General features: G+C 43.1%; 1 protein-coding gene and 1 long non-coding RNA gene across 8 annotated transcripts; one reads left to right on the forward strand and one right to left on the reverse strand.

The window, feature by feature from the left end:
• Positions 1-312: 312 nt before the first annotated feature.
• Positions 313-26,174, forward strand: REEP2 (receptor accessory protein 2). 7 transcript variants are annotated; one of them, XR_014165614.1, is made up of 8 exons: positions 313-736; positions 1,344-1,416; positions 6,403-6,479; positions 12,875-12,988; positions 13,452-13,599; positions 14,540-14,700; positions 16,833-22,266; positions 25,812-26,174. XR_014165614.1 is itself a non-coding variant. In XM_081900379.1 (8 exons), the coding sequence occupies exons 1-8, from the start codon at positions 705-707 to the stop codon at positions 16,905-16,907; spliced, it is 801 nt and encodes a 266-aa protein (XP_081756505.1). In that variant the 5' UTR covers positions 580-704; the 3' UTR covers positions 16,908-22,398. The 7 variants fall into 7 exon arrangements, 2 of the variants coding, with proteins under 2 accessions (XP_081756504.1, XP_081756505.1); XR_014165615.1 differs by having other exon boundaries at positions 16,833-17,023; XR_014165616.1 differs by having other exon boundaries at positions 16,833-16,985.
• Positions 26,175-32,636: 6,462 nt separating this feature from the next.
• On the reverse strand, positions 32,637-38,291 carry LOC309363919. Its single transcript, XR_014165654.1, has 3 exons — positions 38,101-38,291; positions 34,826-34,866; positions 32,637-34,657 (listed from the first exon to the last, which is right to left on the reverse strand). It is a non-coding gene; the product is annotated as an uncharacterized lncRNA (long non-coding RNA).
• Between the last annotated feature and the right edge of the window lie 23,112 nt (positions 38,292-61,403).

Here is a 61,403-nt window from a genome sequence, read left to right on the forward strand (position 1 = left end):
TGGATAACTCCGTCAAATCGAACAGCACCTGCAAAAGAGCCCCCCGCCCACACCAATATCCATTGCCTACTTCTATGGCGGGGGGAGCCTTTCGGTTATTTCCCGGCCTTGCCCTTTAACGGTTTATTATAACAAACCTGGAGGCTCTTCTTGCACACGAATATTTGAAATACGCAACTGGCTGGCTGGGGCCTGAGGCTGCCTATTCCAGTTGCGGCGTTGCAAACCAAGCAGGCGGGCTGCCACCTGAACCCCGTTTCCCCGAGAGTAAGCCGCACTGAACTCAACAGGACTTACTTCTGAGGAGGCGTGGCAAGGACTGCGCTGCAAGCCCTCTAAAGCGCTGGTCCAGAGACGAGCGCTATTGCGGGGCTGGCTCAGCCTTCTAGGGCGGGGAGCGTGTCGCTTGACGCGGGGCCTGGCGGAGGCGCCGGACCTGCTGCTCTGCCACGGAGAGATGACGCGAAGGCCCAGCAGCAGCAGCAGCAACCGCCGCACTGACGACGAGCCCACCGCCATGCGCCCGCTGCTCTTTTTCCCTCCGACAGGCGCCGCTGGCTCCTCCCCTTTAAGGAGCCGGGGCGGGGCCGCGCTTGCTGCAGGAACCTGCCCTTTAACAGCGCTCTCTCCTTTCCTCGCTGGTGCCGCTGCCGAAAGCCAGCTCGCCAGTCCCCGCCGGCCCCCGGAGGAGCCTCGGCCTCGCCATGGTGTCCTGGATCATCTCCCGGCTGGTGGTGTAAGCGCGCGGCGGCGGCAGGAGGAGGGGGACGACGACGACGACGGGGAGGCCCTCCTCGCCCGTTGCTAGGCAACGGGAAGAAGATGGGGACGGGGGTCGTCTGGACGGGCGGCTCTCCGGAATCCCACCCCGCCCGGTGGTGCCCGCTGCGCCCAGCCCTTTTCTCGGCTCCTCCACTCCTCTGGCTCTCGGGGGCTCCTGAGGTGGACGCCCCCCCCCGCCCCCTGCTGCCACCCCGCCCAGTTCAGCCCTGACCCTGACAGGTGACAAGAGCGAGCCCAGGGGCGTCGCCTGGACACCGCGGGGCTCCCCCCCCCCCGCTTATTAAGCTGCTGTCCGTTTAACGGCCTCTGGGCGCCACCACCTGAGGGCTGCAGGTAGGGCGCCCAGCGCCTCTGACGCTCTGCCAGCCTTGCAGCGGCTGCGCTAGGCCTTCTCTGCGCTGGCAGCGGAAGGGGGGAAGAGGGTGGATGGGCGGGCTAGCAGGGACCGGGGCTTCTCCGGCCTGGAGCCGACTCTAAGCTGAATGAATAATCTCATGAGGTTTTTCTTCTTCCTTTCTCTTTTCTGTTTAAATAATAATAACAACAACCTCTTGTTCCAGGCTGGTTTTCGGCACCTTGTACCCAGCATACTCCTCTTACAAAGCTGTGAAGACGAAAAATGTGAAGGAATATGTAAGTGTGAGGCAATTAACCATACGCTTGGTTTAACATCAACCCTTACTGTTCCCGGTGGTGTGAAGATACTAGCGACATAGCTTGTTCAAGCAGGAAATTGGAATTGTACTGCAAAACGATGCTACAGTCCATGTCACCCTGTTACACAACACTGAATAGTTCATCTCTGAGCATTTTCTTCCTTATTTGAGTAAATAATGGTGGAATAGAGCTGAAATACCCATTGTGCTCAGTTTCGGTTTTAAAATTACATTATAGACCCATTTAAGCACCAAGTGACAGAAACTTCAAATGTGAAAATTCCTGAGGTGTCTTCACAATTGACTTAAATACTTTTTTTAGCACCTACATATCCGTGATGTCACTTCACCACAGCTCCAACTAATTTGCATTACCTCTTTGCTTTATTCTGCAGTAAAGGTTATAGCTAGTACAGCCCACTTGCCTAGTCTGTGGCATGTGCTTCATAAATGGCAAAATCCACTTTCTGCATGGCTTTTAGTCAATTTAAACCAGATGGTTGCACATTTTTGCACATTACAAACTATGCTTCTATCACTTGCGTGTTTGCACAAAGTGTGAAAAGTGTCATTTTAGTGTCATTTGTGAAAATGCAAGTGTTTCTTATTCCCACTTTCTATTTGCTGCAGTTTCCCTGACATTGCTATCTAGAATACTGTGGCATTTTCAAGAGTAATACTAAGGATTCTTCTTAGTATGGGATGTGCTTCTTCGGAAAGTTGTTATAAAACTGAAAGCAGCAAAGAGGCATTTTAAATCTAGAATGGATTATTTGTTTTTAAAACGTAGGCCCTTCCTTTTAAAATCTTTACCCATTACTTGTGAAAATCCTACCATAATGAATTTAGGATACAGTGCAGCTCAAGCAAAATGATGTACGTATGTATAGTTGTTAAATGGGCAAGATATATATAGTTGAAAATAATTCAAGAGGGAGTGAATTTAGTCCAAGGGGCAATGCTGCTTCATTTACTTATTTACCACATTTTGTTGCTCTGTGATTCAATTATGAAATGAAGAAAATTTCTTTTTTAACTTCTATGACTTTGTTACTAAAGTTCAGTTGTGGGGAAATTAACATACTGATTGCATTTGAAAATGCATACTAGGAATGCTTCTGAAGCAGTTTAAGAAAGAAAACCCCTCTTTGGTTTGTGTTCTAGTTTTGCAGAATATTTGAGTTAGATGGCTTTTTTAAGCATTAGACAAATTCCTGAAGGAAAATAAATCGGTGGCTATTAGCAAATGCACTGTGGTGGGGGCCGAGCGGTCTTCAGCCCCCCCAGTTTTTCAAGAAGGGGGCTGGGCTCCCCCCAAATCCAGTGGCCTGCTGTGCCACCTCCACCCCACCTATGTCGTGAAACCCTGCTGATGTCATGTGGGGATGAGGAGGATGAGCGGGGAGCCTGGCGGCCCCACTCTACCTCCTCCTCCCTGACCAATGTTGTGCAGGGAAGAGGAGGCCAACCACGTTCCCCATTCCCCACCCGGCACACAAGCGACGGCATCACAGTGGGCGGGACACGTCACATGCCATGTAACATGATGCCTCACACGATGCACCTCCGCAATGTGGGGGGCAAGTGAGTGCCCTTGGCTGCTAGCCATGATAACTAAATGGAACATTCATGTGTCTGAATATCAGTTGCTTGGAATCAAATGACATAGAAGGACTATTGCCTTCATGCGCTGTTTGTGGGCCTTCAAGTAGCACCTGGCAGAACATTGTTAGAAATGGGGTACTAGACTAGAATGGAGACTGTCAGATCCAGCAACTTATGTTTGCTCCACTACTTTGGCAAAAAAGGGAGGTTTAACATAAGCCTTCTGTTTCAGAGATCCATGGTGAGATTCTTCAGCAGAGATCTCACTATTGATTGTTTTAATGTAGCAGATATTACAGAATCCCATAGTGAGCATAGCATATAGGCTTTGTAACCTTTCTCTACTTCTTACAGCCCCTTGCCTGCCTGCCTCCAGGGAGTGTGCCAAGTAAGCGCCGGCCAAACAGTCATTCAGCAAGAGGGCCTGGGACACGGCAGCAAGGCCAGCTTGGGCTCTGGGGCCCAGAAACCCCAGCGGGGCTTTTATTAGTTAGGGAGGGCAAAAGTTGAACATACATGTGGTAGGCCTCACTCCTCCAAGATTTCTTCCCACATTCATGGATTGCAGATGTATCCAAAATAACTGGAGGTGTGAAAGGTACAACTGGCTCTGCCCTAACTATGATACCCAATTTGGAATGGATGTGAGTAGTTTTTTTTCTGTGAAGTGTTCAGTGAACGGATCACAGTGAAATAGTTGAGTGGTCCTCTTCCACGTTTAAGGCCAAACATTGATCACTACAAGAGTTTCATTGGACAACTGAGTAGATTCAATGGTGGCAGAAAAGTCTGACTTATTTGCTGCCATCACCACCAGGGTGATGAAAGTGAGCTCTAGCCTGTGTGATCACATTTATCATGAGTCTCCCGCTATTGTCATTCCAGTTGTTGCCCATGTTGTTTCATTGCCTTAAGTTTCCCAGACCCATTAGGGAGAAAATTTGGCTCTCTGCTGCGTTCCATGATTCATGCACAGTGATGACCTGCAAATACAAGTTCAGGGATTCGAACAGCCTTGGTCCCAAATAAATAATTTTTGTTGTAACTATTATTATAAGTTGGCAGCCCTTCCTCAACCGCTACTAAATCCCAGTCTCCCTTGCTCATCCCTGTTCAAGGTTGCATGGTCAGTTATTGAGGGGCTACACGGAGAGCAAATAATCTTGACCATTGTCCTGCATGAGTTGTATGTACAGTACCCTAAAATACCCCATCACTTCTGTGTAGCTGTGCACTGAAAAGCAAGCTGTTTTTTTACTTTTTTACTTGTTAACAGCAAGCAAGCTGTTTTTTTACTTTGTCTGCCATTACTGATCATTTTGTTGAGGAACCCCTGATAATATGAGGAATGCTGAGGAACACAATTCGAAGGAAAGTACTTTAAAATAGCAGCTATACTTGGATTTGGTGTCTCTGGCATTAGTTGGTATTAGCTGAAAATACATGTTAGTGTCAGTGGGAAGAGGCTGTTTGGATATCCTCAAGCTTTAGTAAGAATAAAATAAGAGCATCAAAAAATATTTTTCAAAAGATTAGTAATAGGGATGCCAAATGTCTGGGCTTTCCTGGACACATCTGGGAATTGCTCAGAAAAATGGCATCCAGGCATATTTTTGATAAATTGGCAAAATGTTGGGGAAAACCTGGATGTATGGTAAAGTTGGGCTGTTTTTATTTTTTAAAATGTTCCTATAAAAGGCTCAACAACTCCATCTGGATTTTCACTTTGGGGAATATGGCATGGGCAACCCTAATTAATAAAGGGTAGACGGTATGAAATCTAAAAAACAAATATTGTTCATAACCATAATACAGAGTGAAGTGGCTAAAAATGGACACTTTCAGATTTCATCGTAGTATAGAAGTGTGAGTCACCCAGGTATTTGGAAGGAATTGCAAGTTCAAAGCTACTGTTTAAGAACAAGCTGCTTTTCAGGAGCTTCTTCTAGCCATATGTTGAAAGCCAACACCAATTTCAGTGGCAATATTTTTTTACATAATGCCTTGTAGTTAAGGAACAGCAGGGGGAGCCAGCTTCTCTTTCTAGTGTGGAACAGGCTCGTTAAATTGTTCAGACAGATGAGGGCATAACCTTGGCTGCCAAAATATTCGTAATAGTATTAAACTTTACTGTAGCAAAATTGACATGCTGTTCTAAAGGTCAACTCCTCCTTTTTGGTGTGGGGATACATAACTATTATCCTTGTAATCTGCTTTGATATTGGTAGTCCATCTTATAATTAGGTTGTTCTGGTCACCCCCAACTTTTTTTTGCTGAGAATTGTTGATTTGTGGGTAGCAACATTATTTACTCATAAAATGTATCTCTCAGTTTCCTGTGTTGTCTCTCATCCTGGAAATGGTTAAGACTTCCTAGTGAAGATCAGACTTGTGCACAGCACAACCAAAGCAGGAGAACAAGGGATAGGAAAATCAGACATGAAAGACTGGCCAGGTCACACATTGTGGTAAACTATAGTTAATAATTTACCATGAACATGCCAAGCAGGGCTGTTTTGCTCCTCCTGGTACATTATACAAACCATTATATTTAGATGAGTGTTTAATCATGGTTTGTTCTATTCTATTAAACCATGATCAGTAAGCCATGAACAAACCTTAGTTACAAACTGTGGCTTGTTGGAGTTAAACAAAGCACAATGTATGGTTCAGACACAATGGAAAGCTGGGAGTTGTTGTTTGTTTGTTTGTTTGTTGCTTGCATGAGTCAGGAAGAGTGAAGTAGGAGTAATACAATTCTGCATGATAAGTCATCACCATAATGTGCAAACAAGGTCTCTATTCTCAAGCACCAGTTGTAAATAGGATGCGCAAGGTTTTAATTCCTTTGTGAGGTTAGCGCAATCTGGTAAAGAGGGATGGTTGTTCAGAATCTGTTACAACTGCCCAGGTTCCTTGATGGCGTCAGTGCAGATGTTATATGAGAAATGTGCATTACACTGTGAACAGGACCGTTGAACTATGTATATCTTAGATCTGCACAAATTGTTCACGAAAGTGCAAAAATTCCAGGTCATTTGAATTAACGAGAAGGCTGTACACATGGCCAAGTAATGATAAGACTTAAGTGTGGTGAAAAGCTATAGGTGTCTGAAAATTATTGGCGGGCAAACCTTAAAGCAGAATTTCTGTTTTTGGAACTTACCTTGATGTCTCTGCTACTAGACACTGTTGAAAAGAGAGACCAACTGTTTGAAACCCAGAATTGCTGACATTTGGACATGGGTATAATTATAATGAACTGCTTCAAAATGACAAGATTTGGCATCAGTCAGGAATTTGTTTTAAGTAGGTTGCAGCTTTCAAATGATATGTAATGGTGCTGGCTGTCTTGCAGGTCAAATGGATGATGTATTGGATTGTGTTTGCTTTCTTCACCACAGCAGAGACACTCACAGACATCATTCTCTCTTGGTAAGTACCCTGCCACACTTAGGAAGTAAGCGGGGGGGACTACTGCATACTTCAATTCTTTTTCAGTTATCCATCTAGAATTGGTTGCTGTGAGGCAATTTGGTAAGATATTCAGCTTCCCTGTAGTTATCCTGTTCTTGAGAAAAACAAACATAGTGTTGTTCAGGTTTATTATTTGAATGTTCTGTAGTAAACCATATACACAATGACTGAAAGTTGTGTTGTTGGCAAAAATGTGTAGTTGTTTTGCTTGCCCTCCCAACCTAGAAAAAAAAGATATAGGGTCTTCTAGAGCAGGGGTCAGCAACCTAAGGCCCATGGGCTGGTAGCAGCCCACGAGGCTTGTCTAACCAGCCCATGGCGACCCCTGCCGCCCTCCGCCTTACCAGCGTGGTGCGGCGCAGGGACCGACTTCTGGGTTGATGGCGCATGCGCATGGGTGCTCCTCCGACCTGGATGTGCACCGGAAATAGCGTGTGCGCACTCGTGTGGGATGGAGAAGTGCCTGTGTGCATGCACACACACTATTTCTGGCGCACTTCCGGGTCGGGAGAGCACCGGAAATAGCGTGTGTGCACAGGCACTCCTCTGACCCGGAAGAGCGTGCGTGCACACATGCTCCGGCCCATCCTCTGATTAAGGTTGCCAACCTCTGTTCTAGAGAGCAAAAAATGAATGAAGAATGGGATTCTAGTTTTACAAATCTGATTTGTGGAGTGTGAGGGAGAGAAGCTGAAACCTAATGGAAACTATAGGGACAGTTGTAGAGTAATCTTTGAATATTGTGATTCTAGTTCTGATTAAATGTTAGGTTCTGACACTATTGCATGTCTTGTGCTTTGCTAACAAATTTCCAAAGATTTGTTCTCAACAATGTAAATCCCTGTTAGGCAAACATTGAGCTGTATTGTGCTGACTTACTTGTCCTGACTAGAACTGAGGACAGAGATGATGTCCTAATCCTGCAGTACTGTATCTGTGTTCAAAACTCCTAGCTGCCACTTTGTCCAGAAGTCTAAAATGAAGGGGGTAATTCCTGGGTTGAAAACACCAGTCATTCCCAGGCAGAGGGCCAGTCCTGATGGAACATCCCAATGTTACTCTCTTCCCAATGACTCTCTTCACAAGTACTTGAGTAGTGCAACTGCTGGGACATAACTCTGTTTGCAGGGTTGAGGATAACTTTGGATATGGACTTATTAAGGCTATGGCGAAAACTTAAAAAGAAACTTCAAGAAGATTCATCCCGTAAAGGGTATGTGTGGCTTGTTCAAAAGCTGGCCTTGTCATGTTGATTCTGTTCCATCTGTAGCTTCTCTCTTCTTCCTTCTGCTTATCTCATCTTTGCTGCTCTCTGGACTGTCAGTCTTTGTTCATCTCTAACCTGAGCTTGATTCTAGCTTTTCCATTTCTCTCAGGTTTCCCTTTTATTTCGAGCTGAAAATCGCATTTGTGATCTGGCTGCTCTCTCCTTACACCAAGGGCTCCAGCGTGCTCTACAGGAAGTTTGTTCACCCAACGCTCTCCAATAAGGAGAAGGTACTTCCTTCAGATTGCCCTACATATAAATCCTGGAAGTTTAGTGACATGAGATCATGATAGATTGCAGAAAAGATACTGGTATTAGCTCTGTCTGTGCTTGATATTAATCATGCTTATGCCTGCTCATAATAGATGTGTGGCAACTGCTGCTTTTACAGAGCAATAGTGAATTCCTAGTTTGTAACCTGATGAGAATTTGTTAGCTCTAACCTGAATAACGTAGCTTTAGAATAGAGTTCATGGCTCCTAACTGTGAGCCAAAGGGCCATGCATGGAGAGGTTGAGGGACTCTTTGGAACAACATTTGTTGCAGGGCAGGGGGCTATAACCAGAAGAGAAGCTACAAACATTTTCTGTGTGTGCAGAACTGCAGTCCATTCATGCACGAGGCAGTTTGGATTCTGGCCAATGTTTTCAGCATTTGCTGCTGTATTAATTGATCCTTTATTAATTTTTGGGACCTTTACTCTTTGTAGTCTACACTGTGATTAGTGGTAGATGCATAATTACTCTCCTTAATCTCATGTAGTTCTAACACAGGGCAAAGTATAGACATTGTCATTCATTTAGTTTGAGCCTGCAGATAAGGGGTGACAGTCTCCATCCACTTGTAAGTGCCTTATGCATTTTTACCTTAGGGCAGAATTTTTTTGAGTAATATTTCAGCCTTCTAGGAGTAGCATTCACTGGAATATTGAATGTTCTTCCTTTCAACCACTATATGTTAGTGCTGGGCAACACTTTGGGAAACTCAGAGCACTTGCTATATGATCCATTCTGCTGTGCTTTCTAATATATAATGTTTTCCTGGATTTCTGGATTTTATAGTTGGCTTCATGATGTTGGTGCAAGGAGTTAGGATTTCAGGCAGTAGTGTCTTGAGATTCTGAAAAATTATGGATACATGGTCATAATGATAAAAAAGAAGAATGTACTGCACAAGGAAACAAGTTCCGTATACAGCTTTAAATCACATGAACTATATTTAATCCTTTCTCTGCTAATCCCTCAGTGTTACAAAAGAGAGCTAGGCAGTCCCTAGGAATTAACAGGCCAAAGGCTGGCTGGCTCTGTCTGAGGACTGCTTCTTACCATACTTTTATAACAATATTAGTATATCTGCCTTGTGTCATTTATGATAGCACATGTATGTTTAAATGATGACTGTTATTCACAAAACAAAAAAAATTCCTTCCAGTAGCACCTTAAAGACCAACTAAGTTAGTTCTTGGTATGAGCTTTCGTGTGCATGCACACTTCTTCAGATACACAGAAGATACACTGTGTATCTGAAGAAGTGTGCATGCACACGAAAGCTCATACCAAGAACTAACTTAGTTGGTCTTTAAGGTGCTACTGGAAGGAATTTTTTTTGTTTTGACTATGGCAGACCAACACGGCTACCTATCTGTAACTGTTATTCACAAAATAAACAAGTCTGATAACTGTGAAATGATTAAGCTAATTCTCCCAGTATTTGATAGGGATCCCATGGATCCATGTAAGGCAAAGGTATACTAACATTCTCCCAGGTATAACAAACATTCTCCCAGTCTGTATTTCTTGAAAAGCACTGTACACCTCTACGTTTTTGGGGAGGGGGCACAAAGCATTGTATTCAATCACAATGTCTTTATGCATACATTTAGTTAACCTTCCTCTAGCATTGACTGACTTCTCAGACTGGTGCTGCTTTTTCATGCTGCTTCACATTCCTTTTGAAATTCAGACTTCTATATTTCTAAAGAGATCCAGAGCATGAGCATAGCAGGATTTCAAAGTTTTATATGTTTAACTAAATGTTAAATCTGTTCCAAGCATAGGACTGACTAGGACAGTCAGTATCAGACATTGGAAAATGTGGATATGGTGAATTTCCCACTAAATAACACTAGTTTGCACCCATAAGGACATTAGAAGAGCCTGCTGGATCAGGCCAATGGGCCATCTAGTCTAGCATCCTGTTCTCATAGTGACCAACAAGATGTCTGTGGGAAACTGAAGCAGGGGCTGAAGAAAAGAACACTCGCCTCTTGGAGTTTCCAGCAACTTGATGTTAGAAGCATTACTGCCTCCTAACTGTGGAGGCATATCATAGCCATCATGGCTGGTAGACATTAACTTTATCCTCCATAAATTTAAAAGCCACTCAACTTGGTGGCCATCACTGCCTGCAGTGGGAGCGAGTTACATGGTTTCACTAGGCACTGTGTGAATTAGTACTTTCTTTTATCTGTCCTGAATCTTCCAACATTCAGCTTCACTGGATATGAGTTCTAGTGTTATGAAAGAGGGGGGAAACTTTTCTCTAGCCACTTTCTCTATGGCATGCATAACTTTAAATTTCTATTGTGTCACTTCTTTCTTGCCTTTTCTCGAAACTAAAAAGTTCCAAAAAACTGCAACCTTTGTTTCTCTTTCCCCTTGATCATCCACCTGCTGGAGTCAACAATGACTTTTGCACTTGGCTTGCTAGGTCATCATAGTTGTGATACAGAATGCAAAATCAAGAAAGGATTCAATTGCTGAGTGTGGAATACCACAAGTGGATATTTTTGTCATGTGTGCCTGAAGTGTGGGAGGTCTTCTAGTAGAAGAGATTTAAGAAAATTGACCCCAGGAAGTAGCTTTCTTTCTGTGGCAAAGTTTTGGTATATGTGTAATTTGTTTTCTCCTTGATGCTGCTAATGTTGAGAAACTGAAATTGGCACAACGCTGAATTTGGCACAATGAAACACAATACAACAATTACATGAGCCTTGATGTTCATTTCTCATTTAAGAACCAAGGGTACATGGTTCCCATTTTTCTCCTGGGGATCAGATTTCACAATAGCAAGACACAGGGTTTGTTGTGGGTTTTTTTGCTGTGAAGAACCTGTGTCTCTTCTCTTGAGTGGCTAATCATTCAAGTTCTCACTGGATATTAGTATGCTCTTGTGCTCTAAAAAAAAAAGTATGAGCCGAAAGGTCATGGTATACTGCATTGGCCTGAACATAAGCCACGCTTTCCCCCCAAATTCCAACAATGAAAAGTTAAAGTGCGGCTTATTTTCGTGACCTCAGGCTGCCAGCAAAGCGGTGCAGCTCCCCCCAGGAAGCGGCCCAGGTATTCTCTCCCCCCCCCCATTTTAAAGGTGTGGCTTATTTGCGGGTGCGGCTTATATTCAGGCCAATACAGTATCTGTATTCTGATAAATAGGAGAGGTCACACTCTCAATACTTCTAACAAACTGATTAGGGTCTTGATTCTACCCAGTCTTGGAAGGGATCCCCCCACTGTTGTTAAAACTAAGAATAATGGTCCTGAAATTTCTCTTATAGTTAATTGGTTAATCTTTCATAAAATTTGGCTATTTTAGGATCATACTAGACATGACAAGTGCAGCTATTTTTGCTTATTGACCTGCTAGCTATGTTTATGCCTACAGGTGAACAGTGAGTTCCAAAGTCCATACAATTCAATTGTTTCTGTAGATAGAGTGATTTGATAGCAGCCACCTTTAACAATAACTAGTCCATGCATTTAGAGTCTATCAGGGCTACATTCTCTCCAGGTTGGATAGACAAAACATTCTCTCCATTTCAATAGACTAAAATGCAAATCAATCAGTGACAAAAATTTTCACCAGACTCATAATCCAGATGACTTTAGCCCAGCCTCTGATGTGTGTAGGTCATTGAACCAGTGGTGTAAGAATTTTTTCCTGTGTGTTTTTGGGAATGACAGTGGAGGAAAAAATTCCATTTCATAAGGTAATTAATATCAGTGAATAGTATTAGACAGACTTAGAAGTTTCCAAGTTTTTAGCTTTGTTTACTAAATGCATATAAAATAAACATGGTAAATTAAATAAATTTTCTGTATGTCCTAGAAAATTTCCAGTGCAAACAAAGTTTTTTATTGCTAATTACCCAAAATTGCATAGGAAATTTTCCAAAAAGCTTTCCAGAAAAAATCCAGAAATATCCTATTTAACATTTACTGGAAGTCAACATATTGACATTGATGTTGACATTGAAGCCAACATTTACTGTTATGTCATGATACTTTAAAACTGACCTTTAGAATTATGCTTCATTGCTGCCAGAACTAGCTTGTGAAATTCCTCTCTTCTGTTCCATAAAGACAAGTTACTGCTTGATCTTAGTCTTACTTCCATGTGAATAATTGTTTAAGCATGTTTTTCTTCCCCTCTTACTTGGGTTGCCTGTGTTAAGATGTGATGGGTACTTCTAAGTGCATTATTCTCAAAATGAGAGGTGTTGGTTTTTCTGTTACCTTGTCCTGCTGAACTATTTTTGTACTCTGTAATCTAGAGAATTGCTAATTAGTGCAGCTGCATTTGTTCTGTTGTGTGTATAGGCATTGATGATCCATAGGTGATTCTTTTTCTCATTCCACCATGCAAGCTATCAATGGATAGTTTATAATCTCTGGAAAGATTTACTTAGTCATTAGAGAAAGTTTGAAAGGATTTATAATTAACAAAAGTAAAACATTGTGATGACTTTGAGAACTTCTGTTCTGTTTTGTTGTTCAAACCCTATGGACTTGGACCTTCTTGCGTTATACCTAGTTGGACTATAAGTCCATCTAGCCAAGTATTGTGTACACTGACTAGCAGCCCTCGCTAGGGTTTCAGACAGGCAACATTCCCAGCCCTTCCTGGAGGTACTGAGAATTAAACCCTAAGCAATTCAGTATTCAAAGCAGATACTCTACTACTGAGCTTCAGCCCTTCCCCAAAAAACTTCCTCTTAAAAGCTTTTGTGTGAGTATGTATCATTCTTGAGGGCTATAGCTATGCAAATAATTTTTTAATGTGGCCTTCCCCACCAATTAAATCCTAGGAAATCGATGAGTATATCAGCCAGGCCCGTGACAAGAGTTATGAAACTATGATGCGAGTTGGCAAGCGAGGATTAAATTTGGCAGCCAATGCAGCAGTTACTGCAGCTGCAAAGGTAACTCCTTATATACCTATGTGCCATATCAACCCTGTTCCCTTCTGTTGGACTTTTGGTGTCATAACTCTATCCCACTTCCCCACCTCCATGCTGTCTGCTAAGTTGTTCTTTCAAGTTAGACATGAGACAAACTCATCTGCAGTTTGCCATCTGATTGGATTTTATTCTGATCCTGATCTGATTTTAGGATGTGTTTTAAATGATTGCCTGATTTTATGTTAATGTGTTATATATTTGATGTTAGCTGCTCTGAGCCCGGTTTTGGCTGGGAAGGGGGGGTATAAATTATTATTATTATTATTATTATTATTATTATTATTGCCTGACCAAAGCTGTGTCCCTCTCATCTAACTGCTGTCGAGTGTTCTTTTCCATTGGAAGCTGTTCTAGCATGTCCTCTGATGTGTTCTGAATGGTTCAACTCATGTGAATAGTTACAACTAGAAATTATATCTTAAAGGGCCAAGGAGTTTTATCTGAAAAACTACGGAGTTTCAGCATGCAGGACTTGACTTTGATTCGGGATGATGACACTGTGCATTTACGGAGCCCTGAGCCACGCATGCGTACTTCTGCTACTGGTCATCTTGAAACTGTTGATGATTCAGGTTAACAGCAATCCATTCATATTATTTAATGAGGGCAGATGTCTAAGAGTTGTGGGCTTGGGGCAAATATTGAAGCGTCTAACTTCAGTGGTAGTTAGCTGTGTTTATGTTTTGAACTTGGAGTGCATGCACACCTATATTTCATGCAGTACTCACAATTGCAATGGACATGCTGCTTAAAGAAAGAATTCACATTTTCCCAGCAGCAAGATATTATAGTTTGGGCCACGCTACTCATGACAGCAGCAGGCCAGTATTTTTAAATGTGGGTATTTTCCAGTAATATATAAAGCAAGGCGTGGAAGCATAAAAGGAGGTTTCTGTGTTCACATACACAAAACAACTTCTTTTATCTTTATCTTCTATACCTCTCTGTAATTTTCATTCAACCAGTGATCCTAGCTAGAAGATAGAGTGGGGGAGGGGAGAAGATGTGTGCAAAGGAAGGGTTTGATCTCCTCTGCACCTGGGCACCCCTTCTTCACTTTACACTGCACACCACCAATCCACACTGGTCTGGATTGGGGGAGGAACCAAACTCCTGTTACTTTTGTTAAAAGGGGGGGTGAAGCCCAATAAAGTGATTCAAAGAGTCATTTAAAGACGCCGAGTCTTTTGTCACCTTGACAGTTTGATTCTCCACAACTTTCCATAGACATCTGAAGGCTCCCCTTTTTGGGAAGTTTTTAATGTCTGATGTTTCACTGTTTTCTGTTATATTCTGTTGGAAGACCCCCACAGTGGCTGGGTCAACCCAGTCAGATGGGTGGGGCACAAGTGTGTGTGTGTGTGTGTAATAAATTATTAGTCACCTTAGTATTAGTATTATTTATTTTCTCCTTTCCTTCAAGAACCTTGGCATCAGAGATGGCATTTTCATTTCTGCTCCTCCTCCATATTAAAAAATAAGGGGCACCTCTGTTTTTGGTTTTCTCCTCAGGTGCATCCTGTTATTCCTCATCGGAAGAGATGACTCTGTCTCAAAGACATAATGGGGCCCAGTCTGATGCCAGAACAGACCCATCAGATGACGATACAGGAGACAAAGTTCCCAAACGGACCCAGAGCCTTAAAGCTCCTAAAAAAGTGACAAAGACTGAGGTGAGCTGGATGTAATTGTTTGGAAAGCTTGCAGCTGGATCGTGCCTCATGTACAACTTGTGTGCTTCAGCCTGGCACATAATCCTTTTTAATAGCTGCCCCTCCCTTGCATGTGTGCTTTGCTTGCCTGCCAGATATCTTTCTCTACATTTTGAAGTATTGGACAGGATTCAACTAATGGGTCCCATCAGCAGAAGCCTGCACAAGAACTTCAGCCTGTACAAAAGGGCTTTCTCCTCTGCATCCCCCCAAAATTGGCTTGGAGGGGATCAGGAGAACACCCAGAACTGCTCACGGGAAGGAAAGAGGGATCATTCTGTTTGGCAGGCTGAAATGTTTGCAGTAACAGAACAATCAGAAGAGTGTGATGTTGAATTCCTCCTGTTGTTTCACATTCCTATTCTGTGAATAATTTAAATGCCGCTATAGTAAGAATTTAAGGCATTACTAAGGGCTGAAAGTAGATGTGATGGCAGTAGCAACTTGTTTGTTCATTTGCACCTTTGCTATGCCAAGCAGAGAGTGGATAGTGTCTCATTTTTAACATTTTAAAATGAGAATGTGCATGACCAGCTGAATACTTCTTCATTCATTTGCTTACCTTCCCATGCTCTATTGTCCCCACTCCCCTCTTGCAGTACTGGAAGTTGGCTGAGCTTTGAGAAAGGGCTTGGGGTGTTGGAACATGGGAAGGAAAGGCAGAGGAGGGGAGATTCAACTTCCTTCTCTTATGTACTCCCTTTTGATGTTAAAGTTGGACTCCCCTGCTTCATTTGTGAATGCATAGGCACATGAATGAATAAACATGAATGTGCTACTGCCACATCTTATTTGGCACTCAGGATGCATCCAGTTTTATGAGTTTTTGCATGATCTGCTGCTGACATTAGGGGCACAGCCTGCAGACATTCCATCAGCTGTTTTTGTTTGGGCTCCACTTCTTGATTTTTCCAGTGCCAAAATATATTATTTAGTATGGTTTTACGTTGCAAACAAGTGGCTCAAATAAGATTCTCTGTGTGTGCAGTTTCTGCACATGTCCACACATCCAGTTTTTAATCTTAGATTTTTCGTAGGAATTCCACTGTATCAGGTCCACACCACACCTTGAAGAAATGTTTCCATGCTGTGGTTTTCTGGCCTCTCCCTTCAATAATTGCTCCCTTGTCCTTCAGTAACCTTTTCTGCTCTGGGTATATGCACAGCTATATGGGGATATAAATTTTCATTTTGTTTGTAAAAATAAAAATAAAATTAAATTAAATTTTTATTTTTAGGGGGGAAGGCCCAACCAAAAATGCACTAATGAGCTTCCATGTATATTTCACACTAAGAGGGAATTTGGATTAAATGTCAAAAAGCATAGGCTGGCATTTTGATGACGACAGTCTCCTGTGGACTGTGTAAAAATACTTGTGTGCATGGACAGCACCAGTTTCACAATAAACCTTTTTCTGGAAGCACCCCTTCTTAAAGAGCGAAAAAGTTTCACATATTTGACATTAACTGAAATTTGGTGGTGGCCGCATGCAGCACATCAGGTCATTTAGTGTAGAGTGCTTTAGCTGTCCTGGTCCCCAGCTAGATTACAGCTGATGATATATCATTGGGTGACAGGAATTGGCTGTGGCTGGCTTCCTTCGTGAAGTTTTGGGTTTTATCTGAACCAAAGGTTTCCTACACATCTGGACATGCCTTCAAGAGTAGCTGAAATGATACTGGTTATTCAGTTTGATTGTTCAGGTTCTGTTTCTGGAAATAGTTTTGAAGGAGCTGGTAAAGAGCCAGGAAATGGCTGTGTAGGAGAATAACCTATTTTATTTGAGTGCCCTCTGCTGACTGCTTTATAGGTTTGTTGTTGGGTGTGTTTTTTTTTTGTTTTTTTTTTGGTCATCTTCTGTTAGTGCTCATGTACCGGAAGTTTTTCTTATTCTGAGGTTACTAATTGAATTGATTCATTAATAGAATTACAGAAGTAAGAGGGCTTAAAATTGGATAGCAATCAGTTCCTTTTGTTCTGGAAGCAGGAGCTCTGAGGTCTCAGCAAAAATGTCATCAAAGCTCTTCCTTTTTTTTAAACTCCTTGTCCTGCAACTAGTTTCATGTTATTTCTCTCCTCTCTTGCTTTCCAGCCCCCACAAAAGACTGTCAAAGCCCGTCCCAAGAAGAAAGTTACAGGTTCCAGTGCTGCTGGCGAGTCAGCCTAAGGACATCCCAGCCTGTCTGTCCTAGGGCTCTTCAGACACTTTGATGAGCACTCTCCAAGGAAAGGGAGCTGAGATCATGTACATAACAGCTACTGCTTTGTAGAGCTCATTCCAAGGCAAGAGGGTGACTGAAATTTGGCACACAGATTAGAGGATGGCCATCCTCAGGAATTATTTACACTTCATCTCTGTGATGGAGAGAATGCTAATCTGTCTGTACATAGCCTGTTGTTTTGGGATTCCCTCTCTGTGCATAACCCTAATAGGGAAACTCTTTGCTGGAACAACACTTCAATTAGGGTTAGAGCCATTTTTGACAGAGAGGCTGGAAGAAAAAAAAATCAAGACGGGTGCCACTGAAATTCTAATTGGAGGTGGGGAGCTCCCCAATAATATTTCAGCATTTCACTGGTTGTCATGCTGTAGCTGCTGTGGGGAATTGTTAGGAAGTGCCTGGAGCAAAGTGACTGGTACTGATGGAAAGTGTTATCTAAACTCATTTGGGCAGAAGCAAGAAACAAAAGTGTAGGTTTGCTTGGTGCTTTGCTACATGGGCAACTGCTTGCCTGTGGGATTGGGTAAAGTGGTATTTTTTGCAGGGAGTCTGCAGATGTTTGGGAGAGGGGTGGAAGGTGAGAATGCAAGCGGCTGGATTCTTTACCACTATCTGGTGCCTATTTCTAAGCAGCCTCTTTTGCTTGGTTGGAAGAGTTTTAACTCTGCTCATGGTAGATGTTGCGATGGTAGAACTATTTGCATGGTTTTTTTCAAGTAGAATAAGGCTGGGAGGAAGGTGACGAAGCTAAGAGGACCACGGTTGGAGCAGGGGGTTTGAGGATGCCTCGGCACAAATCAGTCTCTCCAAAGAGTTGAAATCCTGAATAGCCACTGTCTAAGAACCAAACACTTTGGCCCCCTGCTTCAGAGTTGCCTTTATATTTTACAGGTCAGTCTGTTTTCTGTAAGAATTGTTTGGAAAAGGCATGTGTATGGAAGAAGCTGGAGGAAATATGGATGGTACCCTAAGTTTCTGCTGTGTTTTTAATTATGCTTTATTTGCACTGGCAATATAAGGTTGGAGCTCAAGCAGTGTAGCCTGATAAGTAGGCAAAAAGTAGCAACCCTTATTGGAGCTTTTCTGGCATTATGTAATGAGGTAAGTAAGTGGTGGGACATTCCTAAATGATTCCATGGGTGGATAAGGGATAACGTTACTTGGCTCTCAGGAACTACTCATTTCTGCTACCACTGACGTCCATCGTTCCCTCTTAACTCTGATTACATTTTGGAGCCAATATTATTTAGTGTTTGAGACGATCATAGAATTGTAGCATTGGAAGGGACCCTGAGGATCATCTAGCCCAACACCTTGCAGTGCAGGAATATGCAGCCGTCCCGTACAGAGATCAAACCTGCAACCTTGGCATTATTAGCACCACGCTCTAACCATCTAGCATTCTGTGAAAAACCAAATTCAGTTTTGTATCATGCTCCAATCAAATGGATAGATAAATAATGATAAACATTTCTGTTCCAGACAGTTTAACAAATACAGATGACTGTCCTGATCTAGGACTATAGTGCAGGGATACTGAGACACATAGTATATAGATAAACCCTGCTGTTCCCTAACCTAGCCCTTTAATAAATTATCCAACTTCTGAATATGTGCCAAAGCCACTAGTCTTTTAAACAGTGGAGCAAATATATGAGATCTAACAGTGCTGGAAACAAATTTCAGTTACCCTTATCTATATAGGTTAATGGCAAATCAGGCTGATGTTGGGTATGCAACATGGTCACGCAGCTGCTTCACTATGCAGTTTAAATCCTGATTTTTCACTACAGGCTGACATGTACTGCTTCCTAAATAAGTTTTTTAAGAAGCTAACCTCCATTGAGTTCTGTGAAGCTGCTTCCTAATCAGTGTACTTTAGGATTGCACTTTTAGGCACACTTTTTACTTTGTATAGTTTCAGAGCAGAGAAGGCTTATCATTAAGATTCCATAGTTGAAGAGACTCCCTTTATCGTCTTCCAAATCAGTTACAAACCTGCACTCGTGTGCTGTACTTCTCTTCTGGACACTTGATAGTTCAGCCTCTGCAAGTACAAAGAAAATGAATCACAACATTTTTGCCATTCTTTTTGGCAGCGGCTGTTTAATGCCAAAAAATTGGCAAGCTATAATTACAAATTACATTTTGTAATTTGTCAAGGATGCAGACCCTAAATCTCAGATTAGGTTTTTACTATTTGGAAGGTACTTTGGTTTGCTGGGTGTGAGAATGTAGAAACATACTGCACTTTTTACCCAGCAGATCCCTCTCTCCTAGTACCATGCAATTAATCTTCAGTAGTTTTGTTTGAATCAAGTATGGGTTTACATGTGCAATGGCTGCACTTCCTTATGCTTGGAATATGTATGACTGGGGAAAGTGCATTTGAATGCTGGGCTGGCTGTTAAGTGAGACATTTGTATTGCTGTAGTATATGAAGGGGAAAGCCTTTCTGTTTCACAGAGAAAGCAGCACTACTTTTATCAACTTGCTTGCTTTTATCAATTTGTGTTTCAGCAGCACACTGTGGTTGTTGCTTGTAGATACCGCCTTGTGTTTTTTACAGCACATACATCAAACTCTTCCCAGCATCCTTTGTATGAGGCAGTACTTTTGCATAGAAGTTGATAAACTGGGATCAGGGTTAGCACTTCGCCTAGAAGTGTGCACAGTTTTTCAGCAGTGCTTCCAGTGAAGTATAATGATGGGATGATGCTGAATAACTTGAGCCCATTCCCAGAGATGCTTAAGTCCTGAGGCAATTTCTACCTTTTCATATTAGCCTGGTCTGCTTCTCAGTTCCCATCTTCTCACCACATCCTGTTGGGTCAGTTTTAATTGTAGTCCAATTGGGTGTTTTACTTTTATTATACTTATAAAAGTATTTCTAAACCACTGGCTCATAAGAAAATATCAGGATGGTGTGCAATGTGTAAGTATTCAAACAATCTAAAATACAGAACAATTGACCTACACTGAATCAGATTAATCCTCTGAAAACAATTGTCATAAAAGAAACGTTTTCAGCAGGCAACAAAATATCTAAATTGTTAGGCGTCTGGTTTTTGTTGCTTTGCTTTTGTGTAACACCATGTGGTCTTTTCATATTTGTGTCCCTTAATTATTTTAAATTTCCTATCAGTTTTATGTTTAAGAACATCATTATCCTGCAGCTGGGCTTCATATTCAGCTTGATGATCAAATATATATGGGAACCTGCCAGAGGCCCAATAAACTTATTTTTGATGCATACTTCAGGCTGCAAAAATTGAGTCAGAGGTTAGATAGCTGGCAGGCCCTCGTATATGGCTGGTGGGCTGCATTTGGTCTGGTGGCCTATGCTGCACACACCTGTCATGGGACATAATATTCCACATGTTACCCTTCTCGGTTGTTCTTCATAGGATAGTTTCTAAGATCTTGATCCATTTCTTTACTGTTCTGTCAAATATGGGAGGAAACAGAGTGACTCAAGATACTTCACATGACTGCTTTTTCCCTACTCCCTTTTTCTATACCGTGTATTATTTTATACACCTCCGTAATATCTCCCCACTTTTTCTCCCTTTTTTTTGAAACAAAAGCTCCAAATGCTGTAATATTTTCTCATATGGCAGTTTCTCTAGCCCCTTGATCATTTTAGTTGCCCTTTCCTGCACCTTTTTCAACTCCTATGCTACAGTCCTAACAAAAATACCCCCCACTCAGCTGCTGTTTGGCATGGGAGGAAAGCTTCTTTTGGCAGCAGTGAGAACTCCCCTCATATGCCAAATAGCTGTCCCCCCCCCCAGTGAGGGCAGGTATCGGAACTGCAGTGTAGAAGGAAAGGGTTAAACCTCCTCCCCATGCACCTGATCCTGACCAGTGGTTGCTATTTACAATCTTTGGAGCAGGAGATATGCAGGATGTTAAACCATGTGATTAACATCGTGTGTAGCTGGCCCTTGGGTAGCCTGTTTAACAATTCATGGGGGGAGGGGATGATAGAGCTCCTTGAATGGAGATTTTCCTCTCTATTGGCTGCTATTATTCTTAAGAGACTTTATCACAATAAGGCCATGATCCTATGTACACTTGCTTGGGACCACTAAACATCATAAGACTTATCTCTATGTAAACATTGTAGGGTTGTGCCATTAATGGCTCTGTGATGAAAGAGTCTGATATTGAGACTATCATAGGACAGATCACCATATAAATAACATGGTAATCTGAATTCTTTTCTTTAACCTCTCTTTACCTCTTATGTGCTAGGAAGTCCACGATGGAAGAATTCAGAACTTGTTTTTGGTCAGGTGCAAAATGGAATTGCCACTTAGTCAGTTTTGCGGTTTTTTTCTACAATCAAGCATTGTATAAATTTTAGGAAATAAATAAATAAACTTCATTTGTAGTACAGAAAACCTTGGATTTAGGGTGTGGTAAGAATGTGCTCCTATTTCTGCATCCTTCCCACAGTCTGGCTTTGCTGTTGTGTTTTGGTTTGTAAGATTAGAAGAGTAACAGCAAGAGAACCCATGTAGCTAGCAGAAGGCTCTAATAATGCTGCTCTTCAGAAGCAGAATATAGCTGGAAAAGACTTTTATCATGAAATCTGGGCTCTTCCCCATTCCAGGCAAGAGTGTCTTTCAACATTGTGTAGCGCTGAAATATTTCTTGTTTCTCCAGGAACTTGGGGGGGGGGCTTTTGTTTTCCTTTTCTTGTGTTGTCATGTTGGACATTGTATTTAGAACCTCTTTGGGATATTATCCTTGCACCAGAACAACAGCTGGTGTTATCCGATGGCCTTCTCTTCAACCAACATCTGTTGAAGTGCCAACTCCTATTGGTTGAACCCTTCTCTCTCAAATGTAAGCAAATACAAGCCTTGAAGTTTCACAGAGCCTTTCCATTGCGAGCAGCTTGCTTACTGACAAGTCACTCCTCTGCCACTGTTGTTACGTAGATCCAGTTCTTCAGCAGCAGCAGCAGCAGCAGTCGTCTGTGTTTGCCTCCTTTTATCAGGATTCTTTTAATCTGAGCTAGCCTTAGTACTTGCATTCTCTGATTTCTGCTGTGTAAAGGGGACAGTGCTGCTGTCATTCTTTTGCAGACATTCACAGTGACTGATTTGAATTTGCATGGCAGGTCTGGAGGAGAGCCAAGAAACGGAGACTCATTATGTTGAATGCCAGCCATTTCCCTTGTTTGTTGAACAGGCAGCAGTAGATGTGACAAGGATAGGACGCTATATCAGTGTATTCCCTTCTGCCTGCTAGAGGAACAGCAGTCAGTCAGTAAGAAGTGGACAACAAGATTGGGTAAAGCAAACTTATTTAAAGGTCTTAATCCTGCTGCCCAGTCAGTCAGATCCTTGCCATTATAGTTCAGTTACAGCTATCATTGGCAGCTCCAGTACCTCTTCGGCCACTGTGTCAAGTCTTCAGTGAGTACAGTGGTGCCCCGCAAGCTAAACGAAAAACCCGCAAGACGAAAGGGTTTTCCGATTTTTAGCGGCTTCGCAAGACGATTTTCCCTATGGCCTTGCTTCACAAGACGAAAGCCCATAGGGAAATCTCCGGGGATAGTGGGGAAGCGCAGCGCGCCTTCTCCTCTGTTCCCGGACCTGTCCTGAAAGGCTTGCGGTGGGAGGTCCGGGAACAGAGGAGAAGGCGCGCAGCGCTTCTCCTCTGTTCCCGGGGTTTGCGGTGGGAGGAGGGTTTTTCCTCCCCACCGCCAACATTCAGAACAGCATTCTGAATGTTGGCGGTGGGGAGGAAAGCCCTCCTCCCACCGCAAGCCTTCAGGACAGGTCTGGGAACAGAGGGGAAGGCGCGCAGCGCTTCTCCTCTGTTCCCGGACCTGTCTTGAAGACTTGCGGTGGGAGGAAGGTTTTCCTCCCCACCGCCAACATTCAGAAGGCTGTTCTGAAGGCTGGCGGTGGGAAGAAAAGCCCTTCTCCCCCGCCAGCCTTCAGAAGAGTTCCACGCAGGGCTCTCCAAGCTGCGGATAGCAGCCTGCTGCCCCTATCCGCAGCTTGGAGAGCCCTGCGGGGAAGTCCTGCAGGGCTCCCCAAGCTGCGAATGTCTGCCCCGCGCGAGGGGCGCTCTGAAGAAGAGCGCCCCTCACGCAGGGCAGCAGGCTGCTATCCGCAGCTTGGAGAGCCCTGCGGGGAAGTCCTGCAGGGCTCCCCAAGCTGCAGATGTCTGCCCCGCGCGAGGGGCGCTCTGCTTCAGAGCGCCCCGCGCGCCGGGCAGCAGGCTGCTATCCGCAGCCTAGGCAGCCCTGCGGGGACTCTTCTGAAGGCTGGCGGCGGGAGAAGGGCTTTTCTTCCCACCGCCAGCCTTCAGAAGGCTGTTCTGAAGGCTGGTGGTGGGGAGAAAAGTCCTTCTCCCCCCCGTCAGCCTTCAGAGGAGGTCCGGGGACAGACTGGTCCCGGGGACAGACCCGGACCTGGTCTGAAGGCGGTCTCCCTAGGAACGCATTAATTGATTTTCAATGCATTCCTATGGGAAACCGTGCTTCGCAAGACGAAAAACTTGCAAGAAGAAAAAACTTGCGGAACGAATTAATTTCGTCTTGCGAGGCACCACTGTATACTGGCAGAGGGTAAGCAATAGCTTTTCAGAGAAGAGGAGGCAACATTTTGGAGTGACCATTGCCTATATGACATACCCTCTTCTTCTGATCTCTGGTCAAACTAGTTTTGCAGACTTTGTAGCATTTCAGGCGGTCTAGGGGAAGTTGAAGCAACCTCTTAGCAGAAGAAACACTAAATATGCCCATTTTAATGTGACCTCTGTAGAAACAACGTTCATTATAAGGAAATGACACTCTTCCAGAGCCTCTTCTACCATTAGGCTAAGTGGGGATACTTCATCAGAAAGCAGATTTTGGGTGTCCTGAATTTGCAACTAATTTTTACTTCTAATTTATTATTGTATTTTGACTGCCAAGTAGAGGTGATTGTAGGATTTTGTGTCTCTGGTGAAAAAATAACTTGGTCAGCCTTGGGTACTGCACACTTTGTTTGGGTTGGAGGGTATCTGCTGTTCCACCTCAGGCAGCAAAATAGCTTGTGCTGAGAGAAAAAAATATTTTGTTCTTCTAAAAAATAAATGTCCCCTTAGGAGTGAAATGGGCTAGAGCAGAAGATCGGGTCTAGTCAGCTTTACTCCTGTTTGGGCTTGTAGGGGACTATAGGAAGCTGCCTCTGTCAGGAGTTAGACTCCAAATTGAATAAACAACTTTTCCCTTCTCAGCAGGGCTACCTTCCTCCCCACATGTTGTTTTGTGCTGTTGTCAAGCTGCCAGTGTTAGTAGCATTTAAAAAAGGGGGGGAGACTGCTTGCATTGCTTCAGAGAAAGAATAATCCGTACACAGCAGCTATCTGTGCACTGGTGGAAGGATGAAGAGTATCTTGACTTATGAACAAGGCAGGACAGGACAGGGTGCTGTTAAGCAAATGACTAGAGGAGGTCCTCCCACAGGATTTATGTGACTAAACTGAGAAAAGGAAAGGGGATTTCCAAGGAGATGGGATAATAGCCAGTTATTCTCAGGATCTGGTGAGACTCCAAGGATGAGTCAGCTACATGAACTAATAGAAACATATCGGTAGGCAGTCTGAGTGAAGCCATTTCCTTGTCTTATTGAGAGAGATGAGCCCAGCTGCTCACCCTCAACCTTATCATGTTTTGCAGTTTAATGGGAAATGAAAAGCTCCTCCACCATATTCTGTCTACCAAGGTATTACTTATGTATACTGACTATGCTAAGACTGCCTGTTGAGATCAGATAGATGTTCAGGAAACAATTCATCCTGGATGCTGCACCATTCTTTGTACCCACCTTACTGGGAGCTGCTGTTTTCAGACTTGGATTGTCACCTGCATCTTTCATCTTGTAGTGAGCTCTTCACGGTACCGCTCTGTCCAGCACAAATTATTTTACTAGCCCTGGAAAGATTGCCCCATGATCTCTTGCTTCCCTAGGAGTCCATGTTCTGTGACACTGGAATTTATTCAGAAACATGCATCTCCCCACCACCACCTCGTGAATAGAGGATGTTCACAGTCAGGGGCACCTCTTAAGAAGGAAGCTATGTACCTCAGCACCCCCCCCCCAAAAAAAAACCTATTTCCTGCTGCCTTGCAGAAAAATCATTGATCTCCTATGGAGAGAACACACAGTTCTCTTTTTTCGCTGGATATGAAGATGCTGTATTACAGAAAAAAACTTAGCCCTGCTCTGTTCCACCCTCTTATCCCTGTTCTCTTTTAAGTGGCAATCTTGTTACCTGGTTGAGCCATACCATATTGTAGCCATTGTGCAAATGCTCTGGAATCTGTGCTTACACTTCAGGCACCTGTATCAGACTCTGGGAGTCTGGGTGTCTTGTTACGTATCAGTGTAAGTATCCCAGAGCCTCTGTGTACATGCATTCATCAGTATTACTTTGTGAATCCTAAGTAGTATTTTATCTGGTTTTTTCAGGCTCTTGGTGACTGGCAAAGGCTCCTGCTAGATGACCTTGTATAATTTTACTCTACCAGAACAAATTGTTGTTATTCCTACTTGAGCCCTTTTTAAAGTTGTGATCTAGTAAGAAGAGGTATCTAACATATATTTGGGAACAGATTGCATGGTTATTTGAGTGTTTTTACACTTTATGTACTAACTGAAATCATATCACATGAAAGGTTGAGGAGAGCAACACCAGTTGCATTAAAGGTTTGTTTGAAGGCCACGGAATGTACTTCAATCAATCAATCAATTGGCCTCCAGCACAGCTTCTGCACCATTTCTCACTAGGTAGATCATGACTATATTCTGTGTCTCTTCCTGTTTTTTCACCCCAAGCAGGCCTTGAATTCTCTTCATTAGAATATTTGTCACTTCAGGACAATGGTGGTTGAATTTCCTCCTTCCTCAAAAGAGTATCGTAGCTGCAGAGAGGTTGCAGCCTGGGACCCAAGTATTGGGACCAGTGGGACCAAATGCAGTAGGATTCCAGAGGAGAAAAAGTTTACAGCAGCCACCTGAGACTGTGAAATTGACCTTTCCTGGAAATTCTCTGGCCTGAAAGAATGAACTTTGATGTTAGACCTTTGAGAATTACAGATATTTGAACAAGTGTTTGTAGCAAAGTCCAGTATCAAAGCTGCTACTGTTTTATTTGCAATGACAAACTGGAATCAGAAATAATATGGAATGTAGACAAATATATATTGGCCTCTTGTCTCTTTAATTTTTTAAGTACAGTAAACACAAATCTTTCCCCGTTCTTGGAAGGGCTGTTCGTAACTTGCTTCCTTCCACCAATTATTGTATTGTGTTGTGTTGTGATTTCAGAATTTGGGCTCTTTCTTTCAGGAAGCTACTTCCACACTGGAAATATGCCAAAGACAAGTTGTTCAAAATGAGTAATCAACATTGATTTATGAATGTTTTTGCTCTTTTACACTGAAAATAGGGATATGTGAGGAGACCATCTTTCCCTGCCACTATTTTCTATTTTCTATGAACAAAATTGTTCATGGGGCTTTCATAAAGATTCCAAGCAAGAGCTCTCTTTTCATGACACTTTTCAAATTCTATAAATCATGTACTAATAAAAAAAATCCAAAGCTTTACATATAGTATGAATTTTATAACTTGTGAGCATTGCCATTGACTATTTTTATATGTCTGTTGATTCAGCAGAAAGGCAAGAGGCAATATGTCCCAAGTTTGTTCTTCCCATAGTCCAATGTTGGCTAACCTTTCTTTGGCTGAGGGCCACATTGAGGATTGACCAAGCTTTAAAAAGCTCCATGCCAGTGGTGGGTGTGGCCAAAGTACTTTAACTTTCTTATGGACATGCACTTGCACACATATAGTGCACATAGAAAGCACTCATGCACACAGTATATTCCAAAAGGTGTTTCATATGTTTCATATTGCTTTTTACAAATATACACCCACTATTTACAAGTCTTCAGCATCCCCTCTCAGTCTGGCATCTGAATGTTGCTGTTTCTGCAGCTGCTACAGGCAAAAGATCTGCAGCACCCTAGTGTATGACTGCCATCATTTTCTCTTGTATAGCAACCCTGAGTTGGGGCCCAGTCAAAGTGCTTTTCCATGCTAGGCTAGTGCCTGGAACGAAAACAGTCAAGAAGTATCCTGACAAGATGTTCTAGCTGTTCAAAGACTTTGACTATTGAACTTGATTGTTATTCTATTGTACGTCACTTCTAAGCCATTGCCTTAGCATGCAAAAATGCTCATAAGGTCTATCAATAAAAATGCTAGTGAAAACTCATTAGGTCAGGAAAATTGTTAACATGGTACCACATGAACTTCAATATTGTTAAAGTCTAGGTGGAATGTACTAATGGAACAAAACTTCAAATGTTCAGAACATAAACCAGCCACAATTCTTCACTGGAGATACCTGAATATGACTCTGAAGAGGTTCTACTCACAACAGTTCCCAAACATTTTCCCAGAATGCCTAAAGTGGAATTTTGGTTTAAAAAACAAATCCCATAGTGATCCTGAATTCAGCCATTCCACCAATTTATTAAGTGTTTATAGCTCACTCTATAACAAAATTTTGAGGGCTGTCCATAAGAAGAAATAATTTAAAATTCAGTAACAATAGAAACTTAATAAAGTACGAAAACAGAAAGCACAGAGGGGAAATGGAGCTTAAATCTAAGACAGTGTTAAAATCCTGGGGAAATTAAAAGGTTATTGCTTGATACCAAAGTAAGCACCTTTGGTGCCCCTTAGATGAGGGAATTCCACAACCACCACTGACAAGGCCATATCTCCTGGACCCACCACACCATACTCCGGAGGGCCCTCCAAGGGTCTGCATTGGGGTGGGGAAAGGTGGTCCTTCGGATACTCTAGTCCCAAGCTGTGAAGGGCCTTAAAGGCCAAAACCAACCCCTTGAATTGAATCTGTGACTGGCTCATTCTTAGTGCTATAAGCACTCCTAAAACCTCTTCAGGGGGCATGCAAACTCCTGAACCACTATTTGATAACTACCATGGGAATTTTTGGAGAGAGGAGGAAGAAAAGTGAGCATATCAACTCAAGGGATTTGGGTATTATGTTGCAAAACAGTGTTTTGCATTCAGTGATCTGGTGATTAACTCATCTGAAAAAGGGCCTTGTAAAAACAAGAGCCTGGATGAGAGGAAATATAAAAGCATTGTGAAGGCAAAACATAATGTGTGCCAAATGGAATGTATCTTCTTCTTCTTTGGCAATCGCTCGTAGCCGAGTAAGATTGTCTTCCATAAACACGGTTTTAACAGTCTGTAAGTGACTGTGGAGGCCAATTCTGCATCCACACATCCTTCCACAGCGGGGACATAGGTTTCCAGGCGGGGGTTGATCACGGTGTGGATTTGCCAAGCATGCCTTCCTCTTAGCATGTTTCTCCCTTGCGTCCTGAGTTTGAGTGTCTTCAAAGCCCATGACACCTTTGGTAAAGGCTGTTCTCCAACTGGAGTGCTTGCAGGCCAGTGTTTCCCAGCTGTCAGTGTTTATACTACATTTTAAAAGATTTGCCTTGAAACAGTCTTTAAACCTGTATTGTTGACCACCAGCATTACGCTTTCCATTTTTAAGTTTGGAATAGAGTAGTTGCTTTGGAAGACGATAATCAGGCATCCGCACAACATGACCGGTCCAACAAAGTTGATGTTGAAGAATCATTGCTTCGACACTGGTGATCTTTGCTGCTTTCAGTACACTGGCATTAGTTCGCCTCTCTTCCCAAGTGAAGTGTGAAATTTTTCAGAGACACCGTTGATGGAATCTTTTGAGGAATTGGAAATGGCGTTTATAAGTGGTCCATGTTTCACAAGTGTACAGCAAGGTTGGTAGTACAATGGCTTTGTAAACAAGCATTTTGGTTACCCTGTGAATGTCCTGGTCCTCAAACACTCTGAACTTCAATCGGGAGAAAGCTGCACTTGCAGCTTAGAGTGAATAACACTGCCTTAATACCAAATACAGGAATACGGGATTAGAAAATGATCATTACAAGTCAGTCCATCTCTGATGCTTAAGGTAAAACCTCTGCCTATCCCAGGAATCTTTGTGCTTTGCTTAAGGTTTGGGACTGATCAGGGTTACAAGCCTGAGAGTTACTCACAAATGGGGAAAGCAGCCATTTTCTTATTTATTCCAGAATTCTAGGTGTGTAACCTGGAACCTGTCTGCAATCCCTGTCTTGGAACTGAGTCTACAAACTAACCCCAGAGCTACAACATCAGTCTAATTTTGGTACTCCTGTTCCCCTGCACTGCCCCCTGCATTGTGCAACACCTTGCCTGTTGAAGAGAGCTGGAGAACTTGAAAACTTGCTACACCTTTATGACACTTGGTCCCAACTTGCCCGACTAAGATAAAATTTGTCATCTGTGAGATAAGCAATTGTTTCCTGGCAACAGATTGCAGAGCTTTTATTAGCATAGAAGAAAATAACAGCTTGTAGAACTAGCTTTAAAGGTTTGGAGAACCAGTTCTATAACATGAGAGCTAGTGTTTTGAAGGAGTCCTTTGTTTACCCTTAGGTTTAACTCTGTCACCAATGAAATATAATAACGGTACTTAAGATAGTATGAGTTTTAGTCAATTGCTGTATTAAATCTGAAGAAATGTACATGAGAAAATAGTTGTAAAGAACATGTACTGGTTTTTAGATTATGCATAAAAGTGCTGCAGCAGACATCGTCGCAGAAGACTGTTAAGTTGTTATATAATATAAGGCAAGGTTACTTACTTTGCAGGACCAGAACAAGAGGCTATCTATTGATCAACTGCATAGAAAAATGTGCTCTTTTTAAGCTTGCAACCAAAAAGAGCATAAAAAGTAATGACATGAAATATTAAAAAATACATAATATCCATAATTTGGTTGTAAGTCGCTTTGGGTTACCTTGGACAGGATAAAATGATGAACAAATTTAATAAACATTTATTGTTGTTGTTGTTGTTGTTAATAGTAAGGCAGCAATACCTAAAACCTTCAGAAGTACAGCCCACTCAAATACATGTATATTTTGTGGTAAGGTCAAATGAGCTTGATAGGACTTATTCCTGAGTAAGTGTGTATTTATGGATTGCACCCTCCATTGCTCAAAACAGAATAATTAAATATCAAACCCCCATTTTAAAAGCTTTCTTTGTAGCCCTTGGAGAAGTTGAGAGGTAAAGAAGATTAAGTGGGACTCCTGGGGAGGCCAATTCCAGAGCTTATTCACTAGAAAAGGTCTCTACCCCCCCCCCCACTTCCTCCACTTCAGTATTGGATAGAAATGAGAACAGCCCTCTTTCCCAGAGAACTCAACAGGCCAGAGCCATTTCTACAAGTACTTTAATTTAAATAATTATTTTAAACAGCTGACTGATTTAAGCAGGGACATATTGTAGTCTGCCAAATCTTTTTAATCACATAACTAAGTAATTGATTAAACATTGCATCTCTGATTATATTTGCTGAGTGCCTATAAGAATTAGGTGGTGTATAGAAACTTGTTTTTAAAAATACCAAGCTCCAAGCATTGGCAATACTTTTATTAGGACTGACAAGAAATGTTGCAAAATGTACGCATCTGTAAAGTTCTCCAGAATGTTTCGTCAGTGTTATAAGAAAAAAACTGCTCTTTTTCCCTTATGGGGTACCCAAGCGCCCATATAGAGTCCTCTTTTTAGGTTCTCTATCGGGAGGAGAAAATAACAGAGCCCAACCAGAGAATATTGAGAAGCAAGGCAGCTAGTAAGCTTGATCTTTATTAAAGCTGTTGCAACATGGTGCTTCACAACCACACGCAGGAGAGAGGAGGGACCCCGAACAATGGTGCGCAAGCCCTTATATAGACGTTTTAAATTGCCCACCTTCAAACTCCAGACCACCCCCAGAAACATCATACACACATCACAGAAAAGGCAGTCTACAACAGAAATCTGAGTGCATTGTTTATCTCCTGTCTGGCAAGTTATCCGATTGCATTATCTGGGTTTTGGCCATTCTTTTGTTATTATAACTACTTAATTCCTGAATCTAGGTCACAGATCACAGGCCCACCCTGTTCATATCCTGAATGTGCCCTTAAGACAGGATTTGTGAGGAAAGAGACATTGGGGAGGTTTCCCACTTTGACCTTGCAGAGAAATATTTGAGGTCCATTTGTTCAGGACTTTTTCTGTGGGGTTTCAGACATGTGGTTTATATATACAGTTATGAATATATATATATATATATATATATATATATATAACCTTAAAATTCTTATGTCAGGCTGGATGTTACATGAAGCAAAGGTTTGTGAGGCAGATAAGGGGGCACCCCCCCCCAAAGTCCCAAAATTGGGCTAACTGTTGAAGTCTTGAAGCCTGAAGATGGAGACCGCAGGCTGGCGGAATTAGTCCCTGCTAGGTGCTTGCAGGTATCAGGTTTCACCCAATGGCTAATCTCCATTTTGGAAAAACCATAAGGCCTGCCTTTTATTTTTCCCAATTTGAACTATAAAATGGTGATTTTCTTGAGTACCCCTAAACATTTTTTAGGGAAAAAAGCACTAAGTATTTCTATTGTTTTACTTGATATTGGGAGGGGGGAGCTGTGCCTCTGCCCTCCCCCTTAGCTACGCCCATGGCTTGTTTGCTATTTTGTGACATTTTGGTAGTCCTAATAAAAGTATTACCCAACGGTGGATTCTGACAATTTTTTTAGACCAACATGGTTGTCTTGGGATTTGTTTCGTTTCTGATTAAATTGACAAAGGACAGAACATTCTACAATTTTAGGCAGCATTCTAAAACAAGAGAATCCTGCCTAGAATTGTACAGTGTTTTGTCCTTTGTTACATATTCTCCCATGGATGTCTAAACACTGAGCTGAAACCACACTGAGCAAAGCTTGAGTAGGGCAATAATTTGAAGCAAAATAAGAGAGGTGCTGCCTCTTCTGAAATTCAGTGGCTGGAAATTGGACAGCCCTAAATTAGAATATATGATTATTCTTTATGCTGACATTGAGGAATTAAGGTTTAAATACTGTTTATTATACCTTGATCACCTGCCTGTTGTGATTTGACTGTTATCATTCACCTAAAAATAAAGCAGGAAAACTCGGGATTGTTATCTTTTGTCCACCAGAGGGAGTAAGTATCACACCTGCTGAAACTTTGCTCAAGTGCCCAACAGCCTGGAAGTAGATGAGAGTGATTTGAATAATGATGCAGGCTGAGAGTCTGAAATAGCTTTTATGTAAAGACTGTATCTTTATGTGTAAAATTACGGGTTTGAAAGTCATAGAGGGACCGTAGAATGAAGTTAGTTTTCGCCTTTGGCTACAAAAAGCCTTTCCAGCTTTATTGGTGCTGTTAATGAAAGGCTCACCAGTTAAGCATACTTAAAGTGTTTTTCATTCCCATTATTCCACATGTTTCATTCCAGTAATATCCAATCAGCCTCTTGGATGCCGTCTCTACAGGGAAGGACATCCTGCAAGGATTTGTTTGTCTTGTAACCTACTTGCAAATGCCGCTTACCCTTGTAACTGTGCTGTCATTGTGTGTGCCCCCGGCCCCCGGCCCCTGCCCAATGTGATTCCCTGGGACAGGGTGGGAGGGCAATGCTGTTAACTGTATCCATCTCCTATGGGAAAGGAACCAATTGTGAAATTCTAAAAATATAGAAAATATCTAATGGTTTCCAGGGTAATAGGTGACCATGGTAACTAAATGCTAGCTTTGTGATCTGATGGAGGACAGTTAAAAAAAGAAAGGAAAAGACATAGCCAATTAACTGTGCAGAAATGTTTCTGGGGGAAATATTTTTGCATTAACCCTGCGGATGCCAGGGAGGCAGCATCTATTACATGCTCAGATTGAAATATTGTGATGCGGTGGCTTTAAATTGGCGTCTTGGTGTGTGTGATGGCAGGCTGTTTGCTATGACGTTGGCTGGAGAGATTTCTCCTCTTGGATCATATCACCCATTTAAAGCTCGCTGTTGCCTCTCAACCTTTTGTTGATGCTGTATACACTTTACACACACACCTTTCCAAGCAAAATTCAGAATTTTCTTATTGCATCGGAGAGCAATAGAGAGGAACATAAATTCTCTTAACAAGATCACTGTATTGTCGCCGCATTCCTTTCTGACCTAGATATTTATTGAGAACAAGCAAAAGAAAATTTCAAACCACAATTAGGAGATGCAGTTTGCTATAATTTCCTGCACCACTAGAGATACGTGCTTGCATAAATGGCACTCTGCTTCTCTGAACACTTCTGAGCAGGGAAGCAAAGATCAGGCTTTTTTGAATAGGGATTTTAAATAAGAATGTTTACTCTCTTGTCCCACTTCTCATAAAGCTGCTGTAAAACATGCTGATAAACTACCCCTGAATCTGAAACCAAATGATTTCAGATTTGTGGAGTAGTTTATCAGTTTACAACCGTCCTCTAGCATCTTTGATGTGATTCACCTTAGGGCTGCTTCTGATGTTAGTTTTCTCTTTCTTATACTGAAAAGCAGTGTGTGGGATCAGATAGAACATGGTCATAGATGCCCATCTTCAAACAGAATGGGAATGCTGAGATAATGATCTCAAGGGCAATTCTAAGTGACAGCAATGCAAAAGAGGTGCCGGAACTCAGTACCGGTGAGTTCCGACTGGGGGGAAAAAGCCTTGCTAAAACTTCTGCTATGTTTAAAACAGTTTTTTTTCCTCCTTCACTTTCTCTTTTTGCTGTTCGCCTTCTTCATTTCCTCAGCTGCCATTTCTCAGCTGTGAGAGAAAGGATGCTGAGTACTTTATTCAAACCTCTGGCATTGTTTAAAACCACAGTTTTGCTCCCAGTTCCCTCCATCCTTTAGTCAGACTTTTGTCATTGTTTTAAACCACTGCTTTCTCCCTCTCAGTGGTGCAACCTTCCTTCACTTTTGCTCCTTTTAGCTCACTGTGACTTCATGCAAATCCAGGACTGTGATGCAGCACTACAAATCCTCCAATAGAGGCTGTGAGATGACATTCTTACATTTTTATTAGATAGAAAGAGATAAAATAATAAATACTATGTGTTTTGCATGAGATGTTAGATTACTACACCCCTTAGCTATGAGAAACACACCTGTCCATTTAAATATCTGAAATACAGACAGGTATAGTCAGATTTGGCTAAATGCTGCAGTTGTTATATGTAAATATTAGAGATTCCCTAGTGTTCACTAATTTAAATGGGGGGGGGGGGTTGGGAAATCTAGTCCACATTTCCAGAGTTCTTCTGTAGGTCTGAAAAGGAATTCCTATATCCTTCATTAAACATGAATATTCTGTGTACAGGAACAAAAAGGAATACTGAAGTAGAGGACATAGTTTAAACTGCTTCCTTTCAGTGTCCATAATGGGGGGGGGGGTGTCTTTGCCATAACCAGCCAAAGAGGAAGCAAATAGATTTGTGTTTTGTGTGTTGCGTAAGATGGCGGGCTGGGCTGCCGCTCTGCGAGTCAATGGATGGAAGTTACTTAAAGCCATCTTGGGCACTTTCTCTTGATTGAGCTGGAATTCCTTGGCTTTGAAATTCAGTCTAGGGTGCTCTCTCTGAGCCTGGCTTTCCCCTAGAAGCTTATATAGAAGTGGAGACCCTTTCCCAACCTGCTCTTCTCTGTCAATGACTGTTGCCTCATGTCCTTTCTGTTGGCGTAGCATGGGTTGTCAGCACCCGGGGCAAGGCAAGTAATTTGCGCCCCCTAACCCGTGGATTTTAGCAAGGGGGCAGAGAGCTGCGAGTGCGAGCGAGCGCCCCCCCAGATGTTGCACCCAGTGCGGCCGGGCCCCCCTGCACCCCCCACGCTACGCCACTGGTTGGATGTGTCAGCTTCTCCCCTCCACAGATGTTCTCACTGTAAGGAAGCAGGTGTGCAGATGTAAGAAACAGAGTTCACAGCAATTGCTCCCAACTGAGAGAGGCAACCTGCTTAAGGGAGCAAGCCAATGCTTTGGTGCATTTCCTCTTGGCAAGTGTGTTAAGTGGGTGCATTTTTAATGCATTGCATTCATGGGTGTGTACATTTGGTTCTGCACATAACACAGATGCACACAGCCCCAACCCAAAAGCATATCCATTTTTTTATGCAAACACACATTTACTGGCATACTATAATGGAATACCTTTGGACATTCAACATCTAGGGACAAAACTATCATGACTCTGTATTGAGCAAGATGAGAAAACTGTAAAAAAAAAAACCCCAACCACCCCCATTTGGTGTTGGAATCCAACTCCCATCTGTCTCAGCCAGGGACAGGGGACAAATTTGGTTCTGTTTACATTTTGAAGCCAATTTTATCAGATTTGCACTTTCCAGAACAATATAAGAACCAAAACACAGCCATCCTTCAAAATATTCAAAATTAGCACTTATCCAAATTCTGCAATGCACTTCTCCAACCAAGCAATGTTTATAAAAATGCATATACTAGGAGGAAATGCATTTTAAAATATATTTGTGAAAATAGCATACAAAAATGCTTTATATTAAGTTGCGTTCAAAAATGTGAAAATTGCAGGTACAGATGTTTTTAAGAGAGATTCGCACTAAAATACTGAAACATTTTCATGAGGACTTAAAAAAACAAACCCACAAATATGGAGAACTGAATTTAAGATTAGAAAAATGAGACACAGAGAGAACCGAAAATGATAGATCCTTCCACACTTGGAGAACAGCGTTTACCAAAGGTGTCATGGGCTTTGAAGAAACTCGAACTCAGGACGCCAGGGAGAAATGTGCTAAGAGGAAGGCACGCTTGGCAAACCCTCATGATGATCAACTCCCGCTCGGAAACCTATGTCCCCGCTGTGGAAGGACGTGTGGATCCAGAATTGGCCTCCACAGTCACTTACGGACTCACTGTTAAAACCGTGTTTATGGAAGACAATCTTACTCGGCTACAAGAGATCACCAAAGAAGGCAGAGGCATACTTAGGGGTTGGTGAAACCAGCCCCCACCACATGTTTTGTGCCAGAAAATCAAGATGAATGCTCAATAAACAAGGTTGACAGAAGTTGGGAGTCCTTTCCATATGGTAAATGGTTTGACCAGATAATACATGACCCTTTCTACTTAAAAGGTTCTACTTATGCTTTATCAGAACATTACAACATCTCTTAACATCTGCATTCAAAGAACATTTGCATGACTGTGGGTGAGTGAATGAGCACATTATACAAGCAATTCTGAGTTACTGAATTTGTTACAGGCCTGTTGAGTGCTTCTGTGGAGAAAATTACTCCTGTTCCTAATACACTTATCATTTATTGCAAATGTCTGGGGCAAGATGTTGGTATTTTCTACTACATTTATTCATTATTTGACAGATTTGGTATCATATGTGGTAGAGCTGCATCTGATTTTTACCTTCCCTATTCACATTCTGAAAATTGCTCCTCCTAAGCCAACCTAGCAGTTCGAAAGCACGTCAAAGTACAAGTAGATAAATAGGTACCACTCCAGCGGGAAGGTAAACAGCGTTTCTGTGCACTGCTCTGGTTCGCCAGAAGCAGCTTAGTCATGCTGGGCACATGACCTGGAAGCTGTACACCATCTCCTTCAGCCAGTAAAGCGAGATGAGCACCGCAACCCCAGAGCCGTCCATGACTGGACCTCAAGAGTCCCTTTACCTTTACCTTTAAGCTTATCAGAGAAGCACAGAACATGAATGATGGGATGTAATTTGAGTGAGGTGATCCCACTGTATAAGTGCACTCACAGCATTTTGAGCAAGTGAACAACCTGCTCCCTAAAATCGAGCTAAGAGTAAAGCTTGTTATTATGGGTCTCAGCAGAGGCTGGATTTGCACAATGCTGCTTAGCTGGTCCCTTGTGTCAGTCATGAGACCTTTTCCTTAACTTCTTGGCACATGCCAATTTTTCACATTATCCATTCCAGAGCCAAGTGGCAGCCCACATTCTGCCCCCCCCCCCATTTAATTTTGATTTTGCCAAATAGTGTGTTAAGGAGAGAAGGGAATACAACATAAAATCATGTTACCCAGCTGTGGATGTACTGAAGTGTATTGTGTGGGCCTTTCCCCTCCCCCCTGTGTGGTGATGTTTTCCTGGGTGTCGTCTATCACCACACCTTCTACTTCCATATGGGAGATACTCCTTGATGGATTACAGGTGGGTCTAGTCATGACACATGCATTATTATTTTTTAAATAACATATTCTTTTGTGCAAGTCTGGCATGTCAGAAAATTTGCTTCTCAGATTTTTTTTTTATTAAATTGGCCACCCACCCACGTAAATAATGCTTCTAAAAATATATCAAATGTCATCTATTTATTTATTAAAGGAATTTGTACACCTGCTTTGCTGGTGTCCTAAATAATCCAACACTGGGGAGGTGGCATGTATCATCAGCTGTTTATCACCCTCAGCTACTGTTATCAGAATTTTAAGGTTATTTTTTTAAAAAAATGCTCATAACTGTCTATATAAACCACATGTCTGAAATCCCATAGACAAGGTCCTGAAGAAATTGACCTCAAATATTTCTCTGCAAGGTCAAAGTCGGAAATGTCCCCATTGTCTCTTTCCTCACAAATCTTGTCCTCACAAGGGCACATTCAAGATATGAACAGGGTGAGCATGTGACCTAGATTCAGGAATTAAGTAGTTATAATAACAAAAGAGTGGCCAAAATCCAGATAATGCAATAAGATAACTTGCCAGACAGGAGATAAACAACGCACTCATATTTCTGTTGTAGACCGCCTTTTCTGTGATGTAGGTATGATGTATCTGGGGGGTGGTCTTGGGCTACTACACCCCTTCTGTGATGTATGTATGATGTTTCTGGGGGTGGTCCGGAGTTTAAGGGTGGGCAATTCCAAAAGTCTATATAAGAGCGGGCACACCTTTGTTCTGGGTCCTCCTCCTGCGTGTGGGGGAGCACCCTGTTGCAACAGTTAATAAAGATCAGGTTTACTAGCTGCTTTGCTTCACAATATTCTCTGGTTGGTCTCTGTTATTTTTTCCTACTGATAGAGAACCTACAAAAGGACTCTATATGGGCTCTTGGGTACCCCATGAGGGGAAAGGAGCAGTTTTATCACTTATAACAGGTACCTTGACTGTAAATCTTTCTGCTGAGGGAAGAGAAGGCAGCATCTCAGCTTAAGAGAAAAGCTCTTCCTGTAGATTCATTTTGGATAGAGTTGAGAAGCCACCACCAGCCCCCCAAAACAAGCCGGCCAATTTTCAAAAAATTAACTTCCCCTCTGTTAGCCATAGAAAGCTGTTTAGAAGGCAAGCTAAGTAACTGCAATATTTATAGATTCAATTTCCACATCAATTTCCCTGATAGGCAAATGCAGGCACAACGTCACTCCTATTAGGAATGCAGGCGGCAAACACACTGTTGCTATGGCGATTTTTGCCATCACAGCAAAGGCAGCCCGTGTGCATTGCTTGTGTATGAAGCTTTCTGGCAAAGCAGCTAGTCTTAATTAATCTGAAAAGGCGACACATTTAATAAATGGCGGGAGCAGGGATGGTGTTGGGAGGGAAGTATACTGAGTCAAGCAAACTTCTCTTCTGAAAAGGAATTGCTTGGAGCCCAGAATTTCTAGGAATGGAGAGGCCTTGGACAAACTCTGTGTGCCAAATGTTGAAACCAGTTACATATCCGAGCTTGCCAAGGGGAATCTGTCGTTTGAGTGAGTGGCTCTTTACAAGATAGAGTACAGTGGTACCTCAGGTTAAGTACTTAATTCGTTCCGGAGGTCTGTACTTAACCTGAAACTGTTCTTAACCTGAAGCACCACTTTAGCTAATGGGGCCTCCGGAGCACAATTTCTGTTCTCATCCTGAAGCAAAGTTCTTAACCTGAAGCACTATTTCTGGGTTAGCGGAGTCTGTAACCTGAAGCGTATGTAACCTGAAGCGCATGTAACCTGAGGTACCACGGTAATTGAAATGTGTTTCTTTATTCTTTATTTATTCATTCATAGTACTTCTATGCCACCATACAAATGAGGTTCTCTGAGTGGCAAACTTCATTTTAAACATTCAGTATAAAACAGTAAAAAAATAATAATAATCCAGTTCCAGTCAATATCTTTGTGTGGGGTTAGCTGCACCGTGAGAGAGAAAGGAGGCAGGCCAACCAACCAAATCAACCATTTCTTCTTATGGCCACCAAATGGATATCTCCCTGGCCAGGGGCACCAACTCCTGGGGGCTGAGCTCTTTTGGGTACCTCAGTATTTTTGGGGGGCGGGAGCCCCAATGTTCAAAAGGGGCAGAGCAGTCCAAACATGGAGCCGAGCGCAGCACAGCCTCTCCTTCTCTTCCTCTTCCTACCATGGTAAGAAAGGAGCAGGTAAGCAGCTCCTGGCCGGTGGCAGCAGCAGCAGGAGGAAGAGAAGCCGACCATTGAAGCCATTCTGCCCCCCTGATTGGCTCCGTCCCTGGCGCCTCCCAATGTCCTGATATCACATGCATGACATTCTCCCTCAGAAGTTGGCGCCTCTGTCTCTGGCATGCACCCACACCCACTCCTAAGGGATGTTTCCAGCTTTCTAGAAAACTGTTCCAGCTCTTCTAGCTGTTAGATTCACCAGTTCCAGCTTTTCCAGCTAACTCCTCTCTTTTACATCCTGATTTATGTATCATATTTTCACTCCCCTTCCCACTCATTAGCCAATCGGTAGAGTCCTGGATAAGTTTCTATTTCTCCTCCATTGCCATATTCCGAGGATGACTCTTTGACCTTCCAATGCAAAACTTCCTCCAGTGAGCATTTCTGACTGTGGTACAAAATAGAACTTATGTGCATTTTTAACCTTCCTGTGAACATTTGCCCCTCCTGTGCATTATATCATCCTGTGCTGAATAACCTTTAAAGCAAAGTCAACAATTTCATAAGAACCAAGCAGAATGCAAAATAGTGGAACAATTTCATTCCTGAACACCATATTTTGGACTAGTTGGAATTTCTGAAGCCCTTTCAAATACATGTACAGTGTATTGCCTTCATCAAAATGGGGTACTTGAACAAGGATTATGGTAGCCAAGTTATCTCTGGGTAGAGTCACAGTTAGTTTATAAGCCAAAGCTGATACAGTAAAAAGTCATCTGTGTCTCCAGTGACAACACTGGGTCAATTAGTACTATCCTCTATTTCACAGTGATGTCCAATGAGCCTCACCAACTTGGGAGAAATCCAAAAACACTCCTGCACATGATCTCAGTGACTGAGCGGGGATATTTAGGTGGGCAGTAAGGTAGACTGGACCTAAGTTGTTCTAGGCTTTGCAAATCAGTACAAGGACCTGGAACCTGGCTCAGTAGTAGATGGGCATTGGTCTAATATTCATGACATCCTTCCCATGCCATTTTAGTTGCGTGAATTAGCAGTGACTGACCTTTCATGGTGTCTCACCTTCTAACAGACTCCATTCTGCTGGTCCAAGGAACAATGCACAATGGATGTAGTACCAAGGGAGATGTCGTCCCTGAGTATCCCACACAGTGTTGCCAAAGCCATCTCTAATGAAGATCTCTATCTTTCCGAAAATATGCTTAAAAAGAAAAAGAGAGAGCAAGAATTCCACCAAATACTGAACAAGTGTTGATGCTTGTTGATAGGCGATGAACTAGTAGTCTTCGGTACAGTGTACCTTGTTTTCTCATATGTTCTGCTTTAAGGCACATGAGATGTTCATATAGCCCAAATTATTTTGACTAGCCTGTAGGAAGTGTTAGATTTGGACGATTAGTATTGTTCTAGTTTGTTCCCCACCAACACTGCAGTTGCAGCAATTCTATGAATAGGAAAGAAAGCAAAGGTCATATCGTGTGATTGTTTGACTCTAAATATAAGATCTTACCCTTCATGCCTTTGAGTTCTCATTTTTGTTGCCAATACAATGACACCTTCAAAAGATGAATGCACTATAGTGATTTGTAGGTTGATCTGTCACATGAGCTGTTTGTTTCATGCTCTATGTACAGCATTTATACTGCTATGTTGTTGAGCTAGTAAGCAGTTTCTATTTTGGTCTCCTGGTGTCTTGACATCACCATCTCTTAGCCTTTCGCTTCCTGTGTAACTCTCTCACAATGAGATTATTTTGCTAATCCCCCAGATAGCAGCATATTCCCCGCCCTTTATTCCCTAAAACTTTCCAATGTACCTTGAGTGCAGATCCTGAAATCAAGGAGATTCCGGCCAGCCACAGGATCTGCTTCCCCCCACTCCTTTGCTTTGCTCCAAATTAGCATATATATTCCATTAATTGAATTCCAAATTGATTTCCATTCTTTTTTAGGCATTACATAAAAGAATGTGGAAGACAGGAGTGCCTGGCGTGCTCTGGTCCATGGGGTAACAAAGAGCCAGACATGACAAAATGACTAAACAACAGCAACAAACATAAAAGAATAAACAGTTTATTCTGAACGCAACACTTTGTGCTGCATTTATCTTCACTTGCCTGGGCTGGTGTGTGCCCATCGGAGAGATGGACACTATATGAGGACCATCTCTGGAATGAATATACCTAGCTCACAGGGGTCGCAGCAACAATGAGGTTCTCAGAATCTTAGGCAGTGGTAGGTTCTGCTCTAGAGATCAGGTGGTCAGGCTCTTGGCAGTTAGTCCAATCTAAAGACCTAATACAGTGGCTATTGTTGGCATCTCTAGCTGGTGGCGCTGTGGGTAAAACCTCAGTGCCTAGTGCTTGCCGATCGCATGGTCGGCGGGGTGAGCTCCCATCTTTCGGTCCCAGCTCCTGCCCACCTAGAAGTTCGAAAGCACCCTTAAGTGCAAGTAGATAAATAGGTACCGCTTTATAGCGGGAAGGTAAACGGCGTTTCCATGTGCTGTGCTGGTGCTGGCTCACCAGAGCAGCTTCGTCACGCTGGCCACATGACCCGGAAGTGTCTCCGGACAGCGCTGGCCCCCGCCTCTTAGGTGAGATGGGCGCACAACCCTAGAGTCGGACACGACTGGCCCTGACGGGCAGGGGTACCTTTACCTTACCTAGCTGCTCTGAGATGAAGCTGTAGGCTTGAATCCTGAGCACTTCACTAGCCTGAAGGGCTCAAGACAAGCCTTTATTCAAGGAAGCCCAAGACATTTTGGCCCTTGAGGCAAACCACAAAATGGTGCCCCACACCTACTTCCAGGGAAGAAGGGGTGTATGAAGATCCAAATCAGGAATAAAGATCTGCATTAGGATCTGTTGCCCCTGTGGATCCTGCTGCCTAAGGTGGATGCCTCACTTTGCCTCAATGGGGGGCTAGCCCTACCTATATTGCTAGGCCTTGACCAGAGTTGGTTTATGCAGGCCTCGGATTAATAGAAAAATGATCATACCCTCTAACATGCCTCTGATGGAAATAGGGACGTCCCATTCTATAACAATAATTTTACTATTTATACCCCACACATCTTACAGGGTTGCCCCAGCTACTCTGAGCAGGTTCCAACATATATAAAAACATAATAAAACAGTAAATCTTTTTTTAAAAAAAAACCCTCCCTATACAGGATTGCCTTCAGATGGTTCGGGGGTCGGATAATGACATATCCTCCAACATTTCCCCACTGGAAATAGGGACATCCTAAGGAAAAGTGGGACATTCTAGGGTCAAATCAGAAACTGGGACGGTTTCTCTAAATCAGGGACATTCCTGGAAAATAGGGACACTTAGAGGGTATGAATTATTTTCTGTTAAGGTACTCAGTCCTCACAAATCATGGATTGCTTGCACCTGGGCTCTCTTGCAGAGGCTGGCAGCCAAAGGTCATCATGGTGGCCTGCTTCATTATTCACAACACTGAATCTGTGAGAATCCGTGGTTCCAGCTGATTAACTTTCTGATTGGCTGAAAGATCTGGTCTGGTTGCTAGGCAAATTCCAAGTTATTATTATGTTCAGGACTTCACACATATGCTCATGCAGTTTGTTCCGAAGTGTGAGGTTCATACTGTAGACTGGGTTAGCTAATGCTATTGGGGTTTTCCCCCCTGATTGGTAGTTTCTTCTCCTGTTTCTTTTTTCACCTACAGCCTTTTAATAAAACTTTCTTATTGGTTAGGGTTGCCATATTTCAAAAAGTAAAAACCAGGAAACCACCCAAATTGTTGAGATTTTTTTTTTACAAAAATGCCAAAAATCCCCGTGAATTTTCGATTGACTTGTCTAAGATCCAGGACAAAGTGCCACTTTTCAGAAATTCCCCCGGACGTCAATTCCACCTTCGAAATCCCAGTGATGTCTGGGAAAATCTGGAGGTATGGCAGCCCTGTTATTGGTATTCTTTTATGGAAATACTCACTGTAAATACACCACCTCAGTGGTTGTGTGATTTATTTTTGGGAAGCTGGGATACTTATTTCCAGTGCTTTGGACCTGCTTGGTCAACTGCTACCTTGTAGCTGAATGCCTGAGGCTCTGCATGCCTTGCTGAATCTGAAGTGACATCTAGAAAGGTCTGAGGGTCTCCTACCACAGACTGGGAGACAATAATGAGTGGTGGCAGTCTACTGTTTTTGGTCGAGCTTTGTTGGAGGGCTTGTGGGGTGTGTGTGTTGTGCAGGCATAGGCCCCAAACAAGATTTTCCTGATTTCCAGAGCTTGGGGACCAGGTTCAGATATTGACAAAGGGTCACAATCTTTGAGATTCATAGTTCCAAGCCCAGGATTTCCTGGTATTAATGAGCTTTTCAGCAGCTGACTGTAGATTGTTCATTTCAGAATGTGACTGAAATACTGCGAAAGGCGGGGAGGATGATTTTATTAAAACTGGGGGGGGGGGATACTAGATCACATTGACTTCACTCTTCCCACATCTAAACACAAGAAGCCATAAATATGCATCTACATGGAGTAAAGCTGAAAGGACAAACCAATTCAGGATAATTTATGAGAATGCTCCAGAGATGCCTCATCTCTGTTAACTCATTTTTAGTGCTAAAGCATTTATGATTCTCCTCATCTTTAGTGACATGTTGTGGCTACTGTTTTGTGCCTGAAACCAAAGTAAATTGCAACAAACTCTTTATGGTCATGTCACCAAGACAACACTCAAGTCAACTAAATTAAATGCCTCCCAGCTGGTCTTCTCTGTCCCTGTGAGTATGATCACACTCTCTTCTGCTTCATTTCACTGTGTCCTCTAAGGCTGCATACATTTGTCTCTAGCCAGGTTGTGAACACCTTAGCATAGGGTAAAAACATCCCCACCCTGTGAACAGCCCCTGGTGTGTACACAATTTCCGCCCTCCCTTCCCCACAGGTGGGCGGGGTTTGTGGCACCGGGCGGGGGCTCACCTGGGCGGGTGCCTCCCACTTGCTTGGCCGGGCCTTTGACCCACCCTTGGCCAGGGACAACAATGGACAGCCGGCCAGGGGTAGGGCTAAGGCCAAAGAAAAGAGGCTGACCCCTTTGTCCAAGCCTCTTTTGGTTTTCTTCCTTCCAGGATCAGGATCATCAGGAGCGTGTCCTGGCAGCCAGATTAAGGTAAATTCTGGCCTGATTGGAAGGAAACAAAAACGGATCTGACACAAATGAAGCTGTGCTGATGTGAATAGCTGGGCGGGAGGGGGAATGCTGTGATACACACCAGAAAAACAACAACTTTGCTGTCATGGAAATACACCCATATTCTAGGCTAAAATCAAGTACTATATGGGTTCTGGAAATGCTCTGCTTCATGTAACTCTCACAGTCCTGTGTCAATCTTGGATTGTTATTATTTTTCAGATCAAAGAGAAAATGATTAACTGGCTGTGGCAGCTGGACTTTAGCTTGATTTAAAAGGTAGATTTGCCTGCGTGCCAGCGCCCTTTGAATCCATTGCTACACACAACTTAACTGTGAATTGTACATTCTCCCTTTTTGTTGTCGTAGCCAAAGCGGAGGAAATACTGCTGTTTGACAGGCTGATAAAAGGCGCCGCAGCAAATGTGGAAGGCTGATGCTTTGCAGAAATCCTAGGCAGCCTGCACTGAATCATCAAATCCCAGGAGCACAGAGACATTTTATAGAAATGTCACACAGGCCTCCTAGCATATTAATCAGGAAGCAGTGGGGAGCTCCCATGCTTTTTCAGTCAGGCCTCTGCTTAGTTGAGCGATCAACTTCTATCTTTGTGCAAGAGGCTTTTTGCTGCTTGGCTCTTACAAGTTGTCTCCATCCTCCAAAACATGTTCTCTAGTAGGTGGACATGCCTTCAGGACACTGACCCATAGGAAAGATCAGGCAACTAGTTATCGAACAACTGCCTAGTCCTATTCAGAGTGTAGAATTGGGTTGATAGCCGCCTGCTTTCTCTAGAGGCTATGGGCAGGGTGGCAACTCCTCATTCATCATGTCTGACACAAAACAACTTCTTCACGGAGTCTAGTGGGGGTCCTATGTAAGCTTTGGCTGTGGGGCAGTGTTGGCTTGTTGTGTTGTGTTCTCAGAGTAGGTCTGTGGATGCAGTATCAGCTTCAAGTGCAGTGAGGTTGTATGCCATGTGCTTCAAGTCAAATTTGCACATGATCACGCATATCATAGAACTGTAGAGTTGGAAGGGACCCCAAGGATCATGTAGTCCAGCCTCATGCAATCGCTGGTCTTTGATGTGTTTCCATGTTCTCTGTCCACACTAGTGGGGGGAGAGGGGATGTCTTCACCCGATGCAGATTGCTCAATTGGCTTCCCTGCCCCAGCTCTGTGCAGCTGTCGTCTTACTTCCAAGTAAATGGGAAAGCATAAGACGGCAGCCTGGCAGTGCAACCATGTGCAGGGCCACTCAGAATTAAGTCGCACTGTGCTTACTAGGGCTTACGTACTCTCAAGGACAGGGAGGGGTAGGATTTCCGTTTAAGGTGGCAATCTTAACTCTTCTTACCTGAGGGTAAGTCCAACTGAATTAAACAGGGCATATATCTGAGCAGACATAGCTAGGATTGGGTTGCTGGCTAGGGAAGAAAATTCATTGTTGCCTGTACTGCAAGGCAGTCCTAGAATGCTAATGAACTGGAATGTCTGTTTTTAATGGGAAGCCATGTTTTACACATGGGGGAGGCAAGGGAAATCAATGGGCCATGCTGCCAGCAGCCTCAGCAACCATTTGGCTCCCTCTCCCTTGAGGTGCCAGGGGCAAGCAAGGAGGGTAGAGCATGAGACTCTTAATCTCAGGGTTGTGTGTTCGAGCCCAATAGGCAAAAGATTCCTGCATTGCAGGGGGTTAGTCTAGATGACTCTCGTGGTCCCTTCCAGCTCTACAGTTCTATGATTCCAAAGGATGCTCCTTGCTTGTCCCCCTAGCATGGAATGGGAGGGGAGCCAATTCGGATGTTTGGGGGGCAGGTAGGGAGTCTAGTGCAGGGGCAGAAATATTATTATCACTGTTAGTGTCATCATCTCCTCATATATCCCTAATTTTGACATAAGCTGCAGGTGGTGAACAGGTGGGAAGTGGCAGGCTCTTCCACAGGAAACACCCACACTGATGTCAGGCATCTAAAACCACCCACCTGCAGGAAATCTGCAGAATCAATGCAGGTACCATTTTCAACTTGGACTGAAGCTGACTTGAGGTAAGGCACATAAAACTACGTGTTTAGCAAGAAACGATGACCTGCCTCTCGATCATTAGTAACATTGTGTGAACACAGATCCAAATATCTGTGGTGGGAGCGCACTGGAGTCAGAGTAAACAACATTGTGTACACAGCCTGGTTCTTAGTAGAATCAAGGAAATGTCTTTCAATATGGCGGATAGTTGGTTGCTAGGTAACCACAAAGTGCTTCCTTCTTCCCCTGGGACAAAATGGACGTGATTATGGACATATTCTGACTTCTAGAAAGAAGGATTAGGGTGATGGAGTATTTAGTCCTTGAACCAGGACAAAAATTATTACCATATGTGATGAAGAATACTGCACGTGATCTTGTTTTGTAAGTTCTACACACCAAGAGATGGAAACTAGGTGGTAGGCCTGCAGCAACCACAGAGTTTTGGGTTTAATAACAATCTATGTAACTCTTACTCAGGGTCAGTGCAGCCATGCAGCAAGGAGAAGCCAGCTGCTCAGGCCAGAGCCCAAGAGTGATTTGTGTGGTCATCTAGTGTCCACTATGAGATGCTACATCATTGCTTCTAGCCCAGCCAGAACTTCCTTTGGGTAGCAGACTGACACTGACAAGCAACCTGCCACACCAATAATAGCTAAATACACAGATACACATAGATAATGAATTGGGGGCTGCTCTTCAAAGTAAGCTATGTGCCACCCCAAATGATAAAATACAACTCCATCAAAGCCATGTTGGAGGGTCAAGCAACCCACCTGAATGATGCCTTGTGCAAGTTCAGGTGCCTTCAAGCTTGTGCAATGAGCTCTCTGGATCCTGCCACATCTTTTTAATACATGTAAGCATGTTTATACTGGAGCCTTCAGAAGTCATTCATGGGACTGTTTCATTGTTTATGGAATGGGTCTGTTTGTATAGCAGCAGTTGTGATGCAAGCTGATCTTTTTGTACCTGGTACAGATCTGGTGTCATGAAAGCTGATTTTGTTGCACATCTCTCTCACACACAAAGTACATCTAGTCTTTCCAGAATGTCTCCCAGCTGGTCACAGATGAACACTGTGGTAATTTCCCATTAATTGTCATACCACAATATTTCCAAAATCAGAAGGTTAATCTGAACATTGTTGCTGTGGGAGCCACATAACTTTAGATAACATATATATAACATATAAATAGGCCATGAAAGACATGTTTTTGGGGGGAACCAATCATTTTGTTTTTTTCAATCTATTTAAATCATAGAACATCTGTCGGAAGCAGAAGCATGATGAAAGGGAGCAAGGGGAAGAGAGATAAATCTTTTCTTGCTAAATCAGGGGCCGACAGCCAGCTCACAGCAGCAGTGACTGAACTATGCTGTATTCCTTGAAAAACAACAAGTTAGATGTCCTTCTCATTTGTGACTTTTGACTTCTGAGTCATTTATTTCCATGGTGACCTGGTGTCCTGTTTTTTTTTCTTTTATTTGCTGAAACTGGATGTTGCCCCATATTGACTGTCTTAAACAAGACTCTAGCAATCTAAAAATAAGAGTAGTGTCACAGGAAAGATTGAAATCGTCAGCCTTTGCTGCAAAATTGGAATTTACCTAGTAGGTGACTGCAGAAAACATGTGGACTTGCCACTCTTTTAATTGTTGGTTTTTAACATTGCTCTGTTCTAGGCACAGGCAAACTCCGGTCCTCCAGATGTTTGGGACTCACATTCCCATCATCCCTGACCACTGGCCCTGTTAGCTAGGGATGATGGGAATTGTAGTCCCAAACATCTGGATGGCTGGGGTTTGCCTATGCCTGCTCTATTCCATGTCCCCTGAATCCAACATCAGGCTTGATTTTCTTTTCTGGCAAGGAATTTAGGCTCATGGCTTTCAGCTGGTGCCTATAATGGGCTGATGCCTGACCAGGAGCTCTTCTCACAGTTCCCTGCAGAGGGGACCTGTAGAAGGTCTTCTCTGTGATGGGGCCTCAACTCTGGAACAATCTCCAGCACTTCTATTGCCCTCATTGTTGGTCTTCAGATGTCAACTGAAGACATTGTTGTTTACCCAGGATTTTGTAGTTTGATAATAGGATGCTTAATCCTCTGCAGCAATGTTTGATTCAGTGTTGTAACGAGAAGTTTACTCTTCTTTTTAGCTTTGTGCTAATATTAATGGGTGATAGTCAATGCCAGTCCTACTCAGAGCGGAAACACTGAAGTTAATAGACATAACTAAGTTAAGTTCATTAATTACAATGGATCTACTCTAAGTAGGAATTTGATTTTTGTACATTGCCTTGAGCTCTTTTGGAGCAAAGATGATTTGGAAATGGTATGTATAAACAAACAAACAAAACAAACAAACTGTTGTCCCATCAAAAACAGCAAAAGCGTCTTGTGGCATGTTAAAAGATGAACATATTTTAATGGACCACAGTCCACTTTGTCATTTGCTGCAGTTCGCAAAAGCTTGCTCCAGAATACATACATTTGTCTTCAAGGTGCTGTAACATTCCTCACTGTTTTGGACAAAAAATGTTAGTATTCATTAATGCCTCAGGAATCCATGACAGTGGTTCAGATTTGAATCAGGTACTTCCTACATTCCAGCTCCTAGAGGGAAAAGAAGTACAGTCGTACCTTGGTTTTCAAACAGCTTATCATATTTTTCCGTGTATAACACACACACACACACACACACACCCGTGTATAAGACACCCCCTATTTGGGGGGACTCAAAAGTAAGAAAATGGGGGAGATTTCCCCTATGTATAAGACTACCCCCTTTTAACATTATTTTAAAGTGGAAAAAACCTAGTCTTATACACGGAAAAGTACGATAGTTCTCGGACATTTTGGCTCCTGAATGCTACAAACCCGGAAGTGACTGTTCTGGTTTGCGAACTATTTTTGGAAGCCGAACAGGGCTTCCACGGCTTCTGATTGGCTGCAGAAGCTTCCTTCAGCCAATCAGAAGCCGCACTTTGGTTTCTGTACGTTTTGGAAGTCCATTTGACTTCCAGAACGGATTCCGTTTGACTTCCAAGGTACAAGTGTAGTGCTAAGCAAATCGCTGTGTCAGCACAAGCATGTCTGCTTCCTTGATGGAATTATCTGCCCTCTCCTACCCCCATGCGCCGTCCTGGTGGTTCTCCTGATCCCCCCAAGAGCCAGTTCCAGGGGGCATGCAGGGAGGAGAGCTCTATTTCACCAATGGAAGTCACTGCGCAGACGTCTGCTGGGGCGGCTCAACAGACAAATCCCCCCTAAGTCTGTTTTTAGTCCCTCTGCCAGTTCTAAACTTTAATTTAAACTAAACCCTGAACTGCCCTTTTAGGAGGGCTATGCAAACAGAATAAAAAATGCTGGGCTTCTCAAAATAGAAAACATAATCTTCCTGGCTCAGTGACTTTTGATGTAAAAGTACTGTGGAAAGGACAAGTGTTAGAGGGAGGAGAAATCAGCAGCCTCCAAATCCTTTGCATCTTACCTGTTATGGAGTCCTACTCAGCCCTAGCTCTTTGGGCAACTCTTCACCTCCATCAGTCTTAAGCAGGACAAGCATTAGAAAGTGATCCGTCAGTGACCTGGAAAATCATCCTGTGTCAAACAGTCAGCCTTTACCAAAACACAACCATGTACGTTTGGCAGGAGGACACTAGACTGGGGCAAGACATCTTAGTTGTTTGGTGGCATGGTACTTACGCCGTCTACTTTTTGATGAGGAGGACCTGGACTGTGGAGAAAGGTAATGTTGCCATGGCTACGACACATTAAGCCTGCAACTCTTGGCTCAGTTTAGGGCCACTGCCTGCCGTACATTTTGATTCACAGGGAAAATCTTGGAAAAGCAGCCATGTTCCATAGGGCAGCATTATCCAATGACAGGTCCTGACAGAGCAAGGTTTTCTGCCTCTGCAGTGTGGGGCTTCGACCTCCATCTCATGCATGTTCTCGCCAAACCTGCTTCAGAGGCTTGAAGGAAACCTTAAAACATATTTAGGAGGTACTGGGGGAGGGGGGGGGAGAAAGCTGTGTGTCCCATAGCACAAGTGGAAATCTTTCAGCTGACAGGACATCATACTCAGCAGCACTACTTTAATACACCCCATTAAGTTTCCTAGAGTGGGCAACTGTACAAGTTCTGTGGCTCCACATATGCAGAAAGTAATCCAAGGAACACCACCAGCTGAGAAGGAGACCCCTTTGGGGCACTGCCCTGTACACACTATACCTTTAAAGCACATTGAAAGCACGATTCCCCGCTCTGGGTTGCTGGGAATATTAACTCATGGAATCTTTTCAAGATTTGCCTCTGCAATGTGCCTTGCAATAGTTCAGACTTTTGGTCCCTCTAGCCCAGTGTGATTATCTAACTGACTTTGACTTGGGTAAAGGTCTTTCCCATCACCTTTTACCTGGACTGGCCAGGGAATCAAACCAAAAGCCTTCTGAACCTAAAGCAGCTGCTCCACCATTGAGCCAGAGTCCTGCTTTTAAGTGTTGAGAGAAGAGTTGGTGAACACTGCAGATAGGGACCAACAGGATTTTACTAAGTGCTGATGGCATTCCATCTGTGCATACATTTCTTGAATCATGCAAATAACATTCAAAAATGCTTCCTCTAATGCTAAGTGATAGATCTGCACTGCTTTTGCGTCACATGTAACACCTTTGAGTTTTGCTTTCTTGGTTGTCATGAATGGGCTTATCACTATGGTTTCAGCTGACAAACCAATGGGTAGTCAGACAAAAGAACCTTATTGTTCCTTAATGGCTGGGGATGTTTTCCTTAATGACCTGGAAATCTCTCTCCTCTGCCTTCAGAATGTGACACTGATCAGTGGAAGTCTGAAACCAAAGAGCACAGTAAGCAGAGCGCTTATGAATTTAGATGGAATGGTGATAACAAAGGAAGGATCTGTAGGGGCTGATACAAAAATGTATCAGCATTTTTGCTGTCTGTTGTAGGATATATTCATTATATAAAAATTATTAAACCAATCAGACAATCTGGCTATCTACACACACACACACACACACACACACATACATGCATACATGTACACGCTGCCCAGGCTTAGATCATTTTGGTCCTCCCCACACAATGGTTTGACTTCACCCCAGAGGCACACACCATTGACTCTTGAGACAGATGGATGGCAACAAAAACACAGGTGCTCAATCTGTTGTTGTTGGCATCTGTCTGTCTTGGGAGACAATGGAAGAGTGTGCCTTCAGGGGGTGGAGAGTTACAATGCCTGCTGTGGCTATAGAGACTGATAGAGAGACATGTTTTGTTGCAGCTGGGGCAAATGTTGGCCGGGCAATATAAAGTGTGACATTTTTAAAAGTCAGAGTTTTGCACCTGTGGAATAGCACCCAGTTTATCATATCTGTGGAATTACTTACAGACAAGGGTTATAATACTTACAGAACGGTGTGCTATAATTCTCATTTAAAGGATGTCTCTCTTTTTCAGCCATGCAATTCTGGATCATTCACACTGTGCTCTGCTCTTTTTCAAAGCCTTCATCATGGGGAAGGGGAGAGAGAGCACTCTTACCTGATCACAGTTATTACTGTCAGGAAAACTGTTGTAAACTCCGATCACTGGGGTGCACATGGCAATATAGCTACAGTTGTGCTCAGCTATAACAGTATTATTTAGTAGGAAGATACGTGGAGCCGAGTCTGATACAATAAGAAAGCAAACAGGCAAGTGAGTCTTAGTTTGCACAAACCCCTGGAGTCATAAATCTTCAGAAACAGGCTTCTGGGGTTTTGTATTTGGTTTTTTATTTTAATTTTTTTACAAACAAGGGCAACCTATTCTGATGTCTGCCTCCAATATAAAATTGCAGCTCCTCTCCAGCTCTGAAAGTACAAACAAAAATCAGCAGCGATGGTATAGTTAAAATGAATCTGCTTCCCCAGAGCAATTAGACAAGATTTCACTCTCATTCTGTTCTTCAGAAGGGACACATAAAATCAACAAACCTGATTAAAATGGGATTTCCAGACTCTGACGTCAGAGGGAAGTGCAGCCGTGCTTCCTGAGACCCTGCTGCTCTGGCTGCTTTGAATAAGAGCCTCTGCATGGCTTTATTGAGCACAGCAGTAAGAAACTGCCTGGGAGGAGGCATAAATATGTATAAGGCAGAAATAAATTGCATCAGTGTGTGTGCATTGAAGCTAAAGGAGGATTGAAGAGTGTTCTTGAGGCTGCAAGGACATTTATGTGTTTTTGCTACTGAATAGAAATATGGGCCTTATCATCATACTAGAGCTGCAAATCAGTATTACTGAAGGATGTGCGCCTTGGCTGTGAGGCTGAAAATTGCAGGTGGGGGTTTGCACATATCATACTGAAGATATGAGGAAACTGCAGGGCCAGGTGGGAGGAAGGGGGCATGGGAATCTGCACTTCCTCAGGTGACCACATGCCTTCCTTTGCAGAGGACCATCCTCTGTTTACAAAGCTGTCATGTTCAAATCTAAGAAAGGAGAGCAAGAGGGGCCTGGAAGATGCCCACCAGCAGGTAGCTTCTGAAAAGCAGTTTCCCCCACTATGCTGAGATCACGTACTGCATTTCTGTTTAAATTATGTACTTATTTCTATATTTACATCTGTACCTATAAAGTAGCATCTGCAAATCTGTGCCTTTGAAGGTTTTTTTTTACATCTCCCCTTTGTTGGGGCTTGCTTTCGGTTGGTTGCTGAAACTATGCAAAAGGAAAGTTGACAGAGAGATCCAGAAACCAGCCTTCTGGTCTTATCCTCTCGGACCATATAAAAAGCACACAGCTGCACAAGTCAGCCTGGAGAGGAAGCATGCTTCTTTACTCTGAAATGCATGTCACCCAGTTTAATGGGGCTTTACTACCGAGTAAGTGTGATTAGGGCTGCACCTCACTTTGTTCCAGTTCCTGTGCAGCAAGGCAACACCAGAACTTTTCTCAAGCTTTTTCCTGGGATATGGAGGAGTCTGCTCAGCCCTGTTTAAAGCTGTCTGCCTCCACCTTTCTTTCTACCTGTGAAGGAGGCGTTGTTCATTGCTGCTTCCCTCTTCTTGCTCCGAGACACTGCAATCTCTTGCAGAGTCCCTGGAATGGGACCTCCCATGGAGCAGAGGAAGGGGGCCAACAGCCTTACTCAGTGCCAGATTTCCATATAAGCTAAACATGCTATAGCAGGGGTAGGCAATCTAAGGCCCGTGGGACAGATGTGGCCCAGTCGCCTTCTCTATCCAGCCCACGGACCATCCAGGAATCAGCATGTTTTTACATGAGTAGAATGTGTGCTTTTATTTAAAATGTATCTCTAGGTTATTTGTGGGACATAGAAATTCATTCATTCCCCCCTCCAAAGAAATATAGTCTGGCCCACCACATCGTCCGAGGGATGGTGGACCAGCCCACAGCTGAAAAAGCTTGCTGACCCCTGTGCTATAGCTTAGGGCCCCACTCTCTTCGGGGCCCCAAAAAATCCAAAGGGAAAAAACCTGGATGTACATTTCCAAAATATAAGATAAAGACAAATAAAATAAAACCTACATACAGCAACAGTGTTTTGTGTTGTGTAGCCTCCTATGATGTAAATAATACATATTTTGTTATGTGCAAATGGCTTTAGATACCTATTAGGTCCATAAATTACCATATAGCATATATTCAACACAAAAACAGCAACAATTTGTTGCTGACAAAGGGCAGCTGGACATATAAAGGGCCCCATTACCTTCAGTAGCTTAGGGTCTCATCGAACCTAAATCCGGCCTTGGCCTTATTGGATCAATCCAACCGTTCATATTTAGCCCCATCACATTGCCAGACTCGGGCATTCCAAAGGAAGAGTCCACGAGTGCCAAGGTCACAGTGGAATTCTCCACCCATGTCAGAGCTCCCTAGTGTGCACAGACAGACACTCTGAACAGCAGCAGCCGTGCCTTGGCCAATTTGACTAATAAGGGTTGATACTTCTATCCACCGATCTAATTTGTCTAGGTTTTTTAATATATATTTTAAAAATCCAATTATATTTTCGCAACTTGGAAATGGCTTTGTTAGCAAGATTGAGTGTGAGAGGATGATAAGAGCTGTGACAAATGGGAAATGGACGCAAATTGCGGCAGAAGAGAAAGCAACCCACTCCCATCCTCTGATGCCTGCGTGGAAACCTTTTCTGGAAATAGGTGAGCTCATTCTCTTGCCCCCAAGAAATCAGCTAATAAAGAAAAGCAAAATGTTGCAGTCATGCCAGTGCCATTATTGTAGGAGTGTGGCAGGAGTCCCAAAGTGCACCCACTGCATAACCAGCTACCCCTGAAGCTGCTGAAGCATCAGCCTAAAAAGTGTTTTGGTGTGAATTAAAAGCTGGGGGGGAGATTAACATTGTGCTAAAGGTAAAGGGACCCCTGACCATTAGGTCCAGTGGTGACCAACTCTGGGGTTGTGGTGCTCATCTCGCTTAACTGGCCGAGGGAGCTGGCGTTTGTCCACAGACAGCTTCCGGGTCATGTGGCCAGCATGACTAAGCCACTTCTGGCGAACCAGAGCAGCGCACAGAAACGCCGTTTACCTTCCCGCCGGAGCAGTACCTATTTATCTACTTGCACTTTGATGTGCTTTCGAACTGCTAGGTTGGCAGGAGCAGGGACCGAGCAATGGGAGCTCACCCCGTCACAGGGATTCGAACCGCCAACCTTCTGATCGGCAAGCCCTAGGCTCTGTGGTTTAACCCTCAACGCCAGCCGCGTCCCAACATTGTGCTAAAAGGGGGTAAAATACCAATTTCATTTAAGTGCTAATGCATTAATATTTGAAAAAATAAAATATAGGCAAAAGGGCATTCTAGCACAAATTAAGAATTTTTTTTAATACAGTATAATGCTGATAAAAAGATGTCACTGGGAGAGGAGTGCTGTAGGCTCACCACTTTCCCTACTCCCAATAGATCACTGCAAAATTCACATCCTTAACTGCTCCTTCTCCAGTTCGGAGAATTATCGGTGTCACCTAGTAGGGCTTCTTAGCTATCCTTTTATGAGGTTTAACTTCCCCTCCCCCCTTCTTTACTGGGTATGTGTAATCCAAACGCAACTCCTACATATTGTATAAAATGTGCATTGAGCTTAGTTAGGGCCTCCCACTTTCACTCCCATGTTTACTATACATGCTTCCAAACAGTGTGTGAAAACGCAGTCAGCCTTTGTGCATATATGTAGTAGAACACGCCCCCCCCCGAGGGACACCAGTGGATCATTTCCTTGGCCTGTGAAGGGAGTATTAAACTGCAGTTTAAAAGGGATCACAGGCATTAATGAGATCTGACTCCACAGAGTAGTGGTGGGACCTTTTGCTGATGTCATCACGGAGTTGTCATGGTTACAGAAGAACCAGCTGTTCAGGGTAAAAGCTCCAGGTACTGAGGGAAATGAAAGGAGGGAAAACAGTAACTAAGCAGAAAAAGGGGGGGGGGACACACACACACACACACACGAAAAGAACTCTCTCTCTCAGAGAGAAAGGAAACTGAAGGTAGATTTGGAAGACCAGATCTGATAGGCTTCTGCCAGATGCTCCCAAACTGCAAAGGGCAGGAATAAACTGTGTTTTTAATTGCCATTCATTAGTTACAATCTTCCAAGGAGTATAAATCAGGAAATAGAAGCTTGGTGATATAAATAATATTATATAATCTGGAATACTACAAGATTCTCCATTATAGAAATGTAAAACCAACGAGTGATGTATATACAGTGGTACCTCGGGTTACATACGCTTCAGGTTACATACGCTTCAGGTTACAGACTCCGCTAACCCAGAAATAGTGCTTCAGGTTAAGAACTTTGCTTCAGGATGAGAACAGAAATCGTACTCCGGCGGCGCAGCAGCGGCAGGAGGCCCAATTGGCTAAAGTGGTGCTTCAGGTTAAGAACAGTTTCAGGTTAAGTACAGACCTCCGGAACGAATTAAGTACTTAACCTGAGATACCACTGTATTTATCAGTAAGCAAAACTTGGCCTAGCCTGGGTTGCCAAGTCCACCTAGAGATTGTACAGTGGTGGATTTATAGATATGCACAGAATTAGGCCTATTGGAATTGGGGGTGGCCCCCAAGTTATTAGTATGCATTGTTAAATGAGAGGATACCTTTGGAACATGACTACAAACAATGAACTGGCATTGTTGAATTCTAACATTTTCATTTGTTGCCTTGTTCACACTTCTCCTACACCCCAATTAAAGTCAGTGGAGGGTGGGGCTCACCAGCCCAGCCCCCATGAAGGCCTTCACTGGCAGCCCTGAACACCAATGATTTCAGCTTCAGACTAAGGGTATATTCACATGTTAGTGATATATATCAATACAGAAAATAGAAGTTGAGCATTCTATATTTTCACCTTGAAAAACGTTTTTCTATGCAACCTATCCTCAGGTATAATTTTCACTGGCCTAGAGGTGCCATTTTCTTCTGGAAGATGCTCAACAGGTGAAGCTTTCTTCCCTCACTGAATGCAATACTGGGAAATGCAATACCTGCAGAATTGCTGCCTGTTAAACGCACAGGAGTCCTCCTGGGAGCAAAAGGTGACAACTGTAGACAGGTGTGAATTGATTTCAGGAGAGATTTTTTTTGAGCTGCAAAGGCAGAAATTGCCAATTATTTCTAAGCAGCGGTATTGGAGAGTGCGTTTCCATGGCTACCTGGCAAGCAGAAGCACTGACAGGCCTCTGTGATACACACTAGAGCTGCTTCAGCTACTGTTCCTTTTACTAAGGTTGTTTTTAATACACTCAGCTTTCTTCTCTCCCTCAAAAAGTAATGGAAAACTGGGGAGGAGATTTGCCCCCCCCCAAAAAAAAAGTAGTAGTGAAGGGGTATGTTCACATTAGTGGCTTGAAACACAGTGAAGTCATCCTACCAACCCCCTGTGTTTCAAGACGCATTTTCATCGAGTTTATCATATGAAAGAGGGGGCAGGGATGTCTTCACCCCACACAAATGGCCTCCTTGGTTTCCCTGCCACTGCAGAACCCCTGGAACCCAGTATAATTCATAACTAAAGCAGCTTTTAAAGCACTGAGAGGGGTGTGGCTGCCAGGACAGCGTTGGAGCAGCCAACCATTTTGCCACCTGGACCCTGTTCTGTGGGAGAGGATGTGTTCTCCATCCACAATGGAGTCAAGTTTGTGGTGGCTGACCTTGCATATAAGCAAGTCCTGGATGGGCGAATACGAGGGTGTTAGTCTCACCCAACTGAGCCCACCCAGGTTCCACTTCAGCTTCAAGGCCTCAGGGTTGAGGAGGGTGGGCTGCTGATGTGGTGTTGAGGACCCCTGTCCCAAACTGTAGGTTCACCTCAGGACTTCATGAGACTCTTCTGCCTTAGGCAACTATGCAGGAGCAGAAATTCAGCAGGTGAAATCTCCCCGTGATGTCTCTTTGTACCAGGAAAAGCTTCAAATATGAATTTCTGCTATTACAGGAATTCTGCAAAAGGAAAAGGAAAAAAGGGCAGGTTGTGGGGGGACATGGCATCTAGTTCAACCTCCTGCAGCAAAAGGATTACCTAACAGAATATGGCGGGTGTTTCAGTCTCATTCTTAAAATGTCCAGGGAAAGGAGTTCCACATCTTCTCAGTCCAACTGCCACTCATGGTCCTTTTGAGGGCCGAAATGAGTACATCAGTCCTTCCTAAGGTTCCAGTTCTTGACTAGCAGTAGGCAGCAGGGAGGGTTGAATAAGACTCCCAGATTATAGCAGATCTCTTTTTCTTTTTTCCCCATATCCATAATCAAAGCCCGGTCCAATTTTAGATGGGATCAACTGATTAACTGCTTTATGTCAAGTGCCAGAGTAGACTGTATTAAATATTCCTCTGCATGACTCTAATACCTGTGATATAAACACTGATGGAAGTAGAATCTTAGTTTTTTGTAAATATTACATCTTAAGAAAATGTTGAGAAAATTTAACCCTAACCTTTGACAGAAGGAAGGCAGCAGAGATTCCGCCATGAGATCAAAACAGAAGCACACAGACACAGGAATCAACTTTGCAAAAGGCTACAAATCATCTATTTAGGCTTCTCACCTCTACATCCAACATCAGGCCCTCTTGGATGTTTGTTGTGCTGGAACAAGGAGCTTTTCTTAACATTAAAAAATAATAATAAATGGAGCCAATCTTACAGGGGATCCATACAATCATTACAGTGACTTAAAATACTGCACTGCAATGGCTGAATCTGTGATACGTGGGTGTCATAACCTGGGAACCGGTGGATGTCGTGGCCTAGGAAATATGTCAGAACCCATCGCAAACACACCTACACTCACACCTTCTGTCACAGAACACATTTCTAATAGACAACTGACCTCAGCCTGCTAAGTGTTGAGTCTGCATAAACACATTATCACGTCACAACCACAACCACAATGTAGCTGTGACCTTGTCCTGTATTGGAAATGTATTGGAAATAGCTATCTTTCTCCTGCCTACTTATTTTGCAAAGAATTCAGTGGTACCTTGGCTTTGAAATTCTGACAGCTCGTTAGTTTGAAGTTGCTTTCTGGTTTAAACTATTCTTCTCTTCTCCCTGCACCCCCTAGAAGCTGGGGGGACCTAGGAACACACCTAGGAATAGAAGCTGCATTTCTTTCTTTTTTTGCTAGCATAGCATCCACTATAGACCTCTTGCTTCACCTTATCAGGTTAGTAAAGGATGCCAAGAACTCACTGGCCTTCTGCAGAAGATGGGGGGCTAGCATCAAAGTCAGGAGAACAATAAATTTTCCTGACCCAGAATAGGCTTCCTGTAACAGATAAGGAAATCAGCCCTGAGTGCTCACTGGAAGGACAGATCGTGAAGCTGAGGCTCCAATACTTTGGCCACCTCATGAGAAGAGAAGATTCCCTGGAAAAGACCCTGATGTTGGGAAAGATGGAGGGCACAAGGAGAAGGGGACGACAGAGGACGAGATGGTGAGACAGTGTCTTCGAAGCTACAAACATGAGTCTGACCAAACTGCGGGAGGCAGTGGAAGACAGAAGTGCCTGGCGTGCTCTGGTCCATGGGGTCACAAAGATTCTGACACGACAAAACGACTAAACAACAACAACAACAAAAAGATAGAAGAAAAGCAACATTTTGTATGAGCTTGCTTAAAGATACCTGTTGCCATAGTAATTAGGGGCAGGCTGTTCTGAACAATGAAATTAGTTTTAGCGGTCCACAAGCTGTCCATGCTTTAGTTATCCAATCATATTGCTGAAAAGGATCGTGCGTGAGGTGATCACACATGTAATTGTCATAAAAGTGTCTTGATTTTTGTATTCGCGGTTCCATCTTTTTGGAGATAACCACTGGGGCCTCTAGATTAATGCTTCAGCAATAAAGATAAACTCTTTCCATGCACTGGGTTTGTCTTCTTTTGGCTGAAGGGTCATCGTTTTTATTCCACCACCCCTTGTAGGGTAACATGTGTAGGCTGAATCTATACGGTGGTGGAGAAGTTGATTAATTTCTTCTGCAAATACAGACAGATCTTGCCTTTAGCACTGTTCACTCAGTGAATTCATCAGACAATATTGTTCATGCAGAAGTTCCCAACGTCTCAAGACTAAGGGAGCAGTGAAAGCTTGAACCACTGTCGTGATATAAGAAAAAAACTGCTCTTTTTCCCTTATGGGGTACCCAAGAGCCCATATAGAGTCCTTTTGTAGGTTCTCTATCGTTAGGAGAAAATAACAGAGACCAACCAGAGAGTATTGAGAAGCAAAGCAGCTAGTAAACCTGATCTTTATTAACTGTTGCAACAGGGTGCTCCCCCACACGCAGGAGACAGGAGGACGACCCAGAACAAAGGTGTGCCCGCCCTTATATAGACATTTTAAATTGCCCGCCCTGGAGTCCAAGACCACCCCATACATACATCACAGAAGGGTTGTAGCCCAAGACCACCTCCCCCAATACATCATACCTACATCACAGAAAAGGCGGTCTACAACAGAAATATGAATGCGTTGTTTATCTCCTGTCTGGTAAGTTACTTGGTTGCATTATCTGGGTTTTGGCCACTCTTTTGTTATTATAACTACTTAATTCCTGAATATAGGTCACAGGCTCACACCCTGTTCATATCTTGAATGTGCCCTTAAGACAGGATTTGTGAGGACAGGATTTGTGAGGAAAGAGACAATGGGGAGGTTTCCCACTTTGACCTTAAAATTCTTATAACAGGTTATTTAATAGCTGTGTTTCATGCTTATATTTCTAAGATGTGTTGAGTACCACCTTGAAGCTCAGTGTAAATAAATATTTTCCAAAACGGCACTAATCAAAAGTTGAGTGCAAAGCCTAATTTAAAACAAACAAAAACAAAACAAAACCAGGAAGTAAAGGTTCCCCTTGCAGTTTCAATTCTGCCAGCTAGATTTGCAGACATTTCAGATCTTCGTGTTGTGTTATTTCTAAGCTTTATAGTCACTGCACAGAGGAAGAGAGGATGTCAAGAACAAGGCAAGGATTGATGCATAGCAATAAGCACAAACCAGCACTCAGGCATAGAGCGATCCTCACAGGGTACAACACATTCCTGTTTTTGTCCTTTCCCCATTTAGCATGCATGAACCTACAGCCTGCCAGGCCCTTGGTTTTTATTACTATTTCCAGATTTGCTATTTGTAGAGACCTGTCACTGTTAATTTTCTTGGGATTCTTTTCTATTTATTTTATTTAATCAAACCAATCAACCATTAGCTGTGGACTAGGGGCAATGTCCCACTTTAACGGTCTGTGAAACATTGTGTAGTTCATTGTGTTGATGTCACAGATTAT

Source organism: Podarcis melisellensis, assembly GCF_964234715.1.
Source record: "Podarcis melisellensis genome assembly, chromosome: 2".
Lineage (NCBI taxonomy): Eukaryota > Metazoa > Chordata > Lepidosauria > Squamata > Lacertidae > Podarcis > Podarcis melisellensis.

Excerpts from the sequence above, each read along its gene's own strand:
- REEP2 (XM_081900378.1), top strand. The coding sequence starts at position 458 with ATGACGCGAAGGCCCAGCAGCAGCAGCAGCAACCGCCGCACTGACGAC. Across the intron at positions 737-1,343 it reads ATCATCTCCCGGCTGGTGGT|GCTGGTTTTCGGCACCTTGT; the intron begins GTAAGCGCGCGG and ends CTCTTGTTCCAG. Across the intron at positions 13,600-14,539 it reads TGAAACTGTTGATGATTCAG|GTGCATCCTGTTATTCCTCA; the intron begins GTTAACAGCAAT and ends TTTTCTCCTCAG.